Source organism: Podarcis pityusensis (genome assembly GCF_964106645.2).
Source record: "Podarcis pityusensis genome assembly, chromosome: 8".
In the NCBI taxonomy this organism is placed as follows: domain Eukaryota; kingdom Metazoa; phylum Chordata; class Lepidosauria; order Squamata; family Lacertidae; genus Podarcis; species Podarcis pityusensis.
In genome coordinates, this window is record NC_138033.1 from 55,739,196 (window position 1) to 55,811,284 (window position 72,089).

The window sequence follows — 72,089 nt, forward strand, 5'->3', positions numbered from 1 at the left end:
GCACTGGTAGGGTCCAACCCCATACACATGGGGAGTAAGTCTCATTGAGCACAGGAGGATCTGCTTCTGAGTAGAAATACCTAGGATTGCATACCCTTCCCAACATTTGATAAATGAATAGGGTTATTCTCCCAATTTCCATAGAAAGCATATTTGCTTGAGTCCCCCTCATACATTGCCAAAGGTTGTTGGCATGTTGCTGGATTTTATTTAATCTGTGATCGCCTACTTGCCACAGGAAGGTGTTTATTCCCTGTGCTAAAGATGCAGTGAATTGTCCTATTCTATGCCATACGCAGTTACATAAGAACATAAGACAAGCCTGCTGGATCAGGGTCATCTAGTCCAGCATCCTGTTCTTACAGTGGCCAACCAGATGCCTGCGGGAAGCCTGCAAGTTCGACATGTACACAACAGCACTCTCCCAACCTGTGATTCCCAGCAGTTGGGATTCAGAGGGTTATTGCATCTGATAGTGGAGTTACAACACAACTGTCATGGCTAGTGGCCTTCAACAGTCTTCCTTGGATTTGTCCCATCCTCTTTTTAAAGCCATCCAAGCTGGTGGCCATCACTGGAGTCAGTTCCATAGTTTAACTATGCCCAGTTTGAAGAGGACTTTCTTTTATCTGTCCCAGATCTTCCAACATTCAGCTGCTTTGGGTGTCCATAAATTCTAGTGCTGTGAGAGAAAGAGAAAACCTTTTCTCTATCCACTTTACCATGCTATGCATAATTTTATAAACTTCTATCATGTCGCATGTTACTCACATTTTCTCTAAACTAAAAGTTCCCAAATGCTGCAACCTTCTATCCTAGGGGAAGATGTTCCATCACCTCGAGAACATTGGTCACCTTGGCGATGAGAGATGGAGAAAACATCTCATTATTTACTTTCTCCTCCCCATGCATGATCTTGCACAGCGCCATCGTGTCTCCCTCATTTAATTTAGAAAAAGAATTTAAAAGCCCACAGGAGCAGAAAGAGTGCTCTTGAGCTCAGATCCTGCTTTTGGGCTTTCCATGGGCATCTGTTGGACCACTGTAAGAACAGGAGGCTCGATCCAGTAGGCTCTTTTTATGTTCTTAAGGTGGGCATCTTCTATCCATCATCAATACCAAACAGTTAAAGGAAAGCTGAAAAAAACACCTTTGTTTAGGGAAAAATCAAGAATTACCTTTTGTTCTTATAAATGGCACGCAAGCCCTTTATAACTACACTGTTAGCTAAAACATAGGGGGTTGATGAGGGAGGACTCCTCCAGAAACAGTAACACATTTGACCTCTTAGCATTAGGAGAAGAAAAATCCTTAACAGCAAAAGATAAACTTTCCAAAATACTTTGCAGCAACAGAATGAAGGAAGATATGAAATGTCTTGGCTGGACTAAAAGACTGCAAAAGGAGCATTTCACCGAGAAGCACAAAACATACTTTGAAGAAACTTTTAGACATGTATAAAATTACTTTGAAAGGGAAAGAGGAGAGAAAGAAGAGAGGAAGGGGGAGCGGGAACCCACACAAATTAGGGTCGTTTTTAGGCAAGAAGCCCACTGTTTGCTCTACTTTGCTTTATTTATTAGTTCTTAAGGTATTTAAAACGCTAGCATTAAAACTGTGGAATGATTTGCAAATGAATGCCGTTGCAGTTGTGAAAATATAACTCACAGCTGAATGTGGGTTATTCAGACAAATGGCCGCTTTGTTCGGTGAGGGGAAGTGAAGTTCTGTGTTAATTTATTACAAACTGCAGCATTTCAACCCTGATGTCCAGGCAACAATGTTTTTTATTTCAAGTAATTTATAAGTACTTCCCATAGCACTTAACAGTGATGTCTTTGGCCCCTTCACCATGGCATCAGAGTGTATATGTATTTACTGTGGGAATTTGTTTTTAATAAAACTGTTGTAAGGCATTTTTATTCCCTTTCTTTGTTGCATTTAAAAAAAAAAAAACATTTGCTGCATAAGTAATGGATTTTATCCCTTCTTGAAAGGCAGCAGATTATGCTGGAACTGTATTTTGCTTGTGTAAAATAATGACAGGGTAAGGAAAGCCTCGAACTTTCTTTCTTTCTTTCTTTCTTTCTTTCTTTCTTTCTTTCTTTCTTTCTTTCTTCTTTCCAGCGTAAGCTTCTAGTAAGAGGATCTTCTCAGGGGTTTTTTCAGATGTTACATGGTCACAGTCTAGACTCCAGAGAGACCAGTAGAGTTCTCCTGAACCAAGCTCAGATATAAACCTTGGGAGCATGTAAAAGCTTCAAGTAGGGGCCAGGGAATAATTTGATTCAGTTCACATTTTCTTCATATAAATGTTTATATACTGCTATATATCATCATCAGCATCATTATCACCTTCATCATTTACCTGTCCTTCACCCTAAGGTCCCAGGCCGGTTATGACAATTAAACACACATACTGTAATTAATATTAAAACATACGATTAAAAACAGTGTGAAGCAACTTACCACTACATAAATATCATTTAAGAACCATATTAAAATGTTAGAATCAGAAATCAGCGAACTATTATGGAAAGGTGTATTCTTCCTTGCCTTCATAAGCCTGATGGAATAGAAAAGTTTTCAGCAGGCATTTAGAAGTTGCAAAAGAAGGTGCCTGCGGAATCTCTCCCGCCATAGCATTCTCCAGGACTGGGCTGACAATGACACCAAAGGTTCGGTTTCCTGTTGTTGTCAGATGAGCCTCGCCAACATGCCTGGGTGTGCTGATCGTATATCAGAAGGGCAGCAGAAATAATCCCAAATACCCATCCCTATTCTCCTCATGGGTGATCCCTACAGTCACCTGATATGATTTGCAGAAAGGTCCTCATGTACATGCAATGAAGTACTGAAGCCCTTTATAACATCCATTTTGGGATGTATATTCGGACGTTGAGAAAACGGGTTGCACCTGCAGTGCATGTCAGAACGAGATTCCTACCATGGCTCTATTCTTCTTCTTATTTCCCAGGAGGGAGAACTTGGTTTGAGAAATGGGCTCCTGTTTTAGAGGAAGAAGCCGTTAAGTTTTCCTGACAATTGTTTCACAGATTGCTAGTTACGAGGGCTTACAAAAACACGGCGCCTAATGATGGTCTCATTTGAAAGGTCTCACCCTCCAGATGCTTTCTGTGTTTTCCCAACTTATTTTTGCAGCTGTGGGGGAAAAAACAACACAAACGATCCCCTGAACGTGATGTTTCCATCTCCTCAGCCAGTACGGTTTGGCAAGAAACATTATTCATTTATTTATTTATTTTCAAAAATTGTGCCATGGCAAGAGTCCTTACGATTTCATTGGTAAAACATTTCATATCAAAATGTGGGGCCCAAGCAAGAGAGAAGAAGGAAGGCTTTATTTGGCCCCAGAGATCCAGGGTGTGGCTGCCACAAATATAATTCCTTTGTAATGTGGAAAGAAATGAAGGCTGAACTGCAGATTCATTTATTTATTGCATTTTTCTCCATGTTGCTCAAGGTGGCTTAGATGGTTCTCACCCTCTGTATTTAATCCTCACAACATCCCTGTGAGGTAAGTTACCCTAGAGTAAGTGACTGAGCTTCATGGCTTAGTGGGGATTCAAACCCTGGTCTCCGAAGTCCTAGTCCAACACTTTAACCACTCTTCCACACTGGCTCAAGGATATTTATGGAACCTTGTTTCCTGATATCTATGTATCTATTGCCCAGATCTTATGATATTTTCAGGAGACAATCAGAAGCAGTGTTAGAGGAGAACAAACACCATTTTGAGCAGTGATATGCTGGCCCAGTCAGACCCCACCAGGAGTTCTGGGTGCCACAGTTTAAGAAGGATATTAACAAGCTGGAATGTGAGCAAAGGAGGGCAACCGAGATGATCAAGGGTCTGGAAACCAAGCCTTACGATGAATGCTTGAGGGAGTTGGGTATGTTTAGCTTGAAGAAGAGAGGACCAAGAGGAGACGTGATAGCCATCTTCAGATATCTAAAGGACTGTCACATGAAAGATGGAGCAAGCTTGTTTTCTCCTGCTCCGGAAGGTGGGGACACGTACCCATGTATTCAATTTACAAGAAAGGAGATTTCCACTAAACTTCAGGAAGAGCTTTGTGACAGTAAGGGTTATTTGACAATGGAACGGACTCCCTTGGAAGGTGTTGGTCTCTCCTTCATTGGAGGTTTCTAAGCAAAGGTTGGATGCTTTAGCTGAGATTCCTGCATTACTTGGGGTTGAACTAGATAACCCTCAGGGTCCCTTCCAATTCAACAACTCTATGATTCTATGATCCATCCTCAGAAGTCTCTGCCAACTCCCTTCCCCCTTCTGTCACTTGGGTCTTTGCCCATGGCTCTGGAAGGATCACCTAGTCATTTTTTAAGGGACATGGGTCAACAGGGTCTCCTTCTGACATTAAGGATGCAAGTTGCAAGAAACAGGTCCCAAGCTCCCCCATTGCTTCCTCTGTGTCCCTAGTCTGGGATTCTCTACAACTCTTCCATTTGGACTTACAAAGCCTGTCCTGTCCTGATGGCAGGAAATTGATCCTGCTTCACTGCCCCACTTCCTGAGCAGTTTGAAGAGGAAATGCAGTGTTCAAAGCTCCCTGAGCAGTTGCTCCACATCCCCCTGCCATCTCAAACTCTCTCCATCTATAGAAAAGCTGCAGAAATCCTATTTTAAGACAAGCTGAGCTCCTTTTTATCAGCTGCTCTTGTAGTAACAGGCACACAATGGGAAGTTTGATTTTGGTATCAGAAATGTAACAGACAATGACATTACACTTGTAACTTGACTTTGAGTGAATCAATTTCTATGACTGCAGAGGAAATTGAAATGCTGTGGGGGTGGGGGAAGCATATTTGAAGACGATCAGGGGAGGGGGGAATCCTAGTGGGCAGCAGCAAGAGAACTGAAAAATGCATACTCTAGGGAAACTGCGTTGAAGACTTGATTTCTTTGAGGCTGATTCTATTGTTGCCCAAGCAAAGTCTCAGTCAAGCCTGGAAGCTTCTATAAACTTCAAGGACTATTCAGACAAAACCATGAGAAAAGAGTTATTTCTGATGGAACCTGCCCTGGGCAGGGGGGTTATTCCATAACTGGAGTGCCAACCCTGAAAACCTCCCATTGCCACTCGTGTGAATGACTAAAGGATGGGGTGGGGGCATTCAGAGGAGGTCCTCTGACATTGAGCTTAAATTTTAATGGATCTTAGCTCAAGAAAGCTCATCATCACTGTAATCAATGATAACTGCACTTGAGTTTATTGAAAGCTTTCTTGCTCTGTGAAAGGAGCCTCGATTTTTCCATTTTATTCTCACGGCACTTCGGAATTTCTCAAGAACTTCAGCTGGTGTGGAGTTTTGAGCTTACCTCAACATTGCAAGATGTCTAAAGGGTGATGGGTGGTTTCTTTTCTTTCTTTCTAGGAAACATTTCCCCAGCACTTTGCAGCCTTCTTGGTTGCCTGTGTTTCCTGATCTGAAGGGGGGGAAAGCCCCATGGGAGGAGTTATCTCAAGATGATGTGGACACTTGGGAAGACTGCTGGTTAGATGATTTGTAGAAGGAAAGAAAGGACACTCGTAAATCCCCTTGGCCGCCCCAAAAGTAAGTAGATGCACCAAAAGCCCTACTCCAAATGCATGACATTTTCACCAACATTTTCTCTTCCTTTGATGCAATTTATTTTCTATTTGGCTGATGGAGAATGGTGTAAAAATAAAAATGCTGGAGAAATATACATAACTTGCCCCCAAACATACAGAAACAAGGGGTTGGGGATAGCTAGGAGTGCAGTTCCCAGATCAGAGATGGTTACATACTTAATTCATTCCAGAGCTTGGTTCTTAACCTGAAACTGTGCTTAACCTGAGGTACCACTTTAGCTAATGGGGCCTCCCACTGCCGCCACGCTGCGCTGCACGATTTCTGTTGTCATCCTGAGCTAAAGTTCTTAACCTGAGGTACTACTTCCAGGTTAGCAGAGTCTGTAACCCGAGGTGTTTGTAACCCGAGGTGTTTGTAACCTGAGGTACCACTGTATACTATTTCCTTCTTTTTACAGTCTCAGCTTCTGGATCCAGAAAAAAAGGTAAAGCCACTTCCGTGCTGGAGAGGAGGTGGGGTTGCGGGCTTCATGCCCTCCCCCCACGTGTGCAGGGGCTGGCTTGCAGCCCCCGTGAGATCGGGGAATCCTCGGACGCGTCATCTCCCTTGCCAGCCAACCGTGGCCCGCGCTATTTAGGGCTGGCGCGGCCGAGGATTTCCCTCTTTCTCCGCTCCAGCACCCCAGCTGCTCTGGTTTCCCACCCTCCCACCCTTTAGGTTTGGCTCTCTGACATTGCTATGGACCTCGGTTGGTCGCCGTCAAGGGGCCTGGTAGGAATTTTTTCCACTTGGCAAATTGGCACCAGCCATTTGTTTGTTTGTTTGTTTGTTTGTTTTTTGCCTACCTCGTAGCAAATCGTCACAACTTCCTCGGCATTGGCAGTTAGGCATTGGTAAGGGTATTGTTATGCAAATGAGTGGGGGGGGAGGAAGTGCCATCACCTTCCCCCATATTGAAGGGTAGTCCGGTAAAGGATTCTGGGGGGCATTGCCCTGTCTGAAGCCTATGGAGGTGTGGGCCTAAGGCACGCCCCCGAGCGGTGACACCGCGGGAGCTCCTAGTTGACGTGCCTCAGCAGGACTCCCCCTACTGGTGGTTAACCCTTGCCAGTCTTCAAGCAATCAGGCTGAAGCCGGTTAGACGATAGGACCAATGCCTAAGCCAATACCGCTCAACTCCTGTACAGTGGTACCTCGCAAGACGAATGCTTCGCAAGACGAAAAACTCGCAAGATGAAAGAGTTTTTCGGTTTTTGAGTTGCTTCGCAAGACGAATTTCCCTATGGGCTTGCTTCGCAAGACGAAAACGTCTTGCAAGTTTGTGTCCTTTTGGATTTTCAATGCATTCCTATGGGAAACCGTGCTTCGCAAGACGAAAAATTCGCAAGATGAAAAAACTCGCAGAACGAAATAATTTCGTCTTGCGAGGGACCACTGTAATCAATAAAGTTGTGGCCTATTTTCGCCCATTAACCTAAAATACTGGTGTCCTGTGTCTTTATTTCCAAGGGGGAGGCGGGAACTCGCCACGCAAATTGACTAGTACTCCTGACATTCACTGAAAAGCCTCTCATCAAATCTTTGAGGTTTTAGGTTTTATAAAAATCAAGCAGCATATACATTTTTATGAAATACATAAGCTCTTCCTCAAGATTGTGTAGGTTTACAAAGATAGGGAAGTGCAGAGTTATGGAATGTGTACACCCCATACATCTACAGCATGCCCCCCCCAAATAATCCTGGGAACTGTAGTTTGCCAAGGGTGTTGGGAATTGTAGCCCTCTGAGGAGTAAACCACAGTTCCCAGGATTCTTGGGGATGGGGGACATGATTTAAATGTGCTTTCAAAGTATGGCGTGTTCACAATCTCAGTCAGTGACTATCCTTATCTGCACTTACTTTAGGGTTGCCATATTTCAAAAAGTAAAAACCAGGACACAATTTTTCATTTGATTTGCCCAGTGCTTTTTTTCTTTAAAAAAATGTTTAGGGGTACACTCATTTTGACTCAAGAAAATCACCATTTTATAGTTCAAATCGGGAAAAATAAATACAGTAAATGGACAAAAGTACAAAGATTCACAAAATGTATGTGTACCCCCAGAAAAATAGCACTGGACTTGCCTGACATCCATGGCAAAACACCACCTTTCAGAAATCCTCCCCACAGACGTCAATTCCGCCTTTGAAATCCTGGTAATGTCCAGGAAAATCCGGATGTATGGCAGCCCAAACTTACTCCCCCCCCCAAAAAAAAATCCCTATCGCTTTTAAATATGGGAAGGGGGGAGAATTAACCATAGTGGAGTGGGCACATTAGCCATGCCTGGCTTCCTTGCTTTCTGTGTGTGTGTGATTCCCTCCATCTCACTTTCCCGGTTCATTTCTTTCAAATTCTCAGCAAGTCTAAAGAGGGGAACCCACGCACAGAGAAGAAGGAAGATGGGGGGGGGAGCAGGGGGGAGCAGGAGGAAAGAAAGTAAAAGGGGGAAACCTCCCAACCCTCCTCATGCCAGAGGCGTATGAAATATGAAGGTCTGGCGATTGTTTGAGTTCAGTGCGTCGGAATAACATTGGTTAAATTATGGATAGTTTTGAATAGTGTCACTTTTCTCCCTCTTTCTCTCACAGCCCCCCCCCCCCGCTCTCCCTTCGTCTTCTGCAGATGGTTGTTCACACACAAGGAGCCTAGGCCTGCATAATTGTATCACTAATAAGCAGTGAGGCAATTAGTTGTGTAAGTGTGCTATAATCATTCCAACAGAAGAGATGACGAAGAGACAAAAAAAAGGAGGGGGGGCACCCAAAAATGTCTTTTTCTCAATTCATCAACTGACAGCCATAATTAGATATATATAATTGAAAATTCCACAGTAGGGGGGCCAGCTTATACAAATGAAATTTTTTCTCCCTCGGTTAATTTTTTTATTTATTTTTTTGCTTCTCTTATGTATTTTCTAACACCCCCCTACTTCTCCATTTCACTCTAATGTCTCCTCAGAAAAAAAATGTTACTCTGAAGGAACACACGCTATACAAACGTCAGAATAATATGTCTTCTATTATTATTTTTATTGAACAGGGTGGCTTTGAAATATTTTTTTTATGAGGTAAATTTTTACCCGGTGGCTTAAAAAAGAAAGAAAGAAGCCAAGCTCTCACAAGCTCCTATCCCCACCCCTCTCTCTCCAACACGCCATCTTTTAGAAGATCTATATATCAGTTTTCCAAACATGAAATGTAAAACTCAAGGAAAAAGAGAAGCTCTGTTTTGTTTTTGTATCTCCTCCTTCATTGACATGGAGAAAGCCTGAAGTTTTGGGAGCGGTGGGGGAATTTGTGAATTATAATAGAGAATGACATCACCAAGTATTATGGGAAGTTGAGGGATTTCTTTGGAGCAAAGCCTGATTATCAAAAGGCTATAATTAAATTTGGGCTTTAAAAAAAATGCTCAAGTGCTTATGACTTTGTGGAAACTATGCTCAGAGCAGCTTTTCACTGAATTAATCAGCCTGGAAGATTTCATTATGCAGGAGTCTCTCTTTTTAAACTGTAAGCCCACAATCAGACCCTCTCTCTTTTCTCCTAAAAATTAATTGGACGAACCTTACTCAATTTTTTTAAAGAGAGGACTTCGTAAGATTGGAGCTTGTTAATTAAGTCCTTTTAAATGCCCCCAGCTGTGCAACACATCCCCCCCAACACAATTGCATATTTATTTTTAACATTTGCTCCCTCCTTTTACAATAGCAGGCTATTTTTGAAAATACAACAAAAACGCACCCTCACAGGCTAAGACACCCCTATTGAATGCCAATGCATTATATTCAGCCGTCATGGGAGATTTGCAGGATGCCATCATTACCACCACAGTTCCAGACTACGGGGAAAAGTTTTTCCCTTGGATTTCACAAGAGTATTTATAGAAATAATTTGCTAATTCTTCTTACAAATGGAGAAAGGGCATGTGAGCACAAAAGAACCAGGGGGTATTTCAGTGTTTTCTTTCAGTTTTTGGCACCAATGCATCTGCACAAAAGTCATCCGGTGTAGTTTTGCTGAGTGGCTGGGGTGGGTGCAGTTACTTGAAGGGGAGAGAACTGCTTGGTAGTCCTCAGTGGCCAATTTGCTGGACACTTTAGTCATGTGTCTCTGTTCTGATTAGGGTTGTCAGGTCAGGAGCATCCCAGCCCCTGAGATTTCAGGGCCCAAACCTAGGGGCAGCCTCTGGTGATGTCATGGGGTGGACCATGGAGACGGAGGTTAATTGGGAGAGGAATTCACCCTTTCTTTGCTGTGAGAGCCTTGGTTACTTACCCAGTATTCACACCCATGCCCCACTGACCAGCATTCACACAAAACACCTTCCTAAAATCGATTTGATCCATAAGAAGTGAGTGAACAAAGGGTTTTGTGATGCTCTTTTAAATACAAGGTGGGTGAGGGTGGTTTTAGTTTTGCAGCTGGCCACAGCCACCCAGTGGCACTCCCAATCTACAAAGGGACACTGTAGGCATTGGACAATGTACTGGACTAGAGTCTTCCAGCACCACTTTCTGGAATGTCCTCTTCAAGAAATAAAACAACACCACTTTAACACTCGTCTCCCACGCTCATCCTGTCCAGACTGTCCAAAAAGTGGGAAGGAAGATAAGCCTGTCCAGAAATGAATGCTTATGTTTTCTTATAACTTGTTTACAGATGTAGTTGGGGATGAAGCGGTTAAACCAAAAGCTTCACAAAACTTGAGAACATAAGAAGAGCCTGCTGGATCAGGCTGAAGGCACACCTAGTTCAGCGTCCTGTTGTCACAGTGACCAGCCAGATGCCTGTGAGAAGCCCAAAGCAGGACCTAAACACAAGAGCATTCTGCCCTCCTGCAATTGCATTTCTGCCTCTGAATATGGAGGCAGAGCATAGCCATTGTGACTAGTAGCCACAACCACTTCCTCTTTTGAAAATGAATGCCATAGCTTAACTATGTGCTATGGAATTTGCCCCCATCCCACAAGAGGAATAGATGTCCAACAACTTGGATGGCTTTAAAACAGGATTAGACATATTCATGGAGGATAAAACTATCAATGGCTACTAGCCATGATGGCTATGTTCTACCATCACTATTGGAGGCAAGATGCTTCTGAATACCAGCTGGTAGAGACCACAGGAGTGGAGAGTGATGTTGAGCTCAGGTCCGGCTTGTAGGTTTACCACAGGCAGGTAAACTGGGGGAACAGGATGCTGGACTAGATGAGCCACTGACCTGATCCAGACCTGATTCAGAATTGACATTTCTATAGGTGCACCAAAAGAAAACATATTCATAGATTCAAATAAACAAAGATAGCATCACTAGATTGTGTGAGTCCAAATGCTCTAACTGAACATCTATATCTAGTAGTCCATCTACTTATTATGGTAAGAGCATTAATTATATTCCAAGTAATGGCTAGAGACAGCTTCTGTCAGTGGATATACGGCTGAGAAAAACCTAAAACACCAAGCTTATGTTCAACAACTTGCAGTGGCGACTGGTGCCCATTGGGACTGGTAGGGCAGAAGTTGGAACCCAACAGTAGGTGGAGTCAGAGCCAAATGGCAAGCAGAGGAAACTAATTGTAGTCTTCTCCTCATCTTTCTCCTTGCTACAAGGGCAACACTGAGAGTAGAGAGGAAGAAGCTCACAGGCAGTGCTGCCCATGGATTGGTCGTAAGTAGGAAGGCAGGTAGGGGATGAAGGCAGGCTGGGGGTGGTGGGGACCAGCCTTCACTGATGATTTCACCCACTTTAAATGACTCGGAGATTGAATACACCATACAAATACAGTGGGGTTCCTTCATAATAGTAATGTTCTCCAATCTGGTGGTGGTTGTTATAATTAAGTGCTGTTCCCTGCTTTCCCTGCTGAAAAGGCTCTCAGGGAAGCCAGTCAACAAAAATGCTTATAGGGCTGAAACCATCCAGTGTTTGTCCAGATCCACTGAAATTAATAAACGGCAACTAACTTTAATGGGCCTACTCAAAGTAGGACTAACATTGGATAAAACTCATAATCTAAAATGTACAACAGAAAAGGAAGAAAATGCTTGGAGTGAGGAGGAAAAAAGCAAACTCAAGCAGCAATTCTTAAAGTTAAATAGCATAATCTTCTCTCTGCTCCCCTTCCTTCGACTGCTGTAGCCTGATGGAGTGGCTCCTGCCAGGTGACTGTTGGGTAGAAATGTGCCAGCTGAACAATGTTTACTGAGAAATTTTGGCTCTGATTATCAAAGGCTTTGGGAGATAATCTCTTTTGTGTGTATTGTTTAGAACAGTAATTTATACTTTTTAAAAATCTTTTTTTATAGTTATTTTTTCCTGCTAACTAATAAACAAAAACAGCCTTTGGTTAATATAAAATTAATAAATATGTCTTTCTTCGGTTTCCTAAACTTTCCCTCCTAGTTCTCATTACCCATTTTGAATAACACTCTCGTCTTTCGTTCCCAACAATGCAAATCAGCTACGGACAAAGAAAGAAGACTTATTCTGGGGAGATGTTCTTTAAAGCAAATAATCCATTTCCTCCTTTTTGTTACAGCAGCTGTCTCAGGTGCTCTCCCTCTTGCACTACGTAATAACAGATCAGATGGCCCACCAACTACATTCATAAATGGCAGTCATAGTCAGCTCCTTTTTTAAAAAAAAAGAAGAAGATAAGAATGAATGCTTTTATTTCATTTCATTTATAGGAGGATTCTTGGCTGCTTTTCCAAGGCACATAATGACACATTTGCTGTTTTGTGTTTCTAACTAAGTAATGGCATAGTTCCTCTAAACCATGAAAAATGGTGTGTTTGATCAAACAAGAAAGGATGAACTTCTGGGAAATTCCATTCAGAAGAGTCTGAATTAGACCTAGGAGTCATTCTCTTTCCCTGACGCCCCAACGCCAAGCTGGACTATAACTCCACTGGCACCTCACTCCTGCCTTTTTATGAATTCATTGAGTACAGCTCTATCAACACAAACTGTGCTCAACTGCTGAAGGCTCAATTCTCAAACATATGGATATGTTGAAAATTAAATTGCAGGGTTTATTTGAATTTATAGAGAGCTCTGTGAATGTAGTTTTGAGATACAGTTTCCGTCAAGCAGATAGATGTCACCTGCCACAAGTAACTTGATTGTATAATGTTAAAATGCCACATTCTCTTTGTAGGTAATTCTATTCAATCACACGTTGCAAAGATTTCAGTAACGAAGACTTGAATATCTCTGGCTGTCGGAGAGGGTTTTTTCCTCCCCTCCCCTCCACCACCAGCTTTCTTTTCTTAAAAATCTCGCTTGGAAAGAGATTGGTATTCTTTGATCAAATGGAGTCCAGTTCTTTCATTTTAAGGTGAGGGGAACCCACAGCCATTGGCTGCTCTCTGTGGGGACCACATAGTGCTAAAGAGCCCTACCCATGTTCCCCTGCTGCCCAGCCTATCAGCTGAGCAGTGGAGGGAAGATTACTGTCCCCATGCTGTGATTTCGGCTGTTGGATCATTGACAAGGAGAGCTTAAAGCTTCTGCCCACCCCCCCACCCCCAGCAATCCCAATGCATAATGCATTTTTCTACTCCCCTTTGCCACACTGCTTACAGGGCAGAATGCAGCAAAATAAAATACAACAAAATGTAATGCAAACTATTAAACAACAGTTGACATAAAATTCCCATAGCAAGTATAGTAGTGGCTTCAAACTTAGAACGGACCTCACCTATCACAACTCCCTGCCTCTAAAAGCCTAGTGAAAGATGTATGTCTTCATTGGTCACTGAAACAAATACACTGTAGAGGCAGAGTGTATCCCTGTGGGAAGAATACTCAGCAGCTGTGGAGCCACCACCAAAAAGGCTCTTCCTTGGTCCCCGCCCTCATTCATAGAAGGGACCGCCAAGAAAGCCTGACTGTTGATCCACCGCTGAATGGGCAGGTGGATCAGGGAGAAGGTTCCTTCTCCTTGGACTCTGGATCATTCAGGGCTTCAAATGTCAATGTAAGCACCCTGAATTGGGCCTGAAAGGTGACAGGCAACCAGCTTAGCTATTTAAGAATAGAAGTAATATGTGATTGGCCTACAGCTCCCGCCAACACCCTGGCTGCTGTGTTTTGCATGAGCTGCAGCTTCTGAAACAGCTTCAAGGGCAGCCCCTCATAGAGTGCATTACAGTAATCCAACTTGGAGGCTACCTGAGCATGGATACCTGTGACCATATCATTCCTGTTCAGAAAAGGCTACAGCTGGTGCCACAGTTGCCCTGGGAAGCTTTTTCAGCTAGAGGTTAGGGTAAAAGCACAATAACTATGGTTACTAACTAACTAAATAACTAATCAGTTTAGGAGAATATGGTGTTCAGAGAGCTGACATACTTCTCCCTTTCCAATAAGGTCTAAGTTCTGAGCAGCTTTCATCAGATATGGTATGTCTGTTATGAACAAAAGTGTAACACCCCCTTCATTTATTTTACTTATTTAAATGTATTTAAGGTTTTTCTATCCCATAGGCTGGTCAGCTCACGACAATATTTGAAAAGCACACAGAAAATTAAACACCAGGATTGCAGCACTTGGTCAATTATTCAGTTAATCAATTACAAGTCTTTTGATTGATGGAGAAAGCCTCTCAATTAATTGGGCAACATGTTATTTATTTTTAATAAAAGTTCTTGAAGCGACAGGCATCATCATGGACATGATCAAAACCCCAAAACAGAGGGAGCCAGTGTGGTGTAACAGAGTGTTGGACTATGTCCAAGAAGACCAGGGTTCAAATCACCACTCAGCCATGAAGTTGACCAGGTGACTTGGGTCCAGTCATTGCCTCTCAGCCTAACTCCCTCACAGGGTTGTTGCCAGGATAAAATGAGAAGAGGAAAACCATGTAAACCACTTTGAGGTCCTTGGAAGAAAAGCTACTATATACATGCAATCATCATCATCATCATCATCATCATCTGACCTGCCCCACTGAAATAGGAGCTGGCATCAGACTTACCTTTCCACAGGGCAATTGCTATGAATTGGCTCTGTTAGGGTTGAGAGGGAAGGGGACAGTGCAACTGGACAAGGCCCTGATGCTGTCTTTGTCTCTCTCCCCTCAACCTCTTCTTCCTTCCCCCTAGGGATGGGTGAATTGGCCTGTCAGTTCTGGTTTCTCTCAGTTTCTCATTTTTCCTATCTTAAGTTCCTATCTTAAGTCCTGATGAAAATTTATCAGCATTTTAGTGCAAATTTGTTATAATATACACATTTTGTATGCAATTCTGCCTGACATGCACTTTTTTTTGTTGTTTTCACTAACATGCATTTATATGCATGACTTGCCTCAATACATTAATCTTTGTACTGATTACCTTGCAGGAGAACTGCATTGCAAAATTTGCAGAGGGGTGAATTTCAAAGGATGGTTGTTTCGGTTTGAAGGGACACATTAGGTAAGTTTCCCTTTTAATGCAAACCAAATTGAATTTCTTCCCCATCCTTACTTCCTACAGGGAAGTTGGTGTCAGTTAACCCAGTGAGGGGCAGGAGAGAGCTGCTGCAAACGGCTCAGGCCCCATATTGTCTGCCTCACTCTTCTTCTTTCCTACATGGCAGGTGCACTCTGTGTGTGTGTGTGTGTGTGTGTGTGTGTGTGTGTAATAATCCAATTGGAATATTGGGAGTACTGTATATGGGAGCCTTAACTAAACACTGACAATGTACTGGGAGTCCTGAGGACGTCCTTCAACCATAGAGCATCACATAAATGATGAGCCGATTTTAGGGTTGGCTGGCTATGGAGGGTTTAAGATTCCCCCAAGTTTATTGCTGTGAAATTGCTGTCAATCTGGGAACCGGAAGCACAACTTCTGCCTGCAAATGTGCTTATGGGATGACAGTGTTGTTTTAAAACTGATCAGTGTTTGGGGGAGCAGGAGAAAGCCTCTGGTAGCAAATTAACTAACCGAAGAGGAAACCAAGTAGCAAGAAGGAAAGAAGCTATAAGACCCCTTTCTAGTTTGAAATATAGACACATTTCAATAGCATCCATGTATGCCAGGCTCTCGACATTTTGCGTGGGTGCAATGAGGACTCATTTCTTAATTAAAGCACAGGAAATGGTGTGGGTCAGTGTCCTTTCTGGGCATATGGGAAAGGGAAATATGATATGCACAGAGACTGACAGGAAGCTTTCTCTCACTCACCCCCACTTTTGTTAAAAATTTTTATTACCCCATCTCTTTGAAAGCAGTGTACTGTATCAACGGCCTTGATGTTTTTAGAACAAAGAATTTATGGTCTCTTGAGGTGCAACACACCTTCCTTTGTTTGCTGAAATATATATCATCATTTGGTGCTTTGTAGGAGCAAAAGTAATTTAAAGGAAACTGCCAGAGTAATATACAAACCATTAAATCTGCCCATTAATATATTTGTAGCATTATAAACATGGGGATTTGGGGGAAGACAGAAGCTAAAATCAACTTATTTGAGCTTGCCATTGTTAGAAGGTGATGTACTTTCTTTCCTGCCTTATAATTCATTGCCTAAACACATTCGTGGGTGATGATGGGGCATCCATACAAGGCAACTAGGGTCTAGGGTGACCTTAATGTGGGTATGGAGCTCATGGACTGCCTCATGGACTACCTGGACCCTACATTTTCATCTGAGGCTCCTCTCTGTGTTCCTCCTTCAAGGCCAGACAAAGCGTGGCAATGGGCCTTTTCATTGGCAGCTACCAGATTGCAGTATGCTTCTCAGAGAAATTTACATGGCACCAACGTTGTCAGCCATTAGACACCAGACAAAAACGTTCCTGCTCACCCAGGCTTTTCAATCATTAAATAAATCATAATACGGAAGGTCCCATCAGTATTGGCATTCCACCGGCTCTTGAAGACACACCTGTTTAGCATTTCCCTGATCTCTTAATAAAATGGGCTTATTTGTTATATATTTTAATTATGAATGTTTGGCCATAGTTGTTTTACTATACATTTCAATTAAGGGCAGTTGTAGTTTTAGAACTGGTTTTCTGTATTGGTCTTCCTTTATAATAAGCAAATGCATTTAAACCAAAACTAATAGGGGGCAGACAGCGAGTCCCTGCTATATCTCAGCATGAATGTTATTCCGCAGATTAGGGGCAACCACACTAAAAGACCTGCTCAGAGCTACTAAGAAGGTATTTGGAACTTGTAGGAGAAACTGCAATCTATTGGGTAGATAAGGCAGTCTATAAAGCATATATACTCTCTGTCTTTCAGGGGCACCAACTTTGGCTCCAGATTATGGGTGCTCAGTGGTGCACGCTATATAACATGATGTCCTGATGTCACGGCGCACGCATTGCAGCAGCGACTGGGAGCCCCAGAAGTCACATCTGATGCTATTCCTATTTCTTAAAAGAAAAAACATCAGCTAGGAAAGAGATTCTGCAATCTCCAGGCAATTGTTTCCAAGATATATTAGAAAACCTGCATTAGCAAACACTTTCATTTAATGGAAAATTAATTATGCAACACAAAGCCTCTGATCAAGATGCTAGAAGTGACAAGCACTGTCTTTCTGATGTGCTTGTATCATCATCACAGATTATTTTTGACACACACATATCAACAACAAATAGAATCATCACCTTTCACACTAAACTGACATCTGAGGATAATCCCATCTTGTCAAGAGGTCTAGAAAATCAAATGCCAGTATCATCACAAAAGTTGGCAAGAAGAAGGTTGCTGATTGATGCCATCTGTCTTCATAGAGAAAAGTCTATGAATTTTCTAGTGTGAACACATGAACACATTCTAGTGTGTCCAAGCTCCCACCAACATCAAATATTGAAAGCTCACAGCTTCCACCAAAGAATCCTGGGAACTGTAGTTTGTTTAAGGATGTTGGGAATTGTAACTTGGTAAGGAGGAAAGTACAGTTCCCAGAATTATTTTTTGGGTGGGGGGGGCAACCCATGTGCTTTAAATGTAGGTGGTGGTTTTGTTGCCTATGGACCTGGCATTGCACAGCACCAATGACGGAGGTGTGTAATCCTTGCTCTCCCTACCGTCATCCCTTGGGATGGGGCGTAGATTGGAAGGGGTTCGAGGATCACTGCATCTCGAAACCCTTTGCCGATAGAGATATCTAGCCCCACCGCCATTCCTCCCTAGCCCTTCAATTGTGGAAATCCCAGATCCCATACTAGCCTCCCCAATAGATGGGTAACATCCCCTCAATAACAAGTCATCCTTGGGCCAGGACTCCTGGGTCAAAATGGTATGGGAAAGAGGTGGAGGTCTGATAGGGTAAGTATCCCTAGAAGATAAAACCCAACCAACCGCACCCCAAGCGGGGGGGACAGTCCCATGGTGTTTCATTAACTGCCAATCCCCCTCTCCCTCCTGGGCTAATTGAAGGATTGTTGGTTCTATCTGTGGCTGTGGAAGTATTAATGAGGTATGTGTTATAAAATGTGGATCACTGGCCAACAAAGAGCCAGATTCGAATTCAGAAGATCTGTCCATCCTGTCTCGCCAGGAGTACAGTAGAGAAGGCTGATCTTTCTGATAAGTTTTTGGAACATTAGGCAAAGGTCCAGATGTAGATTTGGTGCTGGATATCTCCAGATTGTCAGCAACATAGAGTTCTTTAGGTGTTGTTGCCATAGAAATGTCGGAGGTGCCAAATTCCTCATCTAATTTGGTGTCGTTTGAAAAGGGAACAGGGAGTTGCACTGATGTCTTTCTATGGGATAAAGAGCTGTTGGACGTCTTTAAATATTGTGCTCTAGGCTCTACTGTCCTTATATTTTGGGTAGAAATCTCAGTCTTTATACTCATTAGCCTCTTCTTCAGGTCTTGTAATTCTAGGCTTACAGAGTTCTTTTCTTCCTTCGGGCAATTAGTATTTCTAGTGTTGAGCTAGAAATATCCACTGTTACTTGCAGGGCTGGTGCAAGGCATTTTTCCACCTGAGGTATAGAACAAGATGGCACCCCCTCCATCCCATACAGAAGCCAGCCAGATGTCAACATCATGGATGGCACAGTGTCCTGTGGGTTCAGTTACAGGGCAGAGGTCATACTGCACAAACACTCCTGTCCTCAGAGGCATAAGGCAGTGCAACTGGTTCCGCTGCTCTAGACACCAAGCCTAGGGGGCACTGCAGGGCCTGGCGACTATGATGTCGTGAATTGAGCAGAACTGAAGGTAAGAGGCAGGGTGCACACCAAACTTTGGCCTCAGACAGGGTGCTGCTGAAATGTGAAAGACCCTGCTGCCTCTCCTTACCGGAGTCTGCTGCCAGAGATGGCTGAGTCCCATTGCCTAATGGTAGGACCAGTCCCAGTCATCTGCCCCAACCCTAAATGGCTTTCATTCCCATCTTGAGACCCAAATCCTCAATGTACTCTGAGATATCTGCCCCCGCTCTTTTACAAACAATGTGGAGTAGATTTTTGAAAAAGCAGAATTCACATCTATCAGTAGCTCATTAGAATTCAGGCCTATACATCAAAGCTGCCTGTGGTCCCTTTCCCTCTCCTTTCATTAATTAGTACTGTCATTTTAAACATGCTGTGAAGGGAAAAGAATGGGGTCTCCAACCCCCTAATTCCCACCCATTCATTCTCTCCCCCCCCCCACTCCATAACAGGTACCTCACCCTGAAAAATGTTTAATAGGCCTAATTTTCAAAGTTGTTAATTCATTGGGGGATGGAATAAAGATTTTGGGGGTGGGGACACAGTGAGTACACAATTTAATGCGAACTTCTGGATTATCTTCTGGATTTGTATTTCTGGATCCGATATGAAACACCGTTCTCCTTCCAAATCCACACTTCTCCAAAGAATGTGATGCAGTTCTCCAACCAAAGTATGTGGGAAAAGAAAGGTGTGCATTACTGAAAACTGAATGCAAAAGTGTGTATTAGCGAAAACAATGTACAGAAAAAAACCATGATATTAGAAACTTCAAGACTGCACACGTCAGGCAAAATTGTGCAGACAAAGGCACATACAATAATAAATGTGCATAAAAATAAGAATTTTCATGCAGACTTTTAAAAATAATAACCAGCAAACATATGCAGCAGTAGGGCAAATTGAATTTAAGATTGTGGGGTGGGAGGATGAGAAAATGAGAGAATATAAATTTGTATATCCAAGAGTAGAAGAGGAAGGAACTGGATGAAATTTGGATTGCTTTCCCATCAACAAAACTGGTACCTGTTGGAGCTGTTTGTTTGGTTCTGTTCTCTGTGTGTGACATCTCCAAATGTTTAGGTTTTTTTTTTTAAAAAAAAAGCACACCAAAAACAAAATGTCAGGTTGTGAAACATTTTAGCAGCAGAAATTCCTGGTAATCCAATCCCTTGAATTTGCTCGAGTGTCTTAAAAGTGTTTTGAATGCAAACACAGGAGGGAAGCAGCCACGATGGTCACTCCTCTACTTTTAAATCTTCTTACCATCTCATTCTGCTGTGTGGCCTGAGAAGGGGAGGGAGGGTCAAAAGGTTTTGGCACAGCAGTAGAATTCTAGAAATAATCACCTTATAGACCCACTAAATCAATCATAATTAATGCACTTGGCTACTTCTGTCAGAGCTCTGCTGCTAGGGGGCAAAATAGAGAAGCCCTTTCTAATACAATTTGAAAAGAGATCAAATCTGTCATTTCCTCTAATAATTGAGCCAAATGAGAAAAAAAGAGAGGGGTCAGGGGTCAGCTGGTGACCTTATGTAAAACCCAATAATGCATAATTCATTTTCATTTTATGGAATTTATAAGATTCTGTAAACTGTCAGGGAGAGAAACCCATCTGCTCTCACTTCCACCAGTAACTGTCCCTACCCCTTGTAATAACGGTGAAACAGAAGAAACTTCTTTTATTTATTTCACTGGAGAGGTGCATTCTTCCAGTGGAAAGCTTTCTGCAGGGGCTGGTATTTAATTCATTCTCCCAAGCGTGTGAAGTTAATAAGCGCAGTTCTTTGCGAATGATATAAAACCTGTAATTTATTTATTGAGTGTTACAAATACAGTTAAAGCGTGTTTTCATGCAAAATGGATTACCTTCTCTTTTTGATCATTGCCAAAAAGAGAACAGGGGATCTGGGGTAGTGGGGGGAGGGGGGAGAGAGGAAATGCTAGGTGTAAAAACCGCACCTGATAAATACATATGAACACTGAAAAAGTGAAGCCCCATCCTGTCGATTGAGCCAATTGGTGATCAAAATGTAAGAACATAAGAACACAGGAGGCTGACTTATACGGAGTCAGAATATTGGTCCATCTAGAGCATTTTCATCTGCACTGACTGGCAGAAGCTCCTTGGGGTTTTAGAAGTATTTTGTAAGCCTACCTAAAGATATTCTGCACCCAAAACAAGTGCTCACCTGCTGAGCTATGGCTGGTTGGACTGGAGTTCTCAGTAATTTATTACCAGGAGCCAATGGGCAGAATCCAAAGGCTCCCTTCCTCTGATATAAGATTCTTCTAGATAGTGTCTTCCTCTGATGAAAAGAGTCCTTTAGTCAGTAGAAGATCCCCTCATAAGAGGAAGGGGACTTTTCTATAAATACAACCAACTGTGTTGTAGGCTAGAATCAACAACTTTTAAAAAGGCTTCAGATTTCTCCTCTGACCCAAACCCACTGGATAGTCTCCAGATATTGGCTTCACCTTAGATTGAGTCTCAATCTGTTAAAAAGGAGAAATTGTGTCACATTATTGCAGCTTTATTCTGGGGAAGAACAAGATGAGAAAGCACTTTGAGTTTGTTTGTAACTCATGAAAGAGATGAGGAACCTGTGGCTCTCTGGATTAGGGCAGTCCAACATGCATCCCTTGAGATCTTTTTTGGAGGGACCTCAGCAACATTTGATGTCCCCTCCCTGCAGCTTTTACAATACCTCCCCAAAGCTAGGTAAGGGAGGTGCTGGGCTTTGGGAAGGAGGCGTGAGGGCTCTGACAGGGTCCTAGAGTCCTTCCACCTCCTTCTCAAAGCCTAGTTAGCAATTTCCCAGCTTTGGGAAGGAGATGGGAGGGTTCTAGGACCCTGCTACAGCCTTGTGCCTCCTTCTCAAAGCCCAGCACCTTCCTTACCCAGCTTTGGGAAGGCAGCTGCGGGGGTGGGGTAGGGGGTGTGATCAAATTTTGGCCTTGTTCCCTGCCTCTGCGTGGCAGGCAGTGTGTGGCCCATAAGTTTGGAGACCCTCCAAATATCCTTATTTTTCAGGGACATCCCTGATTTTGAGAAGCCGTCCCGGTTTCTGATTTAATCCTGGAATGTCTCACTTTTCCTTAGGATGTCCCTATTTTCATTGGAGAAATGTTGGAGGGTATGGAGTTATCCAACCCCTGAGCTGCCTGAAGGCAATCCTGTATAGGGAAGGGTTTTTTTAATGTTTAATGTTTTCTTATGGTTTTATATATGTTGGAAGCTGCCCAGCGTGGTTAGGGCAACCCAGTCAGATGTGTGGGGTTTAAATAGTAAGATTATCATTATGGAATGAGATGTCCCTATTTTCATCAAGGAAATGTTGGAGGGTATGGGTTTGCAATGGCTCTTTGATAAAAGCTGATTCCAGAACAGTTCCCAAGAATTTTTGAGTGTGCACACATGCAGGCACACACACATTTATTGTGCTTGACCTTTTTTAAAAAAGAGAGAAAGCCTGAAAAGGGTTGCTTTTTTTTTCAGGGGGAACTCACCAAAACTCAGTTCTGGAACCTCTCAGGTGAATTCCGGCACCTCTCAGGTGGGCGCCATTGCTATTTTAAGAGAAAGAGGGAGGCATTCATGGTGAGTTCCAGCACCTCATTTCCTAGAAAAATAGCACTGTATGCCACTCATCCAACCAAGTTCTCTGGACATTTTACATAAACAATAAATTACAAAACAGAATTCATGCCAAAAATGCCAACCCCCTAGTAAGTAAAATAAGTGTAAAACACAGAGAGGGGAAACTTGGTGCAGAAACAGAAGCCCCCACTAGATTTTAATTAAAAGGCCTGGGACTAGAAGTTCTTCAGCCAACATTTACAAGTGCACAGTTTAACTTGTAAGGGATATGTAGATATACAGTACACACGTTTCCAAGTGGTTGGGTTTAGGCCAAGTACACACACAGAGACACATTTCCTTTGCAACACTGAAGCTGACGGCAAGAAATAAATAATAATTATGATTTATTTAAGCTCTGATCCTGTTTCAAGAAATAAAATCAATTAGAGCAAAGAATTTATAGTTCTATATGCTTCTGAGAAGGACACTGTTATGGCTGCAATAAATAAAGTATATGGTTAAGTATAAGTTTAAAACTATTATGACTTAACCACTTCCTTCCTGTAATTTAGGGGTCCAGCTTTGTTAGGTGTTGCAGTGGTTTTGCTGGAGTGCCTGGCCAAACAAAAAGGGCTCAGGGAATGTGGGCAGCTGACCTATGTTGAATTACAATAAAATGGATAAGAATCCATGCATCTTCCCCAGGCTTGTTTGCAACGCTTGGTGTGATTTCTTTTGCTGCTAAATAGCATGGAAAGGAGTCTGTAATACGTTTCCCTGTAAAATCATGTCGGTGGATTGCCCGCCATGATGCCAAGTGGTGTGTGCATGCATGGAGAAAAGCCCTATACCAGTCATCTACAACCAATCCCCTATAGATGTCATGGACTCCAACTCCCACTGGCCAAGGATGGTGGGGTTTCTACTCCAAAACATCTGGAGGGCACCACACTAGGGAAGGCAGCCCAGTACAGTGAAGAGATCACAGGAAAATGTGAATGAATCTCTCCATGTTCTTTCCAAGAGACTTAAGAAACCTAGGAAGCTGCCTTCTGCTGAGTCAGACCCCTGGTCCATCTTGCTCAATAGTGTCTACACTGAATGGCAGCAGATCTCCAGTGTTTCAGGTGGGCTCTCTCACACAGTCCTACTTGGAGATGCTGGGGATTGAACCTGGGACCTTCTGCATGCAAAACAAATGCTCTTCCACTGAGCCACAGCCCTATCCTCACATTGCACCTTGCCTCTGGAAGCTTTGTTCAGGAACAGTTTCTAGGCCAACTGCAGCACTGAACTTAGATGTCATGCTTTATAACCTTTCCCCATTAGAATGAAGATAAACCATTGATTACTTTCTCCCATATCAAAGTCCACTGAGGTTGCAGAATTTTTGTCCCTTCCTAATGTTCTGCAAGAGTCTAGGGCAATTCTGTCTTCTCCTAGAGATGCACCAGAGCCTGGGGCAATTTGTTCCCCTCCCATTGGTGTACCAAAGCTTGGGGCAAGCCTGTCTCCTGCCGTTGATATATCAAAGCCTGGGGCAATTTGGTCCTCACTCACTGGTGTATCAAAGCCTGGAGTAATTCTGTCACCTGTCGATGGTTTACTAGATTGCTACATAAAACTTACTAGAAACCAGCCCCTATCCACAAAGTCCTACTTCTTCATCTGCATAGCCCTACTATGCATTGCAAGAGTATGGTGCCATATTTTCCAGAGCTCTAGAATACAGCTTTTAGATATGCTGATTATGACTGCATGAGGATAATATGCAAAGAACTAAAATTCTACTCAGTGTCATATGCAGGCGAAAAGTTTATCCAAAATTTCATATCCTAGCTGGGTACTATCAACCATAATACATCAGGTTTCTGCTGACTTACTGTTCCTTTTTAAAATATATTCTACATTCTTTGTCTGATGTTAATTAGAAGCAAAAAGGATCTTTCAATATGCAATCAAGGAATGGGGCAGCTCAATCAGAATTTATACCATCAGCTGTCAATGGCCTGACCGCAAGGCCTTAAAATTATGTATCTTTGATTATATTCACTTTTAACCTTATATACAGAAGCCTTATTTCATTGTCCAAAATAAGAGCCCAAATAAAAGAAAATGAGCTTCATTCATTCATCAGTGGCTGCTGTTTTCCCTCCCTCCATTGCTAATCATGAGTTTAATTTTTAATGGAAAAGCATTGCTGGCACAATTAACACTCAATTTACATGTGCATCCAAAGACCCAATTAATTAAATTTTATTGATGCCTTGTTGCTCTTTAAAACGTTTTCCAAATGCATCCAAAGGGATTTGAAATAGCTTCTACTGGGTACCAGTGCTTACCTTCTCCCTTGAATGGCATCCCCAGCATTGGGATTTACCAATGTGTTTGTTACACCAGACCTAAGATGTTCACAAAGATAACATGTGTAGTTCACAATGTCACAATGGCATACACAACTATACTTCAGAGCAGGCTTCCACCAACCTGGGACCCTTCTGATGTTTTGGACTCCAGTTCCCAGCAGCCCCCATGATTCTGGGCAATGTTTGGGGGTGATGGGAGTTGTTGTCCAAGGGTATCTGGTTGGGGAAGGTTGGGGACGTGAATTGGTCTTCAGCTGGTGGATTGGGTTGTGCTTAGGTGAGTAATATCAGTGGCACTGAATTGGAGCCCTACATATGCTGTTGGACTACAACTGCCATCATCTTTGACCACTAGCCATCCTTGATGGGAGTTGGAGTCCCTAATATCCAGATGATTCCATATTAGTGACCTCTTGACTAAATGCTACTGGACTAGACAGGCCAGGAAAATGATGAGGAGATAGACACTGAGAGCAAATAAAATAGCTGGCTAGAAGCACAGAAGGGCAGCCTAGCAGCTCACCCCACAACATGTCATAATGGATGGTAGCAAAGGGCCACAAGTCAGCTTTGGGGAGAGGAAGACACTGGGAAAAGACATTCTCAGGTCAGTCAGCAGGTCTACAGCATAGAGCAGGGGCCTGTGGCACCAAAAATAGGGGGCCTTGGTGAGCTCATGTAAGGGAGGACAGAACCTCCATTGAGGTGCCCTGTTGAATCAAGCCAAAGCATCCTCTTCTCAGTGACAAAGTAGATGCTTATGGGAAACCCACAAGGTGGACTTGAGTTAAGGCTGCCAGACCTTCAGGTCTGAGTCCAGGTGTGCCTGGCCCCCTCCAGGTGGCAGGTGGTGGGCTTGAATCTCCAGGCTGGGTGAGAGTGCCTTTAATAAAATGAATAAGCAAGAAGATCCTGCATGCAGCTTGTGTTAAACTGTTAATATACTCTAAAATTATTGTTTGATCATCACCACCCACCCAAGTGCAGGGAAGTAGGTTAGAGATTTTAATTAGTTAATTGCTTAACACTAAATGGGAACATGTGGCTTCCAAAGGAATGGCCTGGCCCTTTGTTTGCTGGCCTCAGCTGTTTGATATGATTTAAATCTTGTTCCCTCAGCCCCTTAATCCTTCCTAACTCCAACTCATAAGGAGCGGCGAGATGATTTTCGCAAAGCGTGTTGACATCTCAGCGCCGCCCTGCAAATAACGTTTGATGCAGCGAGTTCGATATGAATTAAACTGTTACGGCTTCTGCAGTTTATTGTTTACAAATTTGCCTTTAAATAGAGATTTATTGGACATTTCAGTTCCGTGCTGACAGAGCGATATTAATGTTCTCACAAGGGGTGTGTGAGTAAAGCAATCTCTCGCCGGGCTCAGAGAATATCTGTAACTGTCATTCAGGGAGAAGTTTCTTTATTCCTTTCCTCCCTCCCTCTTTGAATTGATCTCCTGTTCAAGTAATAGCTTGGCCTACAGTCATAGCAGATATGGGGACCTCAGGTGGCCTGTGGGGAAGCCCCCCATTCCAGATATAAGAACTGTCAGTAATGAGAGCTACAGTGGTCAATGGGTCAATTGGTTAGGTCAGGAGTAGCCAATGAGGTGCTCTCCAGATGTTGCAAACTACAAATCCCATCATCCCTCATCATTGGCCATGCTGGTTGGGGCTGATGGGAGTTTGACTCCAAAAACAACTGGGAACAGCATGCTGGCTTCCACTGGAGGTTCATTGATGTGCAGTGCAAGACAATGGTCACATTGATACCATGCATTTAAAGCACTATGATAACACTTTAAACCTAGGAAGATAAATGTTCTTCCAATCATCCAGAATCCTTCATCACAATCATTGTTATATCCACATTATATGGGCTAATCTATATTTACAATGCTTGTATCGAGGTTCCTGCAGTAGAGATTTTGCCAGATACCCTTTGGATCTCTTCTGGAAATACAGTTCAGCTTTTTAAAACAGGAAAAGGAAAGCTACACCCTCCGAATGTTGTTGGATTGCATCTCCCATCAACCCTGGCCAGCATGGTCCATGACCAGGGACGTTGTAGTCCAAGAACATTGGGTGGCAGTGGGGTGGCACAGCATCCACATACCTGCTCTAGGACATGTCCATTAGATGGTTGGGATGTTTCTCCTGGTGGAAACTCACCTTCTGTAGGCAGAGGTTTCTTCTCACACATCCTCCAACTTAACAGAAGGAAATATGGGTACTTGGAGCAGCGGAGGCAATGCAGGTTCCAGCACAGTGAGAGCAAACTTCTCTTACCACTCTTGGACACAGATGGATGGGAGGTTGCCTGTTCTTGATGGGGTTATACTCCCTCTGAAGGAATGGGTACATAGCTTGGGGGGTACTCCTGGATCCATTGCTGTTGCTTGAGGCTCAGACAGCTTCAGTGGAATGAAGTGCCTTCCATCAGCTTTGGCTGGTGGCCCAACTATGCCCCCTGTCTAGACACGAATAGCCTCACTTCTGTGGTCTATGTTCTGGTGACCTCTAGGTTATGTGTGGGGCTGCCTCTGAAGATGGTTCAGAAACTGCAGCTGGTGCAGAATACAGCAGCCAGGTTGCTCACAGGGGCAAGACGGTTTGAAAATATGTTGCCAATCCTGGCCCGACTGCACTGGCTGCCAAATAGTTTCTTGGCCCAGTTCAAAGTGCTGCTTTTGACCTATAAAGTGTTAAATGGCTCAGGACTGCAATACATCAAGGATCACCTCTTGCCATGTGAACCGACCTAGAATCCTTTGAGGCCCTTCTTTGTGTGTCTTCTCCACAAGAGGTCTGCAGGGTGGCAACACAAGAACAGGCCATTTCCACAGTGGCTTCCCATTTGTGTAATGCTTTCCCAGGGAGGCTTGCCTGCTGCTTTAGTTACACATATTTAGGCACCTAGCAAAAATGATTATATTTAGGCTTTTGGTCAATTAAACAATCTGTGGCCATTTAAGCTGGGGGGGGGGGATTATTGTTTTGGTTTGTTATCATGGAATGTATTTTTGGGTTTTTATATTGCAAACCACCCTGCAATCTTTGTGAAGCACCTCAGATGGATGGAGAAGCGGCCTATAATGATTCAGGAAAATAAATATTCTCTAAAGGACAGTGGTACCTTGGGTTAAGAACTTAATTCGTTCTGGAGGTCTGTTCTTAACCTGAAACTGTTCTTAACCTGAAGCACCACTTTAGCTAATGGGGCCTCCTGCTGCTGCCGTGCCGCCGCTGTGCGATTTCTGTTCTCATCCTGAAGCAAAGTCCTTAACCTTAGGTACTATTTCTGGGTTAGTGGAGTCTGTAACCTGAAGCGTCTGTAACCCGAGGTACCACTGTATTCAAAATCCCAGGCCAGGCAGCCTCCCTGCACACAAGGTTTTATTCAATTTTATAAATTCATTGTATTTAAAATGTGTGTATCCCCTCAGTCATTAGAGAACATTTCAGGGATTCCAGCAACGGACATTTAAGAACAAAAATTATGTAAGAAAGTGAGAAGCTGAAATGTTTAACTAAACAGTGTTAGATCCAGCTCTGTTTCGACACTTGCTTATTTTCATATATGCAATCATGTACACCACAAAGAAAGGATTAGAAGAGCAGAAAGTGCAGGGAGCAATAAAGTAGCAAAGGAAATGTTAAAGAGATTTTCTGCTGGAAGCTTGGGAAAATAAAATTGTCTTCGCCTAGTGCAGGAATGGGAACCATCAAGCCTGAAGGTCAAATACTTCCCTTCAGTCCTATCTCTCTGGTCCTGGGGCCACTCCTCAGGCAACACCTCCCCGACCTGCCACCTCTCCCCTAAGCCACACCCCTTACCAAAGGCCTGCTTCACACCCTCCTTGAGTGTTTTTTGCCTGGCGTGGCTGTATCCTTGAACTCTCATCATGCCTCCTGGAGGACAGAGAGCACATGTGTAGAAACTTGCCTGCTATATGAAGTTTACATCCATTGTTCCACCCACTTGGGTCTCTGGCACCACCCACCACCAACATGCAGCCCCCAGAAGGTTGCCCGGAAGGGAATGTGGCCCTCAGGTCAACCCTGCTGTCAAGGCTCTAAAACAGGCTTCTTCAACCTCGGCCCTCCAGATGTTTTGAGACTACAATTCCCATCATCCCTGACCACTGGTCCTGCTAGCTAGGGATCATGGGAGTTGTAGGCCAAAAACATCTGGAGGGCCGAGGTTGAGGAAGCCTGCTCTAAAACATCCTTTTAAGAAGTCAAGTTTTCTAGGGTCACCTCTGTGGTTCAGCATGGAGAGGATTTCACCCACCCCTCCTGTCTATCTTGACAGGAATTTTCCTTCCTCAGTTGCCAACCTCAGAGGCAGGCAGCTGACATATCCCTGTGGGTTTGGAATGAAACTTTTTTTTGTGAGAGAGAGGAGTGATGATGATGATAATAATAATAAAAAATCTTTCACAGTGGAAAGCAGTGTTACATCTCTCCCCCTCCTAGCTTCCCTCTCTGTCATCAGCCCTCGTAGTCTTATTTCATAAAAATGTCGGCTATTAAGTTAACATTATTTAAAGGGCTTTAGGTTGTAGTTACTGAATGCAACCTAAGCTATATCCATAAAGGGCTGACATTGATCCTGGGTTGTATAAAACATGATACAGACAGGCACTAAATAAATTATCTGTATACTGCTTCCAAAGCATCTCTATTTATCACTGCAGTAATGATAAGGATCTGATTTAAAATGAACCCTGGTGTGGGTCAAATCCTAGCACAAACCGTAATATGATCAGCGAGAGAGTGCTGATAACCCTGAAACAATATGAAGAAATCCTGTCAGATAAATAAAACAAACTGGCTTGTCCATTAGAGAGAGAGAAAGAGAGACGGGAGGGGGGAGGGAAGAGAACCAGCAATTTCCCCAGCAAGACCAATGCAATTTCTTTTCAAGAAGTAGAAGCATCTTGGTTGCACTTGAAACTCTGGCTGCCATTTCGTGCTTCGCAAGAACACAACACGAGCTGCTTAATTATTTTTTTTCTCCATTTGGGAAAAGCCCTGATGACCATTATTATTATCATTTTATGAAACACCTTTTACAAATACGTCTCATGTGATTTACAGATATATCATCAAAACAGCTAAATTTGTTTTAAAACAGTACAAAAATCCCTAACAATAGTTTTGAAAACAATACAAAATGAACACCCAAAGCAAAGACCTTTTCATCCAGCTGGTTGTTGCAACAAAAATATCTTCAGGGATGCTGGTGAACAGGGGCAACCACACCGAAAGCCATGCCCTAAGTTTCTGTGACTTCAGATCCTGATATTTTTGGGGAGTTTCAGTAGAAACTCTCCTGCAGAAGACAGTGACTTACTGGGTATATCGGAGGCAGAAGGCAGCCTCTCAAGTAAGCTGATCCTATTCAAGTGTTTATTACATTTCTATACTGCCTTTCTCCCAAAGTATTCAGGGAGATTTATGGTTTAAAATAATGGTTAAAGGTAAAGGTAAAGGTACCCCTGCCCGTACGGGCCAGTCGTGTCCGACTCTAGGGTTGTGCACCCATCTCACTTAAGAGGCCGGGGGCCAGCGCTGTCCGGAGACACTTCCGGGTCACGTGGCCAGCGTGACGAAGCTGCTCTGGCGAGCCGGCACCAGCGCAGCACACGGAGACGCCGTTTACCTTCCCGCTATAAAGCGGTACCTATTTATCTACTTGCACTTAGGGGTGCTTTCGAACTGCTAGGTGGGCAGGAGCTGGGACCGAAAGACGGGAGCTCACCCCGCCGCAGGGATTCGAACTGCCGACCATGCGATCGGCAAGCCCTAGGCGCTGAGGTTTTACCCACAGCGCCACCCGCATCCCTGCAAAGTATTCAGGGAGATTTATGGTTTAAAATAATGGTTAAGAGACACAAAACAACAGGAATCAAAGCTCAATTCCAGAAGACCCGTCTGTTGAGCATTGGGTTGACGTTTGTGACCTCACCTGCCTTTTAAAAAGCCCGATTATTTCACATTAATCTATTCTAGTCCTTTAGCATGCTCAAGTCCCAGTATAAAAGGTAAAGGACGCCTGACAGTTAAGTCCAGTCGCAGATGACTCTGGGGTTGTGGCGCTCATTTCACTTTACAGGCCGAGGGAGCGGGTGTTTGTCTGCAGACAGTTTTTCCGGGTCATGTGGCCAGCATGACTAAGCCGCTTCTGGCGAAACCAGAGCAGTGCACGGAAATGCCGTTTACCTTCCCGCCGGAGTGGTACCTATTTATCTACTTGCACTTTTCGGCGTGGTTTCAAACTGCTGGGTTGGCAGGTCCCAGTATACCTCACAGCAATTCTGTAGGGTAGGCCAGTACTGTTATTCCCGTACTGCAGCTGGAAGGCTGAGGCGATGAGAGAAAGAGTGAGTTTCCTAAGGTCACCAAAGAAGCAGTTTTGCCTAGGTGAGAGTCGAGGCTAGAGATTTTCAGCTCCCACTGTTGCAAACGTTTTAAGGGCAGAGAGCAGAAGTTCTCATTTCTAACTTTGAAATGATTAGGTCAGACTGTATGATGGAGGAGTGAAAATAAATGGGAGGGCCTTTAGAAGAAAGTGACAGGAAGCAGGTCATAAAAGACGGATTATAGAAACAAAAAGGTGTGAGCCACAAAGGCCATTAGGGGGTTAAATTGGCATCAGTGTTAAGTCAATTAGCAGAGGTTTAGGCAGCAGGCAAGGTATGGTCGGATATCAGTCATGGTTCCAAATGGGATTACGATCCATGGATACTATGGGAAGTGGCAACAGTGCCGAACAGCACAAAGTGACTGAATGCTGTTGAAATGCCAAAACCCTCACATTCACCACCAGAATGTCCATGCTTCTTAATGTGCATCATGCCAATGGATATTGCTACTACTACAGTTAATTTTTTTAAGCACCCTTTAAACTACCATCTCAAAGCAATTTGAACATTGGATAATTAAGAAAACCAGAAAACCAGCAAATGCATTTAAAAGCAAGACTAAAACCCTAACACTTGTGGCAAAGACCCATTTACCCAGCTGGGAAAGTAGGTCAGGAAAAAAATGTATTGAGCTGTTTTTGGAAAGTGCAGATTGTGAGTGCTTGCAGTATCTCGACAGGGATGCTGTTCCACAGAATGGGAGCAGCCACTCTAAAGGCCCTGTTCTGAGTTCCTGCAGAGTGGCCTACTGAGATCATTGGAACTTGCAAGAGAAACTCCTGTAAACCGCAGCAATCTACTGGGTGTATAAGGGATAAGGTGGTCTCTCAAGTAACCTGGCCCTGACTTGAATAGGACCTTATATGCTAGCACCAACACATAAAACCAGTGAACAGGGTGCCAGAGGTGGGGGTGTCGGTACAAATTCTGGTGCAGAAATTTGATTCAGTGCACTTTTAAAGGCAACCCCGCCTAATCTTCACTTCCTGAAAAAAAAATGCAAGCAGCAATACACCTCCATCCTTCAAAATTCACACTTCAAAATTCACACATCTCTGATTTTTGTCAAGTAATATACATTAAATAGAGCCTATATTAGGGTAAAGTGTGCATAAGAATGCATATAAATGTATGTGACAACAACGTACATAAATGTGTTCTATTAAGGATGACTGCTTTGCACAGGTGTGCATATTGGGCAAACTTAACATACAAAAAATGTTTACACAGGGAGACAAAGGCTGATGAGTGTTCATGAAGATTTGGGTTTTTTTTAATCGCAAGCCAATGTGGAAATGGGGAGTGTTGAATATTTTTGTAGTCCCTTTTCTAATTCCTTCCTGTAGCCTCTAACATTAATTAAATAATTAATAATAATAATAATAATAATAATAATGGTAATTTCATTGACAGGTTTTGCCCATCCCATTGTAGTGGCAGGGGAGTGACCAGCGGATGATGAAGAATGGTCTATGCTACAATTCAGTCCTAAACTGAAGGCCCATATTGTTAGATCCACACTTCTGAAGCCCACCCCATATAGCTGTGTTAACCGATCTTTTAATTTTTCTTATAAATTTTTACTCACCTATTATTTATGCTTAATTAGGTATTCTATGTATATGTTTAAATCTATGTTTGGTTCTTGCTCCTATTTATTTAATAATTATTTCCTTAGATTCATACTGTTATGCTCTTTATTAGATGTTTTGCGTATGTTGGTCTATAACCATAATAAAGTACTTGACTTGACCAGTGGATGATGGTTCTTCTGGAAGGTATGGTGGTGGTTCCTCCTCCCATGACTCTTGGTCCTCTGGTTAATGGCAAAAGCTAGAGGGTGTGTCCCTTATGATGCTGCCTAATGCTGAGTCAGACTATTGGTGTATCTAACCCAGTGCTGTCTGCACCAACTAGCAGTGACTCTAAGGAATGTCAAGCAGAGGCAGTGGTGGCTTGTGGCCATTGGAACTGGTGGGGCAGAAGGCAAGGAGGCCAACAGTAGGTGGAGCCAGAGAGCCAATGACAGGCAGAGACAACTAATCCGTCCCTCAACAATGAAGGGGTGATTACATCACTTTGTAACATGCCCTGTACACCACTACGGAATAACTCACACATTTGCAAATTTGCACTGTCTAAGCACTCGCCCAGAAAGCTATTTTCCCACCCTGGGATCCTGTGCATTCATTAGCATGTCACTCTTGAAAAGTAAGTCAGGAGTGGATTAGATCCCATCTGGCCATTTAATTGAGTTAACAAACAGAGACAGGATAAGAATGCTTACTTAGGCAGCATCAATGGCATGGGGTGGAGAAACATGCATTACGAACTAATGAGGTTCAGAATCTTTCCAGCTCAGGATTCTATTGGCTGCTTCCAGAAGTGCAGAGCATGCACTGGTGGGATTGGAAGTAGTGGGTAGGATTGTCAGTTTTTTCTGAAGATCAAAGGGTGGAGCCTGGAAGAGTAGCATCGGTTAGAACAGAGGGTGTAGCTGGCAGAGGCCATGGCATGTATCCTTCAGTCTAACCTGCTTAGAAGCCCTCTTCAGAACTCTGCACTCAATGGACAAAGGTCCAAGAGGAGCCCACATATGTGGGCTGTGATGGCCGGGGTCCATTGGGCCTAGTAGAGCTGAAGGCAGGAAGCCCAACACAGGGTGGGGGCGGGGCGATCTGCCCACGGGGGTGCTGCGGCGAGCTGCCCATGGAGTCCGCCTGGCGGATGCAAGACCCATGCTACCGTTTCGGACAGTGCAGGGCCTTGAGCCACCGTGTCACTCCCAGGAGAGATGTGTGGCTCGGGCGCACTGCAGGCCAGGTCCCACAGTAAGTGCTGCCCTCGCAGTGTGCCATTTTGTCACCCCCTCAGGGATGACACCCAGGGTGGACCGCACCCCCTGCACCCCCCTTTCTACATCCCTGGCCCAACAGTTCTCGTTTTGTCCCATCCTCCCTCTCCCTGCTGAATTTTACAAGGGCAGCACTGAGCCTAAGGAGAAGGAAGCTGACAGCCAGGGCCACCCCCCCACCCCACCCCCAGGTTGGTAGTAAGTAGGAAGGTGGGCAGGTGGTGGCTGGCTGAGGGTTGACTGAGGCTGATGGGGCAGTGCCCCATAATGCCTAATGAACAGGCCTCTGCTTCTCAGTGGGGGGGGGGAGCGTTGGGGGCTTGAGGGAATTCTATACACTTTTAAATCCTTCACGTTCAGGGAATTAAAATAAAATAAATATGAATATGATGCCATGTCACCACAATTAGGTTCCAGGTGGCCTGCTTCCATCCCAATCAAACCGAATGAGTTTTGTTTTGTTTTTTAAAAAGTCCCTTTTCTGCTGAGATATTTTTATGTGAAAGTTCTCAGATATTTCCAGATTGTGTAGGCATATTTGTGGTTTAAAATAACAAGCAAGCTGAAGTGCCCAACAAATATTTCTCAGCTTAATTGCCATGGTTTCCCCTCTCATTTGCACTTTTAATCCATTTTTAATCTTTTAAAGAGGACCTTCTTCAGCCCCAGGAATCTGTGTTCTAAACGGCAGAGGGTGGGACGTTTGTGGCCTGTGAGGGGCTTTGACGTGCTGTCCCCTACTCCTTTGCAAACCCTGAGGATTGTGATTAGAAGGTTCAGAGTTTTGTATGGACAGAAATGTTGTTAGAGTGTGGTGCTGATAACGCCAACGTCACAGGTTTGATCCCCATAAGGGACAGCTGCATATTCCTGCATTGCCGGGGGTTGGTCTAGATGACGCTCAGGGTCACTCCCAACTCTATAGTTCTATGAGAGTGAGAGAAGCCCTTTCCAGGGTAGGGCAGAATTAAGACAGCAAGCTCAGCTCAGAAGTTGAACTTTTTCACACAGCACAGAGTTAACCTATGGAACTCACTCTCACAAAAGACAGTGATGGCCACAAACTTGCATAGCCTTAAAGCTTTGCTGTTTCATGTTGCTCTTGTGCTTTTAGCAGCAGCTTAGTTGGATTGGAAAGTTGTCAGTACATGAGATGGTTATTAGTGGCACAGGAGCATGATCCACCATTATTTTCTGGTCAGTTGACAACCCCAAGCGTGGGACTAAATGCTTTTGTCCTTGAAACATTCAGAGCAACAACAACAAAAGTTCCAGGTGTCCTTTCTGACTCTCTATGTTTGGTTCTTCCCCCTTCCCCCCAATTCTCTCTCTCCCTCCTTTTATTGCCAACCTCCTGTGCCAAAATTCACAGTCCTGTCGAGATGGCTGGATGACAGAAACTCCGAGGAAGACAACCCTTGTTTATTAGCAATTGCCGTGAATGCCCTTCCTGTAATTAACCTCCTTTTCTCGGGTACAACTATTTGCTCATCAGCTCTCTCATAAACAGGAGTTCCATTTCTGTTATTGTTCGGGGAGATGAGTCAGTAGAGGAGAACGCTTATCTCCAGCCACATTTTTCACCATCTTTTGTCTGCGTTGAGTTATTAGTCACTTCTACCTACGAGATGACAAGAGGGCGAAAAAGATTCGGGTCTCTTCCTCCCACCCTCCCCTTCCTTTTCATGTGTCCAGGATGCAAAGAGAACAGAATCAAAGTGGCGAGGAATTGGGGTTGGGGGGGGGAGAGAGAGAGAGAGAGACCCCTTATAAAATTCCTCCTTCCGTTAGAAATACACTTTGCCTGTATGATCACTGAATCATAACCGAGAATTCCGGGCTCTGCCTGGCTGGCGGGGAGGTCTGTAAAGCTGAATAAGCAGGCTGCTTGGTTTGTAGGCCATCAAGAGACAAAGGCGGAAGGTTTGTTTTAACATTTTTCAAGCATTCAAAGAGAGTTGGGCTACAAGGCTGGTCTTTTGTCCGGGACTTGCAGGGATTGGGGGAGCTGAAGGGGGTGCAGGAGAGGGAAGAATGGTTCCTACAGGAAAATGCCAGACAATAAAAGCATGCACAGTTTCTCTGCGGGCAGAAATGTTTCATTTAGTGAGAACTAGACTTTTACACTATGCATTGTGGGCAGAGTCGGTGTCAGGAGTCAGAATCTCCAGGCACCTACTGAGCTCTGCACATTGAAGCGGGGGCCTCACTGCTGACCCCTAGCACCCCCTGGCTTGGCTTTTCCTCCTGGACATGGCTGGTGTGTAACCCCCCCCCAACACCACCAGGCACACAGCAATCAAAGAAGGAGGAGGAGGATCATTGGTGACATGGATAAGGGCAGAGCTCAATGAACCAGGAGTGGTGTAGTGGTTAGAGTGTTGGACCAGGACCTGGGAGACCAGAGTTCAAATCCCCACTCAGCTATGAAACTCACTGGGTGACCTTGGGCTAGTTACTCACTCACAGCCTAAGCTGCTTGTTGTGAGAAAGAGCCTAAGCTGGGTTGTCTGTGTCAGGAGCTGGAATCAGGAGTAGGTCTGCAATAAAACACCTGGTGTCAACTCTTTATTCAAAGAAACCAAAACAGTGCAGTCCTAGTGATCACAGCTCTTCTTCCAAATAGGTCTTGCCTCAGTGAGGCAGTTGCAAGGACTGAAGGTCCCTGCCTTCCCATCACTCTCTAAGGCTCCTTCCCCAGTTCCTTCCCCAGCAACCTGAAGCTCCTTCGTCTTGTCGCTCTTTGCTCTGCCCTCTTCATTCCTCTTCATGTTCTGGGAGACCAGGGGAGAGGGGAGCTGGTCACTTCTGGAGGGGGACACACCCTGGATTCCTCAGCATCTTGTCTCATCTCTGTCTCCTGGCCCCCCTCCTCTCCTGCCTCTGAGTCTGGACTGTTTTCTGCCACAGCCTCTTCCTGCTCACTAAATAGTGTTGCCTCTTCAGCTTCTGACACCTCCTCCTCCCACTTTGCTCCCTCTTCTCCCTTTGACCACTCATCATCATACCAACACCAATCACTGGACTTCTTCCCACGGGGAGTTCCCTAGGGAGTTCCCCAGATGGTGTCTCCCACCATTCCTTGGCATCCAGCCAGTCCATGACAGTATGTCAGCTTGGACATACACAGAATTTGAAGAATAATGATGTTTCAAACTGTATGTTAATCCAGGATGTGCAAATTAGGTTGGTTCACTGAAAAATGCAGACTGAATGATATCTTATTTCATATCCAGAGCTTACTCAGGATTTGCCCAAAGCCTTTGCTTCCCCCCACCCAACAGAACACCTTTGGACCAAACCCTGATTTCATGCATTAGAGTTTTAGGACCCTATTTACAAACCAAATCTCTGAGCCACCTTACTGTAACTGTTGTCAGTCTCCTTGACCAGACTCCTTTGCAACTGCTACCCTGCCATGCTCCCAGTTCACTCTGTCACCAGTTGTAGGCTTAAGCTGTTTCAGCCTTGGGTTTTTGTTTTGGCTTATTTTCCTTCTCTCAGTGGGAGTGGCAACTAAGTGCCAGAGCTCTGCCAGATCGGTCGCTCAATATAGACCACGGTATTTATAGAAACGAGATGGACAGTGCACTAGCATACTATTGCATTTCTTTTAAAAAAACAAAAACAAAACACCAAACTTTTTAGAATTAAAAGGAGACTGAACCACAATTATAAGCATGCAACCAACATTATGGTCAGCACAGACAGAAACGATATGGCACCGCTGTGCTTCTAGTGCTTGCCTAGTCAAATCTAGGTTGTGGCTGAATTTGCCTTCAGGGCATTTGCTCTTAACACTCAGGTCTTAAAATGTTATGCCACAGAAAGGGTGTCTGTATGGAGGGACTCAGACGCAATCTGGTGATGAGCTATAAAATGCCATGGGGTGGTTTTAGACAAGCCATTATTTCACAGCCAATCCTATCTTGCAGGGGTAGTTGCCATGAGGCTGAAATCTATTCTGAGCTCCCTGGGAGCAAGGGGGGAAAGAAGTGCAACAGGCAACAAAGAAGTAAATCAAATGGGTTTGGGTGGGTAGGACTTCCCCATGAACTGGCTAAGTTGCGTAGGGATGGAAAGACCTGTCACCTTAGGCTCTCTCAGGTTCTCATTCTTTCAATCTTAAATTTGCTTTTCCACATTTTTTCAGCGTTGAATTTCTTTCTTTCTTTCTTTCTTTCTTTCTTTCTTTCTTTCTTTCTTTCTTTCTGAAAATTCTTCAGCAGCATTTTAGTGTAAATTTATCCCAATTTTTGTATGTAGTTTTGGCCCATTTTTGCAAACATTTCCTCACAATAGAATACGTCTTTGTATGTTCTTTTCAATAATATGTTGATTTTATGCACCCTTTTCCTGAATATATGCATTTTTTGCAAACATTGTTTGAGCGGAGAATTGCATCGTGAAATTTCCATATGCACCCATTTTGAAGGATGACCGGGCTCCAGTTCTCATATTGTTTCAGAAAGTGTGAGTTTGATGACTCTGGCTTTAAATACGAACTGAATTTAATCTCTTCCCCCCCATCCCTGAACCCATGACAACTAAAATCCAGCCAGCTAATAAACAGGCAGGCAAGGATTCTGAATGAGATTTTATCCCTCTCTCAGAACACTAGAACTTGTGAACATCCAATGAAGCTGGGTGTCAGAAGATTCAGATCAGATAAAAGAAAGCACTTATTCACACTATATATTGATAAACCCTAGAACTCACTCTTGCAGGGAGAAGTGAGGGCCACCAACTTGGAAGGGCTTTAAAAGAGGATTGGACAAATTAATGGAGGATATGGCTACCAATGGCTAGTAGCTATGATGGCTATGTTCTACCACCACACTTGGGGGCAGTATGCTTCTGAATACCAATTCCTGGAAGCCGCAGATGAGGGGAGTAATCTTGTTCTCAAATCCTGCTTGCAAGCTTCCCACTGGGGTATCTGGTTGACCGTTATGAGAACAGGGTGAAGAACCAGATGGGCCATTGGCCTGATCCAGCAGGCTCTTCCTGTATTTTTATTGTGTTTCAGTGAGCTATATGAACAAGTGGGATCTGCAAAAATGTGGGTGTATGAAAGTGCAGGTGTGTGCTTGGGTCATCCTTTTCATTCTCCTACCCTGCCCACCACTATTTCCACCTGTATCTAATCTTTCGTCCCATCTCTCATGGTCTTCTCATCCTTCTCTATCCATCATTCTTCTCAGAAGACATGCATGGCATTGCCAGTTAGAATTGATGGTCTGGAGCTTCCCAGACAGCTGCTTGGGAGACCTTTGGCCAGTGGCTTTCTCTCAGCCCCACCTACCTCGCAGGCTCGCTGTGAGGATAGAATGTGGAGAGGAAGAACCACATACACCACCCTAAGGTCCTTGGAGGAAAAGCGTCTGCATTGCTGCCCCCAGCAGTGAAGGTAGAATTTACCTATTGCAGATTAGAAGCCTGTTAGATGTGCGGAGGCCCATTTGTATGAATATTTTAGGCAGCCCAAGTTGATGTACTTCTGCTGAGAAGCAAGTTTCACTGTGTTCAGTGGTGCTTACTTCCTAGTCAGGTATCTCCATTGTTATGTGGGTGGTATTAGAATAAAAAATTTAAAAACCCAACTTAAAAGCCTTTAGGCAGAGGGATTACAGATGGAGTCTCTCCCCCACCCCTTCTTTCAGCTTTGTGTTTCTACAGTTTACTTAATTATAGCCGAACAGTCCCTCATTCTGTCAACAAGCTAAGAAGTCCCTTTTTGATGCTCCAGCCCTTCACTCCGCTATGATTCTTCTGCTAAGGAGGAGGGCATCGTGTTGAAGATGTGTGCTTCCTGATTTTCATCTGGGGAAAACAAAACCAGCAGCTGGAGAGAGGAATTCCATTTAAAAATGGGATAAACCAGAGTGTTCTAAGTCCTGATCTGTGAGTTTCGCCACCCTGAGTGGTGTGAAACTGACCGAGTGAAGACCACCTTTTCTCTTCTCTGCTCCTACCCCATCCCCAACTCCGTTCCACAGCTGTATTTCTAATCAGCAGAAGATACATCTTTCTTGGAAAGTCAAGCGCTTCTCTCTCTCTCTCTCTCTCTCTCTCTCTCTCTCTCTCTCTCTCCCGTCCCTGCAACATTCTTAACCTTCTATCTTATGTATGGATCACTGGTTAGCTTAGAAATGCACGGACACAAAAGCAGCGACTGACATGTGTGGCTTGACGGCAGTAATGGCCGTTTATAAGCCTAATCCATCACATTTAGTGGACACCTCCATTTTTGTCCCTCTGAAAAGGTATAAAAAATAAAACGGTATGGCTCAGGCTCAGAGGTGCCTTGGTAAATATTTTAACTATTTACAAGATCCCCCACAATAACAAAAGGAGCATCTGTGGCCCATTTACCCAGAGGCCTCTGGATGCTGGAAGGCAACCCAGATGCTGCTCAGAATTCCCTCACAACAATGAGAAACTCTTCACAACTAGGACACGCCTTCTGTGTTCTTTGTCGCAAGATGGTGGTTGACATTCGGAAGGCGTTCTCTCGTTCCCACGCATATAGGTTTCAGTGACGTGGGCCCAGCCTACAAATATATCCAGTATTCTTCACACATGCACACACAAATGAATTAGCTACAGGAAGAAAAAGCAAAATGTCCACATCAGAACATTGGTAGGGCATGGAGAAAACCTCATCATCATAGGATAACTCTTGTGCTCTGATTAGCAATGTTTTCTTTCCCACCCGTATTTTATCTGAAACAGTTCAAGGTTAGCTTTGCGTCAGAGTCTTAGATAAACTTCAGCTGCTACTTGGCAAGTCCAGCAACTTTGCCTCCTCTCTTTCTCTCTCTGTGTCCTGGATTTTGTTTTCACATCACCTCATCAGAGCAAAAGTTTAGGGCACCAGGTGATAAAACAATGCTACCATTCTTTTTTCCTTATTTGTGTTCAGAAGAAACAACAAAGGCTATGTTTTGGGCCATGTCCACAGCATGGGCTGCATCCAACAAGGTTCAGCTCAGAGAAGACCCATTGAAATTCATGAGCCTAAGTTAGCCCAATTCATTCATTTCAGTGATTCTCCTCTGAGTAGAACTAACATTGGCTTCAACTCTATGCACCTCAACCACTATGACACCAAACACTCACAGCTTTCCCCAAAGAATCCTGGGAAGAATCCTATCCTAGTGGGTAGAGTGTTGGCCTAGGACCTGGAAGACCAGGGTTCAAATCCCCCCTCTGTCATGAAGGTGACCCCAGGCCAGTCACTGCCTCTCAGTTTAACGCTAACTTATCCCACAGGGTTGCTGTGGGGATTAAATGAGGAAGGCAAGGACCATGTATGCCCCTTCAAACTCCTTGGAGGAAAAGGTGGGATAGAAATCTAATAAATGCAATAAATAAATAATAGTTTGCTGGGGTGCTGAGAGTTGTTGGGAGACCTCTATTCCCCTCATAGCACTACATCCTCAAAGTGGTTTAACCGTCAATTCTTCCCAGGGAACCCTGGGAATGGTAGCTGTGAGGGGAATGGAGAATCTCCTAACAACTCCCAGTACCCTTAACAAACTACACCTCCCAAGAACCTGGAGTTGGAAAAAGCCATGACTCTTTAAAAGTGGCACAAGATCACTTCAAATGTAGAGTGTGGGTGTATCCTTTACTTGAGCTTAAAGTAAACTTGTGTATCACCTGCCAAGTTGTTGAATGCATAGCATTCAGGATGGGGGGTAAAATAATTTCTAAAATTCCCATTTTGATAGTCCCAGGCACATGAAAACCAGGAGGTTTATCAAAGTTCTCATTTGGATTCATGGATTATAAACTGTAACGGTCTCTTTGTTAAAATAAAAATAAAAATTGACAAACGTATCCCCACCACCCAGGAACATTCAATCCAAAACGAAACAAAAACAATCCATTTGAAACAATCCATTTGTCCATCCCCAAATTTGATTAAATGCATTACTGATACAAATTTAAATGTTATCAAGCAGCAGACATTGGGGTATTGCTGAACCTGCCTCCCCCCAAATGTATGCTTAGCACTGAAACCTGAAAATATTTCCCTTTTGAACTGCCCTTGTGATCAGAGATTTGCTTTCACCTCCTGCATTTCGGATCTCTGTGTTAGTAGCACTGCCATCCGCCAGTGTTTTCTCATTTTCTATGAGTTAGCCTGTAAAATTAACAGCTGCCTTTTGTGTGGAGCATCACACCTTCTTTTTTAAACACCCTCAAGCTGTCACTGTTGTTGTCCAAAGGAATGCATGGTTTACATTTCACAGCCCTTCACCAAAGCAATGAATAGATGGGTGATTGGTAAACAAACTGCTCTCTGCTCACTGTTGTTTCAGTGGCCCTCCAACAACGTGCATCGGCCACAAAAGGGGAAAATATTTATCGGGCGGGTGCTCAGCTCTGCTTCCACTGGGGCCATCATAAAATGAGGCACCATCCAAACATTTTCACAGCTGAGTTTGCACTTTCATAAACAGACGCAAACAGCCATCCTTGGAGGTCAACAACGAAAAATAAACGGTGCCGAGAGGATCCTTTTGTGGCTCAGAGGAGAAGATGCTCTGAAGCATTTATGACAGAAGAGGACAATGGGGGCTTTCTTCTCTGATCTGCTTTGAAGAAGAATGACTGAGAGAAGTTCAGGGCTGCCACACATAGGAAAGCCTGAGGATAAATATTTTATTGAATAAATGCAGGCATTGGTCAGACTTGGTTAAACTTCCGCTAGCCTTCTCTAGAACTATGATGAAGGGCTGTAGCTTAGGGGAAGAGTGCTTGCTTTGCATGCAGAACTCTGCATGTTCAATCCCTGGCTCCGGCCTGAAACCCTCGAGAGCCAATGCCAGTCAGTGTTGAGAGTTCTGGCCTAGCTTACTTAAATTACGCAAGTTACGTTGTCAGTGTGTTATTCCACTCCATTTGTTTCAGTGCAAACGAAACCGACCATTTGAAGAATGAAAGCAACAACAGCAGCAAACATCAGTCATATTTGCGGGATTGAGAACACCAGCAATTCCTGCTTCTTTTCTGCTTTTGTCAGAATTCTCAGACATCCTTCTTAGAGGGTTGCTTCAACAAGTTCATTTGAGTTAAATAATAAATACACTGGGGCCAAAAGAGAAGACTTAGAGGACCCCCACAAGCCTAGGTCAAAAGTTGCGGAGAGCCTCGCTTATTCATTCCAGGATCTAGCGGATCTTGTTCTCTGCTTCAGATCCATTAAGTTCCATATCAAAGCAAAACACATAGAAAAACAATCCTAAAAAGTAACACATTAGCAGATAAGGCAGGGCAGGAAAGGAAGATAGCTTATGAAGTCTACAGCAGAAGAGCAGCTAAAATGGAAGGATCCTAAGAAATTGAATACGGAATGTACAACAATATCCTGGCAGCTGAAAAGTGTTCAACTTCAAGGCTATCACTGTCAGGGAAGAGAAGGGGGAGGGAGAGAGAGGGGGGAACCCAACCCAAAACCAAATACGAATTTGCCCGAGAGCAAAAGAACATTAGTAATATCAGGAAGAGGATAGACAGACAGTAAGTTATGGACATAAAACCCTTTGTAGCCAAACCAATTAACCTTCACCCTAAGGCATCCCTCTTTCCCCTGGCCTTTCATTTAAAGAGTTTTACAATTTACAGCCCTCTGTTTCTCCGGGGAGGTCCTGCATCACTCGGTTTGCACATTTCAGAGCAGCACATATGTGATCCTGGCTGCATCAGAAGCCACACAGCCTAGCCAAGAGCAGGAAATCTACAGGAAGAAAGTTGGCACTGAGGAGGAGCTGAGCTAAGAACCCAAGGAAGGAAGCTTGATCGAAGTGATCTGCTTGGAGGGCCACCGCCACCATTTTTTATATGTATCAGCCTGGGGAAAGATGGACAACAAAGCTGAATTAAACAGGAAAGGAATTAAATGAAATAAGTGTTTAGTGTTCACCTGAGTGAATTCTGCCCCAGCTAAAGAATGCCCTCCTTCCTTGAGGTACCAATTTTGCTTTCTTTCACACAGCAGGTGAACCACTTTTTTTTTGGTGTCTTTCCCAAATATTTTATTGTTTTCATTTATTTATTCAAGAAGCAACCATCTGTATTCAGAGACTGCCCTCCGCAGAAGCACCAAATGTTTAACAACCAATCCTTCTTCACAGGGAACTGGGAATGGTAGCTCTGTGATGGGAATAGAGGCCCCCTAACAACTCTCAGCCCATGACTGTCTGAATTGGTATCATCGCATTTAAAATGTATGATGTGAATGTGGTCATAATATTACCAGATTGGGGGAGACCAGTGGGTGGAAAGAGTTACTCTGGAACTTGGAAGGTCCTACTAGCCATAGGAACGTCTTAATCTACAACCGGTAGCAGCTCAAGCAGCAACAAGGCATACAGGGCTGGGAGAATCTATGGTCCTCCAGTTGTTGTTGGACTACAACTCCTTGCCTTTTGACCATTGACCATGTTGGCCAGCTTTCTTGGGGTTTGGCTTCTAGCAACATCTGGAGGTACACAGGTTCCCCATCTCTGATCAAAAGGTTCCCCATTGTGGGCCCCTGACATTATCTTTAAGGCCACAATGCCTTGAATACAAGAGAAGAAATCTGACAGAACTCTGATTAGCAGCAGCAAAGCACATTTGCATCCGGAAAGTGGTGTCCTTCTTTAGATCACCTGGGATTGCTGGATTGGTCCCTGTGGAGGAGTGGTGGGCTACTCTTACCCTCCTTAAGCTTACCTGCCTTATCCATCTGCATGACACATGTTCAGATGCAGTTCGGGAATCTCTTTGGATGGCTGATTTCATTGGGTTGAAGTCAGTGCATGTTTTGCTGGTGACTTCCATAACAGCCCGGGATGAACTTCCTTTAGAAAACATAGAAACTGACCATTTTGTAAGGGTAAGCAGAAGAAGAGGGCTTTTTTATTATTATTTCCTCCACTTGATCTCTCTTGAAAGATAACTAGACATCCAGGTAACTACTTAAGTGGAACTCTTGGTGTCAGGTTACCAATGCTTCCCTCTTTTTTAGTACCCCCGGGGCAAAGAGCAACTGTTAATGACACACTTACCGGAAAGGAGGTTAAGTCTGTTGACACTGAACTGTTGGCAGCAGAGCACTTCAACACTTGCTCCATCCTGGCTCAATATACCAAAGGCAGCTGAGAAATTGCAGCTTTTCTGGGTACCTAAAACGTTGCTTGGTAAAGGCAACAAAAGATTCAATTAATATACAGTGCTATTTCCCCCAGTGACAAAATGCAATAATAAAAAGTTGGAAGAATCATCTTATTTCAGTTCTGTGCCATTCTTATGTGCACTCAATTGTAGGTCCTGTTTTCTGTGGAAATATTTTAACACACACACACACACACACACACACAGAGAGAGACAGACAAATCACATTTAAATTGTAGGCATTTTAAAATTCAATGTCCCCTAAAAATATAAATGCATTTTATCCCCTTTTCTCCTTATGCATTCTCTTCCTAAAAGACTCTTTTTCCAATAAAATAATATTCATTTTTGAACTGTAACTGCATCATCATAAAATCCAGAGAAGTGTGCAATTTGATTATAAAGTGTGTTCACCTCCACATAGAAGTCCAGGAACAGGAAATTAGGTTGGTTCACTTTAAAATGTTGAATAAACTTAACTCTCATGGATTCTGGAAGTTGAAAGAGCATTTTTTATATATTTCCTGTGCATTTCCCTCAGTCTAACCTACCTGACAAGGTTGTTGTTAGGGAAGTATGGAGAAGGGGACAGTCATGTCTTCCAGCTTCTGGGAAGAAAAGTGAGATAGAAATGGAAGTAATAAACAAAATAAAATCTATCGAGTTCAATAGGAAAAAATAAATTTTGTTCTCATGCACTTTGATCACTGTTGTTGTTGTTGTTAAAATTTGTATACTGCTGTTCATCCATAGATCTTAGAGCGCTTTGCAGCATAAAAATACAAGATAAAAACACAAAATACAGAATTCATTTTGACATGAGCTTTGCCTGTGAATCCACTCTGCTGGCCAAAGAAAACACCCCAACCCTGGTTGCCATTAGTAGCTGTCAAAATCAATGATCAGGTCGGAGCTAAACAGTACAAATTGAAAGCTTTTGCAGACGATTTAGTATTGACGTTACAGGAGCCAGAATCTAGTACTAAAAGAGTATTAGAATTGATTCAGGAATTTGGTCATGTGGCAGGATTTAAGTTGAACAAGTTAAAAACTAAGGTGCTTGAGAAAAATTTAACACCGATTGAGAAAGAGAGGTTTCAGAAGGAGACAGGTTTAACATTGGTTAAGAAAGTAAAATACTTGGGGGTTAACATGACTGCTAAGAATTTGAACCTATTTAAAGACAATTATGAGAAATGTTGGTCAGAAGTGAAAAAGGATTTAGAGATATGGTCAAACCTGAAGCTTTCCTTGTTAGGACGAATTGCTGTTATAAAGATGAATGTATTGCCAAGAATGTTATTTCTGTTTCAATCATTGCAAATCTTGGACAAGATGGACTGTTTCAAGAAGTGGCAGAGAGACATTTCTAGATTTGTCTGGCAGGGCAAGAAGCCCAGAATAAAATTTAAAATATTAACCGATGCAAAGGATAGAGGTGGATTTGCCCTGCCAGACCTTAAACTTTATTATGAATCAGCAGCATTCTGCTGGTTGAAAGAATGGCTGCTTCTTGAGAACACAGATATTTTGGACTTAGAAGGTTTTAATAATGTTTTTGGGTGGCATGCATATTTGTGGTATGACAAGGTTAAAGCACATAAAGCATTTAAAAACCATATTGTCAGGAAAGCATTGTTAAATGTCTGGATAAGATATAAGGATTTACTTGAAAACAAAACCCCAAGGTGGTTGTCACCGATGGAAGCAAAGGCTCAGAAAAGGCTCAATATGGAGGCCAAATGGCCGAAATATTGGGAAATTTTGGAACAGGAAGGAGACAAACTGAAATTGCAGAGTTTTGAGAAATTAAAAGACAAAGTGCGAGACTGGCTTCATTATTATCAGATAATGGAGGCATACAATTTGGATAAGAAAATTGGTTTCCAGGTGGAAAAATCAAAATTGGAAACAGAACTGTTAGAACCCAAAACTAAGATTTTGTCAAAAATGTATAACTTGCTGTTGAAATGGAATACTCAGGATGAAATGGTGAAATCTTCTATGATTAAATGGGCATAAGATCTTGGACATAATATTATGTGTGCTGACTGGGAACAGTTGTGGACCACAGGTATGAAATTTACGGCATGTAATGCCTTAAGAGAGAATATTATGAAAATGATATACAGGTGGTACATGACACCAGTCAAGCTTGCAAAAATCTACCATTTGCCCAATAATAAATGTTGGAAATGTAAAGAAAATGAAGGTACATTCTTTCACCTTTGGTGGACATGCCCAAGGATCAAGGCTTTCTGGGAGATGATATATAACAAATTGAAAAAGGTATTTAAATATACCTTCTTGAAGAAACCAGAGGCCTTTCTCCTGGGCATAGTCGGCCAATTGGTGCCAAAGAAGGACAGAACTTTTTTTATGTATGCTACTACAGCAGCAAGAATTCTCATTGCAAAGTATTGGAAGACACAAGATCTACCCACCTTGGAAGAATGGCAGATGAAGGTGATGGACTATATGGAATTGGCGGAAATGACTGGCAGAATCCGAGACCAGGGAGAAGAGTCGATGGAAGAAGATTGGAAAAAGTTTAAAGACTATTTACAGAAATATTGCAAAATTAATGAATGTCAGAATGATGTCGGATAGAAACTAAGTGGTCTTTAGCCGAAATGTTATAAGGGAATATGAAAAAAAATGGTTTATTAATAGGTAAAAATTTAAAATTACAAATACTTTATGATTAACGATTAGGATACATAAAGAGGGGAGGGATTTGTTGAACTAATAACTGAATTGGAATACAAAAAAGGGAGGTGTGAGGAGGTCCTGGAAATAAGCAAATGAAGGCTAAGTAACGGAAGGAAGGAATTGTTTTTAACTGTTTTTATTTTGTATTTTTCTTTTTTCTTTTTTTCTTTTTTTGTCTTGTAATATTCTGAAAACCTTAATAAATATCTTATAAAAAACAAAAACAAAATCAATGATCAGTACAGTTATTTGAGGCTTCTGCACAAAATATGCTTCATTAAGAGAAGCTAACATGAAAATCAACCTTTAGGTTCCAGGCCTAGGACCTTGATGCTGTCAGTTTGCATCTAGACACTCATCTTTTCCCCATATTGCTTTTGCCAGGATTTATTGAGAAAGGCATGTCTCCCTCCCTCCCTCCCTCTCTCTCTCTCTCTCTCTCTCTCTGTGTGTGTGTGTGTTTCACTTATTTGTACAGAGAGCAAGGTATTTTGTGCACATTTGGCTGCTCATATTACTAATGGCAGCAACAATGTGCACATTGCTTGAGTACACCAACATACAGTAGTACACAATAACAAATTGTTGTAGTAATCCTTTCAACTACTCCAAGCATTTGGATTAAACATGTAGTCAGGTGAAAGTGCTATTCAAACATTCCTTCACAAGTGACGAGATCTTTATTCCAGCAGATGTTCAATAATTTGGAGCCAGCCAAAAGTGGAGGGGGAAAAAATGCACTTCTTGTTTTAAAAATAAAAAACCCACCCAGACACATAGTCTTGCAAATGAATGGTTCAAGTTACACTTAAGGAGTACTTAGTGTGTCAAGGAAAGTTTCCATGTTTGATTAAGGTAGAATTTATGATGCATAAATCAGTGTTAACACACACACACACACATTTTCAATAAGGGCGCAGTTGTGTAACACTTGAAGGGTAGATGAAAATACCAGCAGCTTTAAAAAAGGTTCAGAAATATGCTTTCAGTTGCTTTCTTTTTATTTGTAGATTTCTACTCTGCCTTTTGATCCACAAAGAATCCTTCAAGGTAGAGCGTGGGAATGCAATGTCATATAATTAAAAGAATTGATCCAGTTAAAGCTACGAAAACCATCAAGCTAAATTCAGCCAGCCATAACCAGTACAAAGCAAGGATGTGGCCAGTGATGCTACAGAAATTCACATTTCCGGGCTTGGGAACATGAATCTCAGTAGGCTCATTTCAACATGAAGCAATAATTACAGCCATCTTCCCCAACTTGGTGCCTTTTCCCAGTTGGTGTTAAAATCCACATCAGTAAGGAACATTAGCTCTTCCCACCTTCCTTTAACCCACCCACCGTCTTGCCTTAAAGCCCCATCCCATCCTCATTCCCCACTTATATTTCAGAAGTATGGGGAGGGAAGTTTCTGTCCCTCTTCCTTTTTCTCAGTGCCTAGTGTGTCACTAGGACCGTGTGCCAGATAGAAGGAGCCACGGGAAATGTAGATTTTCCAAGACTAACAGACCTCCCTCCTTTGCCCCATTACCTTGATACCACTGAAGGAGTGGTAGTGGAGTGAAGCATGAAGGAGGATGCTGGCAGGCAAGTGGTAAGTTGGAGATCCCCTATGAGAGATCATTTGCATGCTCAGTGATACTGCCAGGAAAGCAAGGCAGTGATTTAGGTTCAAATGGAGTTTGGAATAAAACAGCACTTATTATAAAGTTTTGGAAACCCAAATGCGGGAATTCTCACCATGGATAAGCTTAACATTTTTAGTGACTCAAATATCATTTAATTAGTTGGTCCATTTAGGGCTTGAGAGAGAGAAGTAACTTGCTGGACATCCATGGGCAAGTAATTCCACACTGAGAGAGTCACCACTGAGAAGTCCCTGCTTCCTTCCATTGACAATGAGATGGATGCCTCGTATTTACTCTTTCAAATGCCTTCTGAAGACTTTTCTATTTAATCAGGCTTTTGTGAGCTGAACCATTATTAGTTTTGCCCGTGGCTGGGACTTTTACATGAAGGAATTTTACATGTCCTTATTATTGCTTAATCGTTGTTTTAATGTACTTGATACGCAGTCAGATATTTTGTTCTCTGCTTGGATTTTTTTATTTATTGAACAAATAGATAGAGATAGATTAGCAACCAAACGTCGAGATTAAGCCTTCTGTCTGGTCTGAGCAAAGAAGAAGATTTGGTCTTCTTGACTACAGATCATCTTTGCTTCGTCCATTCTGCAATTACCATGGTTTGTTCTGCCTGTAATCTTTCATGTTGATCAAAAAGTTCACTCCAGGCCTGGCACCTGGTGGAACAAGTATGTCTTCAGGCTACTTCACCCCTGGGTAGTTGTCTTGTTCCCATCAACACAATAAGCTGGTGGGCCTTGATGCACGCAGGCTTGAATGCACGATGGAGGAGCTGTCCAGCTGTGAAGGAAAGCCTAACACTGGAGCCAAGATTCAGGACAGGATTGCTGAAACAGCAGGGGAGCTGTCCATCAGGTAGCTAAGGCAAGGGGTAGGGAACGGAGCAGGAAAGGTGGTGCATCAGCACAAACCAGGTTGCAAATGAAAGGTTGTAGAATAGACCTTGCAAACTGACTCCACTGAGGCACTGATTCAAAGAGAACTTGGGGAAGGTGAGTAGCTCAGTGGCAGAAAACGCCTTGTAGGAAACAAGTCCCACATTCCACCTTTGACATCTCTAGGCTGGGAAAGACTCGTCCCTGAAACCCTGGCGAGCCGCTACCAGTCACTGTAGGCCATACTGAGTTAGATGCACCAATAGCCTTCCTCTGGTTGGCCATTATGAGAACACAATGCTGCGCTAGATGGGCCATTGGCCTAATCTTGCAAGCTCCTCTTATGTTCATAGTCCTGACTAGGGCAAGGGTGAAGAACCTCAGGCCTGAGGCTTGAATGCAGCCCTCCAGAATACAGAAGGGGCCTCTCTCTCTGGCCCTTGGGAATCTCACTAGGCCACATTGTCTCTTCCCAGGCCGTATCCCTGGACTAGCTCTGCAACCTCTTTGAGTATTTTTGCCTGGCTAGAGAATGTCCTTATCTGAGAGGGTCCCTTGATTGCCTGGCCAGAAGGTGAGTGTGTAGAAACCTCTGGGTTCTGTGCGGTTGGAATATCATCTAGTGTACAAAGGGAAGCATCACATCCACTGACCCACTGGCTTTTCCTCTGACCCTGCCCACTTTTGCCTCTGACCATGCACATTTCTGGCATGTGGCCCCTGAAGCTTCTGCCTGAGGGAATGAGTCCCCTGGGTTCAAAAGAGATTCCTCAACCCTGAAGTTGGGGGATTCAACTCTCCCTGGTCCAAGCATGTACTGGGAGCTTCATTCCGCCCCCTTCCAGAGATGCCCTCTCTGCTTTGAGTCCTGGGAATTGGGCCTTCCTGTTAATGGCAGAATCCAACAGTGCCACCCCAATTTCCCCAATCATCTGAATCAATCACCAGGATTGCCAGGCTTGACTGTGGAGAAAACATCTGTCCAACAAGGATCTTATTGTTTTAAGAATTGATGAAAAATGCTGTCTATGACCCGAGGGGAAAGCCTCTTCCCTTATTTATTTATTTTGCCATTGCAGTAACAAAAGCTTTCCTTCTAAATGGATGCACTGCAAATATGCACACATGCGGTTTGTGTGTGTGTGTGTGTTGCGGGGTGGGCTTCATAAAGTTTCCAACGGAAAAATAGGAATAACCATTTTCTGGAGTATAATTCAGAGCATATGGTCAAAAATATTCTTTGCAATGGCTCGTGGGCTTATGATGTTTAATTTAAAATAGAATTTCCCTAAATAAAGAACAAAAATGGGTTCTTTATGGCATATGTGCTACTAAAGTGGTTCCATTCTTTTTCTCGGCATTGTTAAACCATAATGCTTTTCAAACATTTCGTACCACCTTGGTTCTTGGGCTGCTTGTCATCAGGAAAGAAAAGCTATATGATGCATCTTTCCTTCAGATGACCCAAGACTCTAAGATTTCTTGTTGGCATTTTCTGGTTGTTGTTCTTCCATGTGGGTCTTTCGTGTCGTTACTGTCGCGATCACCCACTGCCTAATTTTAGAGAGGCTGCTCATTTCACGGAGAAAAATGACTCTGCCAAACCAATTCAACCCTCAGGAAAAAGCTTAACAATATACAAGCAGTCAAGGAGCAGCTAGTTGTGAAATGATGGCAGAGAGCTTTCTTGATGATGTCAACCCTTGTTAAAACCGAACAGATTGTTTCCACAGCAAGCATCTAACAAGCAGATGTCCAGGTGCTTTCTCATTTTCCACTCGCTCCTTCTTGTGCTCTGAATACCCACTCCCCAATGCCCACCCCTCAAAGCCCCCAATCCTCCCATTGTCTTAAAATGTCCCCGTACTTGAGAACCACTCTAAACCTAATCACATTTAATCATTCCTACCCTGTGGAAATATAAAATAAAATAATCATGGTAAGAAATGGATGCAACTCCAAATCCACGGTTAGGATTGGCACCAGGGATGGGCATTTTTTGTTTTCTTTTGTTTTTAATAATTTTTAAATTAGTTTTTACACCTATTTTCCAGCATGACATCATTTTAAACATCATTTCAAAATTTTTGGCTATCACAGCCTGAGACTTCCTTCAGCCTCGACTGATGGTTTTCTAAAGTCTTTCTAATTATGCATTTTGTTACTATAATTATTGCTATAAACTCAAATTTCCAATACATCTATTCTTAACCCTTTTCACAATAATTTATAAATTACTCCATACAAAACTTCTTTTAACTCTACAAGTGATGTCAATTGATGATAATTGCTTTCCAAATATATCAAAAACTTCTTCCATTCCTTTAGGAAAGTCTGGTCCTGCTGGTTCCGAATTTTCCCTGTTAGTCTCGCCATCTCAGCATAGTTCATCCGTTTCTCTTGCCACTTTTCTTTAGTTGGTATTTCTTCTTGTTTCCACCTTTGGGCTAATAGTATCCTTGCTGCAGCAGGGATGGGCATTGTTGGGCACCTGCTAAGGGCCATGCCCTAGCAAGGGCCCTACTACCAACCCCTGAGCCCTAATGGTACTACTACTCTTTGCCACCAGTGCCTGTTTACCTGTCTTTTTTGAGTAAGAGAGCAGTGACAGGAGTGAGGGAAAGGAACATCAAGTGGGGGGCCACTTCTGAGAAGGTCCTATTTTGGGTTCCCACCAGCCTGATTATCTTATCACAATATTAAGCAAAATTAAATACAAAGATGTGTATAGGAGGTCTTCATTTACTAAGGAGTACTGCTGTGCTCCTTAGTTAAATGAAGATACGGGTGGCACTGTGGGTTAAACCACAGAGCCTAGGACTTGATGATCAGAAGGTCGGCAGTTCAAATCCCCGCGATGGGGTGAGCTCCCGTTGCTCGGTCCCTGCTCCTGCCAACCTAGCAGTTCGAAAGCACGTCAAAGTGCAAGTAGATAAATAGGTACCGCTCCGGTGGGAAGGTAAACGGCATTTCCGTGCGCTGCTCTGGTTCACCAGAAGCAGCTTAGTCATGATGGCCACATGACCCAGAAGCTGTACGCCGGCTCCCTCGACCAATAAAGCGAGATGAGCGCCGCAACCCCAGAGTCGGTCACGACTGGACCTAATGGTCAAGGGTCCCTTTACCTTACTGCTGTGCTAAACTACTACTACCTGAGAAGTCAAATGGAAATACAGGATTGGCTTTCTTAGCCCAATGGCCAAATGGTGTTTGAAACCAATTCCATGACAGCTGGTACTGTGGGCAGGATTTGCAGTCCTGTCATCAATAAAACACTTCATCTTAATAGGTGTGAACATGATGAGAATAATAGTTTACTCCTGATTGTCCTGGTAATGTGGGCAGGACAGAAGAGGGGTGTGTTACTGCTGAAATTACAGCTGGAGCAAACAGCAGAGGTGTGAACTCTGTTTCATGCATGGTGTGGATGTCCTCTTCTGCATTGTCTACGTTGCCAACAGAGCAGGATGCACAGCTACCTGTGGTTTTACCTATGTGGCTTTCAAGCTGAAGTTTAGCATGGCTCGGTGAGCATTGACACCCCTTCACACTACTTCTTTTCCCCACTCCTTCTTTTGAATGGAAATAAATCCCAGTGATTGTGTAGCCTTAATGTCCTAAGTCAAAAATAGCCATGTGAAAACTGTCTTCGGGCCAGAGAAATGATCGATTACAGCTTTATGGGTTACAAATTGAGCAGGTGTGCTTGGCTCTTGTAAAAGCTCAGATTCATTCAGATGTATTTATAGTATAAATTTTTACTCGACATCTGGTTCTCCCATTGTTGGATGTTGGGGATCATGTCAAGAATTCAAGATGGTCTTCGAAAGACATTTGACCACCCTTAATATAATGCTTATGGAAGGCCTGTGGGGGTTCGTAAGAGCCATGAGCTGGAGGCTGTGGAGCAAGGATGGGGGACTTGTAGCCTTCCAGATGTCCCCATCAGCCCCAGCCTGCCTGGTCAATGATTACACTGGGCAACAATTTTTTACTTTTTGAATGTTGTCTAGATTTCTACAACTGATTTAGGGTATTTTTGCAGTGCTGAATCAGGAAATGGCATCCGTTTCTCTCCATCAGGTCAGGTTTACTGTAAACTGAATGGTGGGCATTGATAAATGTAAGTACACGTAAATTGCATGTTGCTTCACCATTTTTCAAACTTCAGGGCTTGAACTTCCATTTCTTGGAACTCCTGGAATGCTCAGCAGCATGGCGGTCTCTCTTCAGAGTCCAACAGTAGTCAGCCATCATGACTGCGTCTCAGCGACCCTGATACCTGGTCGCCATCTCTTTTATGTCCTGATGGAATCTCTCCCCCTGCTCGTCACTCATTGAACCCAGGTTCTCAGGAAACCGGTACATATGTGAAAATAGGTAGTGCATCTTTACGCTCATGTTGCAGCCCAGGTTTCTGAAAGCAGTCAGCATGTTGTTGACAAGTTCTGCGTAGTTTCTGGCCTTATTGTTGCCAAGAAAGTTCTTCACTACCAGAACAAATGCCTTCCACGCTTCCAGTTCCACTTCGTTCATTGAGTTTCCGAACTCTGGATCTCTGATGAGCTGACGGATCTGAGGACCGTCAAAGATGCCAGCTTTCAACTTCTCCATGGTCAATCCTGGAAAAGCCTGGCACAAGTAAGTGAAGCAGTAACCATCCTTGTCCAGAGCCTTGGTGAACTGCTTGATTAAGCTGAGCTTGATGTGCAGCGGTGGGAAGAGTATTCTGTCTCTGTCCACCAGAGGGTCGTTGATAACGTTCCTTTCTTTGCAAGGCACCAATTCCTCCCGCACAGGCCAGTCCTTCTTCGTGTAATGCTGAGCACGGTCCCTACTATCCCACATGCACAGTAGACATGGGTACTTGGTGAAGCCAGTCTGTTGTCCCAACAAAAAGTTCACTATCTTCAGGTCAACACAAATAAACCACTTATGCTGATCATAACCAATTTTCTCCAGCACATACTTCACCGCTTCATAGTTCTCCTTCAGTGTACTCGAGTGAGCCAGGGGTATAGAGGCAAACTGGTTGCCGTTGTGTAGCAAAACACATTTCAGTGATCGCTTGCTGCTGTCAATGAACAGTCTCCAATCTTTGGGTTCGTACTGTGGCACTCCAAGCTTGAGCAGAAGCTGCACAATATCTGCACAGTACACCAAGTCCTTCTCTTCCGAGAAAAAACGGAGGTACTCTTGATGCCTGTTGCGGAAGAAGCTGATGCGAGCACTGTCAGAGAGGAGGTTTTTTTCCTTCAATCTGGATGCCAACAGTTCGGCAGAGTCCTTTGACAAGCTGAGGTCGCGAACTAGATCATTCAACTCCTTTTGGGGAAATGGATGTGGAGCATCATCTTCAAGAACCACTTCTTCTGCTTCATGTCCTTCAACACTGGAGGCATCTTCGTCACTAATGTCAGGAAGTTTTCCGAAGATAGGCACTGGAATTTCATCACAATGAGCTACAGGACGACGTGCTGATTGAAGATCAGTATACTTGAGGCTGCTCCGGTTCTTTCTGTTGATCCCAGTCATATCAACAGCGCAGAAGTAGCAGTCAGTGACATGGTTTGTCGGCTCCCTCCAAACCATGGGAATTCCAAAGTTCAGACTCCTCTTGCCATTGGTCCACCCACATAGAGTCTCGGTGCATGCCTTGCACACCATGTGTGGCGCCCAAGCTTTACACTTTGTGGGGCAGTTGCCCCATTAACTTAGTTTTGATCCCCCAACTTTATGCTTTGCCGCACCAATTTAAGGAAGATTTCGAGGTTTTATGACTTCAAACTGATCCCTTTTCGACATAATCACCCAGAACTATCGGACCTGAATACTTCTTGTCATTAAAATAATCATTTCCAATCAAAACAATTATTCAACATGGCATTTTACCCCCACCAACTTCTTCTAAAATGCTCCACACAAGCGTACATGTGAAAAAAAAACGTTAAAAAATGACATGTGGTCATACCTCAAAAACTTGACCTGATTGAGCAAAACCAATGTGATTTTTGGATTCAGCACATCAGATTCATCCTAAATCAGCTGAAAAAATGCAGACAACAAATTTGTTGTTGACCAGTGTTATGGGAGTTGGAATCCAGCAACACCTGGATGGACACAGGTTCCCCATTCCTGATACAGAGGATCTAAAAGCAGGTGGAGCTGAGACCAGAGAGAGGAAGGAACTCCAGGCACTGAACTGTTGACCAGACAAGTACAGGAGGGCTGGCTCCTAGTAGCTGTCCAAGTCCAGCCAATCCTAAAATGTTATGCCTGCAAATTACAGGTGCTGGTGCTGGATATATCAGTTATCCACCTCGCAAGGCTCTGTTTTGAGCATACATCATTCCAAGTAGCTCTCCAAAGTTGCCTCAGTCTCAGATCATCTTAATCTCTAGAATAGGGGTGGGGAACCTCAGGCCTAGGAGATAAATGTGGCCCTCCAGCCTATCTGGCCATTCATACTCTTTCCAAGCCACTCCACCCCCACCCCACCCCACCCCACTGGTGCATCACAGCTGGAGTGTTTCTCCTCCTGATTGGAATGTTTCCTTGAATTCTGGCCTCTGTAACATGGTGGAGAGCCAGTGTGGTGTAGTGGTTAAGAGCGGTGGACTCGTAATCTGGTGAACCACTCCTCTACGTGCAGCTGCTGGGTGATGTTGGGCTAGTCACACTTCTCTGAAGTCTCTCAGCCTCACTCACTTCACAGAGTGTTTGTTGTGGGGGAGGAAGGGAAAGGAGATTGTTAGCCGCTTTGAGATTCCTTAGGGTAGTGATAAAGTGGGATATCAAATCCAGACTCCTCCTCCTCCTCCTCCTCCTCTTCTTCTTCTTCTTCTTCTTCTTCTTCTTCTTCTTCTTCTTCCTCTTCTGGACAACTATCAGTGCTCCTTTGGCTGATCTCAGTGATTGTGCTGAGGTATGTTGTTGGACTACAACTTCTATTAGCCCCAGCTGCACAGTCAATGGTCAGGTGTGATTGGAGTTGTAGTCCAACAACATTAAAAAGGCCACATAAAGTAGGAATGTAAGAGTCCTGCTGGATTAAGGCAATGGCCCAACTAGTCCAGCATCTTCCTTCTCAAAGTTGCCACCCAGATGCCACTGAGAAACTCGCAAACAGGACCTGAGCATGAGTCCCAAATGCTGCAACCTGTCCTCCTAGGGGAGTTGCTTCATCCCCTTGATCATTTTAGTTGTCTGTTTCTGGACCTTCCCCAACTTTACAATATCCTTTTTCAGATGAGGGGACCAAAACTCTACATGGAACAGCCACAGGTTCCTAATCTCTGCTCTAAGCCTGCCTCTGGAGGGCAGCACTTCAGAACATAGGAAGCTGTCTTATTCGGTCATACCTCGGGTTACAGACGCTTCAGGTTGCATTTTTTCAGGTTAGGGACCCGTTGAAACCCGGAAGTACTGGAATGGGTTACTTCTGGGTTTCAGGGGTCATGCATCACAGAAGCGCTAAATCACACTTTGCACATGCGCAGAAGTGCCGAATCGCAACCCGTGCATGCACAGACACGCCGCTGCAGGTTGCGAACGCTGCAGGTTTGCAAACATGCATCCCGCATGGATCACATTCGCAACCTGAGGGTCCGCTGTACTGAATCAGACCATTGCTCTATCTAGCTCAGTATTTCCCACACTGACTGGCAGCAGCTTTCCAGGTTTACAGGCAGGGGCTATTCCCACCACTACCTGGAGATAGCCAGGATAGAACCTGGGGCTTTCTGCATGCAAAGCTTTACCACTGAGCCATGGTTATTGGAGAGACTGTCTGAAACTAATTCAGGTCCTTTCCCATTCAAGGCTTCCCTCCACCGCCCACCTACCACCATCCCAACTGGATTCCAGCAAATAAGCTGTTTTGGAAATGATTTCCAGGGTGATACCTGTTACCATAGAGATGACATTAGATGAAAAGGACAAAAAATATAGAGGGTGATAAACTCCATGCTTGGATGAGACACTTGACTCCCAAGCTTGTGTTCCAACAAGGCATGCATGCCAAGATTTTTTTATTTCATTTTATGAAAGACGAAATTAAAATGTACTGCTATCAAGCCATAACTGACGAGGTATTGTGTGCTGGGGTGTTAACATAATGTGCCATATATTTATTGTTTGTCATTTTTCTGGCCTCGACAAGGGTCTCATTGAGTTGTAAATCATGCCATTAAAAATGCCGCTGGAAATGGTGTTTTTCGTGTGGGTTTTTTTTTTTTTTTTTTTAGATAAAAGAAACAGGAAAGAAAAAAGATGGAACACAATCATTATGTACGGGTTTCTGTTGTGCTACAGACCGTAACTATCACATCAAAAATGACACTTAAGATCTGGTATAATTACAGGTGTTGACTCATGACCTAGCAGTAGAGAAAAAGAAGATAAGGAGAGAATAAAACCTCACTTGGTTCTTTCTCTAGAACTTAAAAGTCTTTAATAAAAATAACATTGCTTACCACAGCCCAATAGGTTGAGTTACTGTTTAAAGTTCACATGTTCGTAGTTTAGTGAAATGGGTTGTCCATTCTGGTTTTTCCCCTAGGCCTGCCAACTGGTTCAAGAATTTGTGTTGATGAATTACCTGCTTTTTCTACAAATTGGGAGGAAAATGTGTGATGTGAAGCATTTAATAAAATGCTACCACTTATACAGTTACAAGTCAATTAAAGATGCCTATGGCAAGCTAAAGGAAGCATCATAATTTTTCATATTTTTATTTTGGTCTCTTATAATGCAGACTAAAATACAATCATTTGTTCTATTGAGTCTCATTTGCACATATTAAAATTATTCCCCCAGTTAATGAAAGGTTGGCTGGTCTCTAAGTCTAGGCTGGATCAAATTCTGGCTCTTACGCTATTTGCTTGTGACTCCACCATTGAGTGAGCAACATGGAGTCGTTTGGAGGAACCTGATGCAGCAACCTTGATGACATATAAGAAGGTCTGTGTCTGGTCAAAGTCTTGATGGGAGACCACCTGGTAAGGTGGACATCAGGATTCAGCACTGTTGGGAGTAAGGGAACACATTTTTCCTGTTTGAAGAAAACCTCACGCAACCCAGTCTGCTTTTATCTGTGTAACTGGCACTGTTACAAGTGCCACATACCTGTTATGCATTTGTAAGAAACCAATCATTTAGTGTGCACTTTGGAACTCCCAGCCTGATGACATCAGGCAGGTGCCTTCATTATATTCTTTTCTGAAGAAAAGAAGGAAGCCCTGTTTAAAGAAGTTTTTACTGACTGATGTTTTAACATATTTTTAATCTTTTTGGAAGCCGCCCAGAGTGGCTGGGAAAACCCAGCCAGATGGGAGGGGTAGAAATAATAAATTATTATTATTATTATTATTATTATTATTATTATTATTATTATTTCAGCACCTGCTAAATACATTTTTGTTTAGGTAAGCCTACCCAGATACATAGAGTATTGATGTTTATTAGTTTATTGCCAATCTCATTTTTATTTTCTTAGAAATGTTTTAAATAGTTGTTTATATATGTTTTTACAAGCAATTATATTGTTTTATTCTTTTTGTAAATAGTTTTTAGGGTTCTCCTTTTTATAATTAAGTAGTGTATAAATTTTATATACATTTTATTCCATTCCACCTCCTGCTCTTCTTCTTCTTCTTCTTCTTCTTCTTCTTCTTCTTCTTCTTCTTCTTCTCCTTCTCCTTCTCCTTCTCCTCCTCCTCCTCCTCCTCCTCCTGTCCTTCACCCTAGGGCCCAGGATGAGAAATATAACATTAAAGTGCAATATTAAAAATAGTTTAAAACAATTTACAATGTTGGAATATAATCTTTAACAGACTCATCACACTCTGAAAGAAAAAATTAAACCATTTGCAAATAACACTGAGTATTTGAAAAAGATGACCTCTGAAAGTAAACATGACTAAGAAGTGGAGATTGTTTAGCTCAGGAAATAATGCCAGCTCATTTGTGTCTTCCCACCCCACCCTGTCCGTCCCATAAAATTAGATGTTCATATTTCATACAAAATTCTCTTGACGGAAATCTGTTTTCTGCAAAGTATGCTTTGCAATCGTTTTCAATGAATTGATGAAATCCAATCAGCCGATCACCTGCACTTCCATTTCTTTCCCAGGCTGTTTAGAAAAGGATGTAAAAGATATGGATGTGAATATTCCGTTGTGATATAATCCCAGAGTCAGCTTAAGTGCAATGAATACTGAGTTTTCATTTTTTTTCTACAATAAGCAAATAAAACCATACACCAAGAGCTTGTGAGCTCCGAGTCGAAAATATTTTGCCCCAACAGTTGTTTCCTTGTTTTACTTATAGAAATGCACTGAAGCAGGTGCTTAAAAAAAACAACTGATGTGGGAATTAAATATGAAAAGTGAATATGATAAAGTATTTAGCAGAAACCAGAAGTTGTTATGCATATTTAGCAGTTGTGTGTCTCTTGCTATTATTATTATTATTATTATTATTATTATTATTATTATTATTATTACATAGATTGCAATACAGTCGTACCTTGGTTGTCGAACACCTTGGTACTCAAACATTTTGGCTCCCGAACACCACAAACCTGGAAGGGAGTGTTCTGGTTTGCAAACGTTTTTTGGAAGCTGAACATCCAACATGGCTTCCGTGGCTTCTGACTGAGTGCAGGAAGCTCCTGCAGCCAATCAGAAGCCACACCTTTTTTTTTAACCATTTCAGTAGTCGAACAGACTCCCGGAAGTTTGACAACCAAGGTACGACTGTACAGTACAATGGTGCTGTGAATAATTACTGTGCCTTAAGCATCTATTACTAGGGCTTTGTAGTCTGGTTCCAAAAGTGCTTTGACCAGCAGTCCCAGGGAAATCTGGAAATTGTTGCTCTGTGAGGTGAATGCAACTCTTTGTGCCTTTAACAAACTATAGTTCCCAGAATTCCTTGTGGGGAGCCATGACTGTTTAGGATATTGCTTTAAATGCATAGTGCAGATGGGACCTCACTAAAAAAAAATATCAGCTCTTGAACTGCCTCACTACCACTGCTGTCCTTTCATTTGAAGTCAATAGGCTTGGCCAGTGTGGTTGTAGCGGTTAAGAACGGGAGACTTGTAATCTGGTGAGCCGGGTTCGCATCTCCGCTCCTCCACATGCAGCTGCTGGGTGACCTTGGGCTAGTCACACTTCTCTGAGGTCTCTCAGCCTCACTCACCTCACAGACTGTTTGTTGTGGGGGAGGAAGGGAAAGGAGAACGTTAGCTGCTTTGAGACTCCTTAGGGTAGTGATAAAGCAGGATATCAAATCCAAACTACTCTTGGCCCAATTTGAAGGAATTGAGAAGAAATGAGTGGGAGATTCAAAAGGATACAGGATGCCCCCTCATAGTGGCGATTCCTGGCATCAGCCCTGTACAATAAACTAATCCCCTTTCTCCAACTCTGAGAATTAAACACCAGTTCTAGAATGTAACAAGAGTCCTTCTGGATCAGACCAAAGGCCTATCTAGTCCTCTTCACAAAACGGCCAAGCAGCTGCATGTGAGAAACCCACAAGCATAGGCGCCAACTTGAACAAAATATGGGGGGCCACAACCCCTTCTTTCCTGCTCCCCACACTTCTGCAGAACATCTCTTTCTCAGCCATGTGCAACTGAGTGCAAGCCTCCCACCACTTGCTTGCCTGCCTCCCATCTGCACACAAGAAGTTTCTGCCCACTTGCCCACCTCCCATGTCCCACCCCAACCCGCTTGCGCCTCCTTTCAGCCTGCCTACTTCTCTCCAGCTGCCCCAGCTCAGATGCACTTGGAAATGGCAACGAAAGCCAGGAGGCAAGCCAGGAAAAGAGGGCAGCACCTGGCTGGGGGTAAGGTGGGTGCTCAAGATAAGGAAGAAGGCATACCCTCCAACACTTCTCTGACGAATATAGGGACGTCCCATTCCATAATGATAATTTTACAATTTATACCCCACACATCTTACTGGGTTGCCCCAGCCACTCTGGGCAGCTTCCAAAACATATAAAAACATAATAAAACATTGAACATTTTTTAAAAAAATTCTCTATACAGTATTGCCTTCAGATGGATCAGGGGTTGGATAACTCCATACCCTCCAACATGTCCCCAATAAAAATAGGGACATCCTAAGGAAACGTAGGACATTCTGGGATTAAATAAGAAACCAGGATGGCTTCTCTAAATCAGGGATATCCCTGGAAAATAGGGACAGTTGGCGGGTCTGAGAAGGGAGGGAGGATGGTGCCAACTTGCATAAAGTATGGGGTGGGACCCCCTTAAATATTTAATTGGTGGGTCCAAAGGGACCAGGGCCCCACAGCTTTGGTGCCTATGCCCAAAAGCCAGACCTGTGTGCAACAGCTTGTGATTCTAAACAACTGATATTCAGAGGCAAACTGTCTTCAGCAGTGGAGGAATATTCTGAAAAGTATCTATGTGAGCTGTGTACTGCTTTCTCCATTAGGTGCCTTAGTATGAATGCAGTAGACTTAATTACTTATTGCACTGATGCTTGCAGATTTCTCTTTAACCTTGACACATGTATATTTTGCTAAGTTTCTTGAGAAGGGGAAAAATATATTTTGTGGGAGAGAGACTGGCCAGACTTTGATCTGTATCCAAATTTTGCAGATGGCCTTTATCTCTATATAGGAGAATCCACCACTCTGAAAAACAGCAAAATGTTGTGATGTTTGAAGTCTGAGTTTCTGCCTGGGTAAGAATTTTTTCATCATATTGAGCATAAAAGAAATCAGGTCTAATCTGTTCCTACCTTGTGGGGGTTTCAAGGTTCTGGAAGTATGCCGGATTTTTCTCATTAACAAGATATTGAGCTCGTTAAAAATGCTTATGGTTTTTTTAAAAAAATAAAAAACATGCTAGGCCTCCTCTCATTACATTGTGATTTTAAAAAGAGTATTTATATTACACCATATTCATTATATGTATTATTTAATCTTATATTAGTATATATAAGCACATCTATTTATTCATTTCTACCTTTCTGCTAAGGAGTTTAGGGCAGAATTCATGGCTCTTCTTTCTTCTACTTCTTCCCCACCATTTTATCCTCACAGTAACCCCGTGAGGTAGTTTGGGATGAAGTATCCTGACTGGCCTTAGGTCCCTTAGTGAGCTTCATGGCCAAGTGTTGATTTGAACCTGGGCTTCCCTGGTCCCCTTGCTTAGCCTAATTTGATTTGAGTGGCAAGGACAAGTAGGGAGGAAGTGGATAGAGAAACCAACCCAACTCTCATAATGCCAAAACTTGTGGATATCCAATGGAGCCAAATATTGGAAGATTCATGACACATCAAAGAAAGTATTTCTTCCTGCAGTGCGTAGTTAAACGATGGAACTTACTCCCACAGAAGGCAGTGATGACCACCAATGTAGATGGCTTCAGAGGAGGATTGGACAAATTCATGGAGGAGAGGGCTGTGGATGACTACGAGTCATGGCAGCAATGCTCTGCCTCCACAGACAGTCTGCTTCTGAATATCAGTTGCTGGAAACTACAGGAGGGGAGAGTGCTGCTGGTATCTGATTGGCCACTGTGAGAACATGACTAGATGAGCCTAATCCAGCAGGTTCTTCTTATGTTTATATTGCAGTGCATAATTTCCATATTACTATCTAGTTTAATCATGCATCATGTTTTCCATTCAAAAGCACAGGCAATTCACCTAAGCAAGTTCCTAAGGCAGATTTGAACCATAGCAGTACATTTTATACCCAACTGGCTGAATTGCCAAACACAACGCCCATCCTATTGCCAATGCTATCGAACCCTCACAGGTCCAATGAAACAATGCTTCAAAACATTGCATGTTCATATTAGGAGCTGAAAATCATGACTATACTTACGGCAATACAATGAATTGTTTTTCTAGATGAACACAATTTGGGGACTCCAGGTGCTTCGAGATGAGTCTTTATTATAGAATGGATGCTCCTCGTGCATTTAGTTTTGGGGCATCATCCACACATCATTGCCATCAAAATACCTGTCTGCATTTCATCTAATTTAATCGTGATCTGCCTTTTCCAGGGGAAATCCAGTAAGTAAACGCTTGCTTCCACATCATCCTGGTAAGTGGCAGTGATGCCACTGTCAAGCGTGTGATGGCACAGAGCCATGTTTCACCAATTCTCCATGTTTCTCTGGAGTGCTCTTAGGATAACGGCACCCAAAGACTTGTGCACACTCAGTGGATGAAGCTAGACATGGCTACAGCATAATCCTACAGGTGTATGAAATGTAGAAAGAAAGAACCTGTAGAAAGAAAACTACAGGTGTATGAAATGTCTTTGGGGGAATTCTGAAGGGCCCTTGCAGCTTCCTCTGAAAATTCTCAAATATTTCCAGCTCCATACCTTAGACCTTTTATCAATTAGAAGATGACATTACAGCACAGGTTAATTTCAGCAGAAACTCTTGGAAATGTTATTCTTCAGCATGTTAAGGAGATTGATTGGACCACCATATGACTCAAAGTTGAGGGGGTCTTTGGCCACCAAGGCCTCTAATGAATGGAGCCAGGGAAGGTTGCAGTTCTGAGCTTTCCGGCTCCCTACCAACGACAGAAAAAAAAGGGGTTCCCTTCAAATTTTATGGTCACGGTGTCAAAAGTCTTCCATACACATGGCAGTAAATATTCTAATGAAGTCTGGGAAGAAAGATGTTTGTAATGGCTTGGGGCTGAGCATTAGGACAGCCTGTTTCTAGTTAGTCAGTCATTAGAAAGATCTAACATCCATGCTAAATGGTTTCCTGTTTCTGAGTACTTAAATTTAGTTTTAGTAAAACCCAACTTCCTGAACAATTATTTCCCTTAAACAATTGAGCTCGGGATTTTCTTTTTGTTTGTTTGGGGGTGTGGTTGTTTTTAACAATGACAGAAATGGATTCCTCAGACACTCAATGAGCAATTATCTCAAATTTGTGGGCATGATCCCACTAAAGTTAAGGGTGCTTTTAAGTCCTGTTGATTTCAACTGGAGAGTTGGGGTGGAAGGAACTGTCAGCTTTGATTGCCTCAGTTTCTCATTTTTCCAATCTTATATTTGTTTCTCGACATTTCTGCAGCAATTCTCTCATTTTCTTTTAAGAAATCCTTGTCAAAAAATTTCACACATTTTTGTGTGTACTTTTGAGTAATGTGCACATTTTCTGCATGCGATTTCTCCTTATACAATTCATTTTTGTGTGCTAATTTCACTAATATATGCATCTTTATGCACGCTTTGATATATGCATTTTTGTAAACACTGCTTGGTTGGAGAGCTGCATAGTGAATGTTGGCAATGTGCAAACTTCTAAGCATGGTTGTGCTTCAGTGCTCATATTGTTCCAGAAAATGCAGATTTGACAAATCTGACTTTAAAGGCAAACTGAATTGAGTTTCTCCCTTATCCCATGCTGAAATGTCTCCGGCTGAAACTAGTTGGACTTAAAAATGCTTTAGCTTGGCTGTGTTGTGGCCCATTTGTTGATTTATTTAATTTCTTTGAAAGAATTTGCATACTGCTTCAACGTAAATTAAAACCTGCAAGCCATTGTATCTGGCTTGTTTGCTTAGCAAGCCAATGCGGCCTCAGACTGTGCACTTCTACATAAAAGGTAAATTATATTGAGTTTCATTGAATTTACCCCCAGGGTGATGTGTATAAACAAACAGCAACCCAAATCCTGGTCCTACAGTCTTTTATAATGCTGTTTGTAATAATGGGTCACCAACTTGACCCAGATCACCAAGTGACATGGCCATGTGCTTATGAGTTGGCCCTCACCACCCAGTTGTTCATTCTTAAAAATGGGTTTCTTTGCACTCTGGCATCCATTCAGGGATTATGTTTTAGCAAATAAACAGAAACCAAATATGTCACAGTCTTTTATCTGGCTCTAGGTTAAGCCCTGATTTTCTGCTGAAAAGACAATCACAAACATTTGGGGCTTCTTAATTTTCTTTCGTTACATGTTCTAACTATTGCATATATCTAACTTTTTGTATCAGCATTATTACTTACCTGTGATTCCCGTACTCAAAGATCCCTAAATAAATATATAGGAAATGAGTGACCTTCTCACTGTGCATTGTTGCAAGAAAGAAGGACAAGGTTAGACAGGAGCATGAATGATACAAAATGTGTTTACTATGGGACACACCAAAACAGAAAGCCATCAAAGCTGCATGGGTTCCAGTAATCACAGAACACAGATGGAGGAGAAACTTGATTCATTTCATTTTTAAAGGCAAATCTATCCAATTCACACTTTTCAAAAGAATATGTTAACTGAAATACAGATATCCTATGACATTTGCTCTTCTATTTTTGCAGAACAGTTTTCCAGCCAAATAATGTGTGCAAAAATGCACATACCAGGATAAAGTGTGCATATCAATGCATATTATTAGCTAAAATAGCATATGCAAATGCATTATATGGGAGGGATGTGTATATTGGGCAGAACTGTTGAGGAATTCCACAAACAAATGTGGAAATGTGCAGGACTGAAAACCCCCCTTAACTGACAGGTTCACCCACCCCTACCAGAGCTTTGGTTGAAGATATGACAGCACAGGAGACCTCCTGAGAGGTACAACAGGTGGCAATGCACACTTTCCTACTTACTCTGAGGTAGAGCTTCCATAGGAAATTCAAGCTTACGTTTTCTGCTTCCGAAGGACAGGCCTTTTCACAACACTTTCTTTAAACTCAGTGCAACCAAGCTACTGAGAGCATCAAATTGCCTAGGTGTGTGCAAGTAACACCAAATAGCTTGCCCACCTCTGGAGTCCAATTAAGCACATTTCTTTAAAAGTCAATCAGAAAGAGAAACTGACATTTAAATATGCTCTCCCCCCCCCCTTTTCTTTATTTTCTTGAAAAACAAAACACAGAATTAATTAGCTTTACTTACAAGGAAAGCTCAGTGCTGGATTTATGCATAGGCTAAGTAGGCTGAAGCCTCTAAATCTAGGGGGCCTCACCAGCCTGCCTGCTCCCCAGCGGGCAGTCTCCCCTCTCCCAAACTTGCAAACCCAAGACTTCATGCAAGAGCCGGGCAACTCAGGCCCACCAACTATGAGACTCAAGGCTAGCCAGTGGGGCCCAATTTGAAGCTGTGGGGTGCAACTTTTTTTTTTTTTTTGTAGGGCCCCAGTTCACAGCCAAAGTCTGCAAAATCTTATAGATATAAATAAAATCCATCTAGATTGCCCTGGTGCGGGGGGCCCCCTTAGGAGTGGCATGCAGGGCCCAGTTTGGCCAAATTGCTCCAATTGCCTTAAGGTCATCCCTGATAAGACTGTGCAGGGGTTGGACTGACAAGCCCTGCACCTTCTAGTTCCCTGGTATCACTATTCAGAGTACAGACTCAAGGACTTGTTATGGAAATAAAGGGGGGCACTTATTGGAAATGTGTTTTGTCACCAAGACAATGAGCCCAGCCACCTTTTATTCACAGTCACATAAGCACTACACTACAGCATGGCCATAAACCTGTACATTCAATCTCTGAAATATACACCCAATATGTAGCAATGGAGATTAATGTTACCGCTTTATGAATGAACACTGTGTTTTATGAATGGGCTCTGTATTTTGTGAATTACCTAAGAGCCACCAATAGGGAGTTCTAGAATCTGACAGCTAACCAATTGGGTACTACCAAACAGTGACCCCTATTGCTGAAAGCAGGTAACCAGCAGGCAACGCTTCAGCGCAGCCTTTGCACTGTTGATGGAACACCCCCTGCTGTGCAGATAATGGAGAAAGCTTGTAAATTGTATCCCTTCTGGCATCCTGGCCAACTCTATTACGCTGGTGTAAACCCTGGTGCACCAGAAGCCCAGAATAGCAGCAAATAAAATCCGCTCATATGTCAGCGACTGATAAGACTTGTCAACCAGTTCTCCCAAAGTCTTCCTAAATTGTAAAGCTCCAAAATACAGGCCAAAAGAGAGCAGGTCTGGGAAGAGCGAGGCATGCAATGGACACCACCAGTGAAAAGGCCCTGCTCCATGTAGGTCTTGCCCTGTCATTTGAGGGTCCACTTGCCCTCCTTCTTGACATGGAATGCTCTCTATTGGAGTCTCCAGGTTCAATATAAAGACCATAAGAAGGGAGAGCAAGAACCTTAAAGTTCCCAATAGCTGTTAATCAAGTAAGCAAACACACACACAAACACACACACACACACACACGTCACCTTTGTCACAGTCAGGACGCCTGTGTCCTGGCCAAGCCTGCACCCAATCTTGTTTTTGTATAATCTTGTTTGTCCTCAGTAACCAAAACTATATTATCAACATATACAAGCAGAAAAGTTGTTTTCCTTCATTTGCAAGGAATTGTGCAAAACAAAGTGGCACTAATAAAGAAAAGTTCCAGGGTGGCAACAGAAAGCAAACTAAAAATGCTTTTGCAGTTCACCAAAACTATCCAGCAATATCAAGCTATAGGAAAACTGGTGCTATTAACAGTAATCCTTCTAGTTGGTTAATTGGTTTGGCAACTTCCATGCACATAATGTGTGATGCTATTTATTTCCCCAAAGAGTTAAATGATAACTAATCAGAGGCAGCTACAGCTGCAAATGGCAACAAAATATATGTGAAAGGAAGAGGAGCAGGTTTGCTCAAATGTGTTGCAGGTAGAAATAGTGTTTGTAATGAAGTGAGAGCAGTAGTTTTCTTGCTCAAATTAACAAATAAGAAAGTTTTGAGAAGTTAAATTCTAGATTAAAATTGATTACTTAATTGAGAAGGGGATTGTAACAAAAACTCTGGGTCCTAATTTGAATAGTTGAGTGCCTGGTATCTGGTAGGCAATCTCATCCTTTATTTCCATATTGTGGCTGCAGACCAAATCACCAAATCATGAGATTCGGGTGAGGGTCAGATGCCTTGTCAAATCCAGCAGGTATATAAGAGGACGACTGCCCTGGCCAGGCCTTTGCCTAGTTTCTCCTATTCCCATTGTGGAAAATTAAAATGGCAGCTCTCAGGTACCACTGGAGTGCTGCCAGCCAATGGTAGATAACCCATCAGAGGACATTTTGTCCTCATACCTGGAGCCAGCCTTGACAATACAGTCTCCAACCCTTTTCAGTTTTCATAGTGCTCTCCCAGAGAAATATGGTACATTTTTTAAAAGGCGTGTTTGATGGAACAAATGTCCCATTTTTCATGTTCCCTGACAAAAGGCTATGAATTATTAATTTCTGCCATTGTATTCACCGAATGGCAGTAATTGTAAGTGAATGCCTGAAAGTTAATGAAAAAAAATTGAGGGGGAGGGGGAAGGTAGAAGAGAAAGGCTGAGAAATGATTTTTCATACAAATTAAAAACATTACCACAAATTAATTTGAAAGAGCTCTCAAATCCCCCAAACGCTTTTATGAAATGCTGATTGTGGTTTCAAAACACCCAAAATGGTTTTGAAAAGATTTTTTCCCCTTCTTATGCATAAAATAAGTTAAAATAAAAAGGTTTTTAAAAGGCTGAGAGGGTTGCAAATATATATGTTGTCGATTTTGCCCTGATGCCACATTAACCTGCAAGTTAAGCAGTATATAAATGTTGATAAAGAATAGAAATGAATTGAGTTACCCTTCATTCTAAGACGTGATACCCAAACACTGATCTGAGTGTCTGAAGACTATTCTGGGTCCCTCCACTAACAAACAAACAAACAAACAAACAAACAAACAAACCAAGTACACTAGGGTGGGCATGATGAACAGGGCCTTTTCTGTTGTGGCTCCAAGCATCTGAAATTCACTTCTAAAGGAAACTCAACTGGCCTACTTTTCAGTCAGGAAGAGGGACAGGAAAAGTCAGTGACCAGTCCAGTTCCATCAGGATCAAAGTCAGTGGACCTTTTGGGCACCAATAACCATAGAGTTGCAATAAGGGCAAGAATTATGTTTTTCAACAGGCTTTTCTGGGTGCTGTCCTCTGAGAAGGCTTCTGTCTTTTGCTTTTAAAAAATATTCTGATGGGTGGTTGCACTGTTTGAAGACTACTTTTTATATTTCCTTATAATAATTAAGCCAGTTGTATTTTTTAAATAATAATAAAAAAGTGTATGACATCCTTGAATTCTATGAGAAAGCTGGCCTGCTTAGAGTGAGGCTTATATTTTAGTGCCTAGCTGTGTCCAGGCCTTTCTGTAGCCAAACAAACATGAGGTTTTTTTTCTTCCCTTTGCCATAGCAAATGTATGAAATTACTTTAGCAAAGCTCCCTCTGGACCCATATTTGCCCTCCAAATGTGGAGACTCTGAGCCATTTTATGACTTTCCCTTAGTCTTATTTTGATTATAATGAGTCCTGTAAACTAAGACTTCCAAACAGTTGCTCCAAGTGATGGAGGTTGGTACAAGTCCCGGTCTGGAATAAACATAAAAGGAGTTTGCCAGATTGGAGTCAGGAAACACAGTGACTTCATGTAAGCATAAGAAACTAAGTGTACAGGGGCATTAACAAAAGGAAACAGAGGAGTGTGCCACAGGCAAGCATTAAAACACTCTAATGTCAAGGGCAGACTCTCCCCCCCCCCCACTCCTTTGGGATGCAATTGTGGGGTAATGGACAGCCAAGAGTTCCTAAGCAAGTAACAGTTTGACACAAAATTAAGCTAACTGTTGTCAAAAACTGCTCAAGATGAAACTCATTGTTGCCTTAACTTTGAAATAGCTACAAAAGACTGAGGCAGCCCCATCCCAAACACCAAATATATGGACCGCCCTGTTGGATCAGGGCTAAAGGCCCATCTAGTCTAGTATTCTTATAAAATCATAGAACTGTAGAGTTGGAGAGGGCCCAAATGGTCATCTAGTCCAACTTATCTGCAATGCAGGAATCACGGCTAAAGAACTCTGACAGAAGGCCATTCAGCCTCTGTTTCGAATTCTCAATTGAATAAGACTCCACCACCTTCCACTGTGAAACAACTCATACCACCAGAAAGTTATTTTTAATGTTTATTTGGAATCTCCTTTCTTGTACAGTGGTACCTCGTGTTACAGACACTTCAGGTTGCAAGCGCTTCATGTTACAGACTCCAATAACCTAGAAATAGTACCTCGGGTTAAGAACTTTGCTTCAGGATAAGAACAGAAATCGTGTGGCAGCAGCAGGAGGCCCCATTAGCTAAAGTGGTACCTCAGGTTAAGTACAGTTTCAGGTTAAGAACGGACCTCCAGAACGAATTAAGTTTTTAACCCGAGGTACCACTGTTATTTTAATCCTTGCTCCACTTTGAAGCTGGATCCCAATGGGCAAGGCAGTCAGTTGCCAACTTATTCCGACACAGGTTGAGAGCAGACAAGAGGCCTTCTGAAACCTTTGAAATATAAAATCCCAAAGCCTTTCTCTTCAGTCGTCTTCTTCTATTCTGAGAAATTCACAGTGAGAAGCAGTGGTGATTTGTAGGAAACTGTTTGGTTCAGTTGCTAATTTACTTGAGATGAATCGTAACAATCCGAATATATTCATGCACAACATAACAGAGTTATTTTGTGTTTAAATATGTCAGCAATAGTCACTGTTGCTTGCAGTTATTACTCAAGGACGATCAATGCGATGTTATTGTCATTAATAAAAGTGGGTCAATAGGC